This window comes from Heteronotia binoei, chromosome 7 (assembly GCF_032191835.1).
Source record: "Heteronotia binoei isolate CCM8104 ecotype False Entrance Well chromosome 7, APGP_CSIRO_Hbin_v1, whole genome shotgun sequence".
NCBI classification, from domain to species: domain Eukaryota; kingdom Metazoa; phylum Chordata; class Lepidosauria; order Squamata; family Gekkonidae; genus Heteronotia; species Heteronotia binoei.
In genome coordinates, this window is record NC_083229.1 from 117,880,979 (window position 1) to 117,952,552 (window position 71,574).

General features: G+C 45.2%; 2 protein-coding genes across 2 annotated transcripts; both read right to left on the minus strand.

The window, feature by feature from the left end:
• Positions 1-8,312: 8,312 nt before the first annotated feature.
• On the minus strand, positions 8,313-23,201 carry LOC132574772 (leukocyte elastase inhibitor-like). Its single transcript, XM_060243009.1, has 7 exons — positions 23,017-23,201; positions 20,124-20,234; positions 17,955-18,074; positions 17,624-17,741; positions 14,175-14,317; positions 12,611-12,766; positions 8,313-8,852 (listed from the first exon to the last, which is right to left on the minus strand). The coding sequence occupies exons 1-7, from the start codon at positions 23,194-23,196 to the stop codon at positions 8,448-8,450; spliced, it is 1,233 nt and encodes a 410-aa protein (XP_060098992.1). The 5' UTR covers positions 23,197-23,201; the 3' UTR covers positions 8,313-8,447.
• Positions 23,202-30,504: 7,303 nt separating this feature from the next.
• SERPINB5 (serpin family B member 5) lies at positions 30,505-51,093 on the minus strand. The gene is made up of 6 exons (XM_060244274.1): positions 50,916-51,093; positions 46,831-46,968; positions 40,811-40,928; positions 36,688-36,830; positions 32,754-32,921; positions 30,505-31,060 (listed from the first exon to the last, which is right to left on the minus strand). Exons 1-6 carry the CDS (start codon positions 51,081-51,083, stop codon positions 30,668-30,670), a joined length of 1,128 nt encoding a protein of 375 aa, XP_060100257.1. The 5' UTR covers positions 51,084-51,093; the 3' UTR covers positions 30,505-30,667.
• Between the last annotated feature and the right edge of the window lie 20,481 nt (positions 51,094-71,574).

The following is a 71,574-nucleotide window of genomic DNA, read 5'->3' on the forward strand; positions in this document are numbered from 1 at the left end:
AGGCATTCTAAAAGCTGTGCTGTCCCTTTAAATGTGATGGCCAGAACTCCCTTGGAGTTCAATTATGCTTGTCACACCCTTGCTCCTGGCTCCGCCCCCAATGTCTCCTGGCTCCACCCCCAAAGTCCCCAGATATTTCTTGAATTGGACTTGGCAACCCTAGATCAAGGCCATTTGGGGCTTCAACAGTGCCAAACAAAGTTGCGCCCTTCTCTGACCACTGACCCCAATGGGCTTAGGATAGAATTCTGCTTAGAGTGGAGCTGTGAAAGTCACTCTTTACTGACACCGCTTTGTACTTAGAGAGATAACTAAGATGAGTCATCTGTGGCTTATCTCTGAAAAAGAAATAAAACCATATCTCACCTGCATCAGTGTTCCTTCTAAGCTGAGTTAGCATGAGCTAGCTCACAGATTTTTACCCTCCAGCTCACCCATTTTTGTTTTAGCTCAGGAAGGATAACCCCAGAGCACAATAATTTATGCAGTGGCTCACAACTTTAATGCCAGTTGCTCACAGCTTTGATGCCAGTAGCTCACCAAGTAGAATTTTTGCTCACAAGACACTGCAGCTTAGAGGGAACATTCGTTTTGAATTCAGTGTTCCCTCTAAGCGGAATTAGTGTGAGCTAGCTCACATATTTTTAGGCTCCAGCTCACATATTTTTATTTTAGCTCAGGAAGGACAACCCCAGAGCACACTAATTTATGCAGTTGCTCACAGCTTTAATGCCAGCAGCTCACAAAGTAGAATTTTTGCTCACAAGACTCTGCAGCTTAAAGGGAACATGGGCCTTCTTATGCATGCTGAACATCTTGGAAATATCACTGCTTTCCTTCTTCCACCACTGTCCCCAATACATGTCTCTAAGTGAGAGGTTGAAAGAATATGGATTAGGAAAACTGCAATGAACTGCAGCAATGGAGCATAGGCAGCGGGGTTAGGAAGAACAGCACATCTTGGCTCGCTCATGTTTGTGATTAGCAGGGCTTTATTGCAGAAAAAGTCCAGCAGGAACTCATTTGCATTTTAGGCCACACCCACTGATGTCACCATTGTTTTGCACTGGGCTTTTTTTAAGAGAAAGCCCAGCAGGAACTTATTTGCATATTAGGCCACATTCTCTCCTTCCTTGGAGGTTTTTAAACAGAGGCTAGATGGCCATCTGACAGCAATGAAGATCCTGTGAATTTACGGGGAGGTGTTTGTGAGTTTCCTGCATTGTGCAGGGGGTTGGACTAGATGACCCTGGAGGTCCCTTCCAACTTCTATGATTCTATCCCCTGACACCAAGCCAGCCAGAAGTGTGTTCCTGTGCGTTCCTGCTAAAAAAAATCCCGGGTGATTCGTTCATTTCTTTCACTAAAACACAATCTTTCTGAGTGTGCACAGGGAGAATTTATTGTTTATGAAGTTGACAGTGAAACTATCCCTGACATTCTGATTCCCTTTGAGTTTAATAGCCAGAAATAAAACTGATACAATATGCTGGTAAATTATGTCTGTATATAATAAACTTCCTGAAACCTACCATTAAGGGGTTTTCCTTACACTCAAGTCAGATCTGTTAACCAGAATTTTTTTTTATGCTTAGGGAACCTTTATTTTGCTCAGGGGGCTTCCATGATGTGTCTGTAAACTGCCATGTTTATACTTCTAAGTTATAATAAGACAAATGTTTCTTGTTTATTACAAAGATGCTCACCATTACAGAACTAGTTTGCCATTCCATCCTTTTTAGCCTACTCGGACACACACCCTTCCCTCCACTTAGACAGTGAAATCATACATCACCAACAGAGGACTGTGTGAACTACCTCAAGTGAGTGAGCTCTCTTTACTGATAAAGGCAGACATCCCCTTCCCCACCCCCCAAGAAAAACAGTGACTATAAGGCTGGCAGCTAAGCTTCATGTTTACACAACACGCCCCACCCCTCACAAAAAAAGTGAAAACAGGGCATTTTTTTCCAGGGGGAACACTGTGCAATGGAGTTCCAGAACCTCTTCATGGAAACAAAATTCTCAAAGATGTTTAAACATTCATGAGAGGTTCCTGTGTGTTTCTCCTTCATTTCCCTCTTGAGAGTTCTGACACCTCTTTTTCCAGAAAAAAAGCCCTGATTGTTTGTAAAAATTGTTGGATTTCCCTTAACCGTCTTCAGTCCAACGAAGTATGTTAAAACATGGTTGCTTCAAGGTCACGATTCAGTGTGAGGCACCAAAAGCAAGACCTGAGGAAGTGATGCGCCAAAAGCAAGACCTGACCCGTCTAAAGGTTGGAAACTGCTTTAAAGTAGAGGTAAGTCTGAAGCGCATGAAGAAGAAGAAGAATGATGCAGATTTATACCCCGCCCTTCTCTCTGAATCAGAGATTCAGAGCAGTTTACAATCTCCTATATCTTCTCCCCCCACAACAGACACCCTGTGAGGCGAGTGGGACTGAGAGGGCTCTCCCAGAAGCTGCCCTTTCAAGGACAGCTCTGCAAGAGCTATGGGTGACCCCGAGGCCATTCCAGCAGCTGCAAGTGGAGGAGTGGGGAATCAAACCCGGTTCTCCCAGATAAGAGTCTGCACACTTGGCTCTCAGTTGAATGGACCTTGAAGAGGATAGGCAGTGACCTTCAAGGGGTGGCAAACGGTGGGTGGGCAGATATCTGAAGGAATGTATACACTTTTGAATTCCATTTGGCTTGGAAGTGAAACAAGGGGAAAATTGACACAGAAGCCGCTCAGAAAACCTGAGGAAACAGTGAACAGAAAATGAACTGAGTGCTGAAGGGAGGAAAACCAATGCAGAACAACAAAGAAAACCTGATGGACATGCATGGGGAAAGCAAGAGAAAACACTTGTGCATAATAGGCCTGAATGACCACTCACTATCAACATAACTGGATGAACCAGTTCCCACTTTGTTTAATCAATGATGGTATGTTTGCTTCTTGTAGCAGAAAATCCAAATGGCACCCCGGTGGCCATAAAAGCATGATTATTCACCAAATAATTGATCAATTGCTTTATTTTAATTTAAGGGAGAGCCAGTTTGATGTAGTGTTTAAGTGCATGGACTCTTATCTGGGAGAACCGGGTTTGATTCCCCACTCCTCCACTGGCACCTGCTGGAATGGCCTTGGGGCAGCCATAGCTCTGGCAGAGGTTGTCCTTGAAAAGGCAGCTGCTGTGAAAGTCCTCTGAGCCCCACCCACCTCATAGGGTGTCTGTTGTGGGGGGAGAAGATATAGGAGACTGTAAATTACAAATAAATAAAAACAAATTACAAATAAACCACTCTGAGTCTCTGATTCAGAGAGAAGGGAGGGGTATAAATCTGCAGTCTTCTTCTTCTTCTTAATGGTATTTGAAATCTGATGAGGACTAGGGCTGCCTCACTTTATGCATGATCTTAGCCAACAGTAGAGCCAGCTCTGGGTCAGATATAGGAGAGATATTTTTAGATCCTGAGTTCCTGAGGGGGATGCAGATCTCCTCTGTGGCACGTTGGCTCGTTTAGGGTGATGCAGCACAGCTACAGCCTTTCCTCAGCAAGCGCAAACTGGCCACAGTTGTCCACCCTCCCCTCACATCCAGACTGGATTATTGCGAAACATAAGGATGACCCTGAAAACAATTCAGAAGGGTCAAGTGGTACTAAAGGCTGCATCCAGATTGCTAGTTGGGGTGGCTACAGAGAACGCATCATGCCAATCTAGAAAGAATTTTACAGGCGGCTAGGTTGCTTTCATGCTCAGTCAGAGGTGTTTGCAATGACTTTTAATTACATGGGAGCAGTGGTCCCTCTAAGTTGAGTTAGCGTGAGCTAGCTCACAGATTTTTTTTTTTAGCCTCCAGCTCACACATTTTTGTCTTAGCTCAGGAAGGGGGACCCCAGAGCATAATAATTTACGCAGTAGCTCATACCTTTAATGCCAGTAGCTCACAACGTAGAATTTTTGCTCACAAGACTCTGCAGCTTCTCACACCCTCCCCGACCCAAGATTATCATAAGGAGAAGAGGAAAAGAGAAAAGGGGAAGGGAGACGTGTTTCCCATCCCACCAATTAGCGATGAGAGCTAAAAGTCTAAAAGAGGGTGGAGCTATAGCTATTTTCTATGCCTAATGTTTATGGATGCACATAGATATACAGATAAAAGTATGCTATACATCAATATACTGCCTTGTAGGTGGAACACATCCACACGGAAAGATTGCCTGCTCATAACATCAAGCATTTCTTGAGCTTCTTCCTTCTCCCTCTTGCTTCCTGTTTCTTAAACACTGCAATGGTCATTGTAAATTATCCAAAGCAGGCTCCAGTTTTCTTCATCCCAGCTTTAGCCGCAGTCAGCTTACCAAAGGAAAGCAACAGCATAAATGTTTGCCTTGAGAAACATGACACCTTGCAGCTTCCTGAATGAGGATAAAGTTGGAGTCGTGTTTCACCTTTAAGACCAACAAAGTTTTATTCAGAATGTAAGCTTTCGTCCACATGCACACTTCTTCCGACCAGGGGATATCCTATCCCCTCGTCTGGAGAAGTATGCATACATTCTGAATAAAACTTTGTTGGTCTTAAAGGTGAAACTTAACTCCTACTTTGTTCTTCTGCTTCAGACCAACCCGGCTGCCCGCTTGGATCTCTCTGCATGAGGATAACTTCAAAGTACAGCTAGTTTAAGAGTTCAGCTTCTAATATTTTATTTAGCTATCATGGGCAGGACTTTTTTGGTAGAAAAAGCCCAGCAGGAACTTATTTGCATATTAGGCCACAACCCCTAACCTCACAATTGGGTTGCACAGCGCTTTTTATTGAGAAAAAGCCCAGCAGGAACTCATTAACATATCAGGCCACGCCCCCTGATGCCAAGTCAGCCGGAACTGCATTCCTGCCCAAAAGAAGCCCTGATCATGGGGCATTAATAGGGTTGCCAGGTCCGACTCGGGAAATACCTGGGGACTTTGGGGGTGGAGCCAGGAGACTTTGGGGATGGAGCCAGGAGCAAGGGTGTGACAAGCAAGTCTGAACTCCAAACGGAGTTCAGGTCATATTTAAAGGGACATTTCTTTTAATGCCTTCCCTCCATTGGAAATAATGGAGGACAGGGGCACCTTCTTTTGGGGCTCATGGAATTGGACCCCCTGGCGGATCTTTTTGAAATTTGGGAGGGTTTTTTAGGAGAGGCACCAGGTGTAAGCTGAAAATGTGGTGCCTCTATTATTCTCCATAGGGTATAATGGAGCACTTAGTGGACATTTCCCTCCCCCCACTTTCTGGTATCCCTAAAGTGGTGGGGAGGGTCGTCAAACGAGGGGATCCCCTGACACAATAATGTAACTGTCATTATTGGGACTGTGTCTTTAAGAAGAATAGGACTGTATTCCCTTTAGAAGTATACATTTTCATTGACAGTGAATTTTCTTTGTAAATGTAGTTGGAATTGTGATGGAATATATGCAAATGTTGGCAAAATGAGTATATTGAAAGGTATGAATTATTGAATAGAGTTGTATGAGATATTTTGAAGAGTTAGAGTGCTTCTTTGTAAGTAAGCGCACAAGCAGTGGTTTTTTTGGAGTTTTTTCATACCTGCCCGCTGTGGTTTCCCATAGTGTTGTAATCCACCTGGGGAATTAGATCTGTTTGAACTGATTTATTATAGTGCCTGTCACCCCAGAGTCGGAAACGACTGGTGCTTTCACAGGGGACTATCTTTACCGTTTTATAATTATGCAAACTCACCACTTTGGAATCAATGTAGAATATCAAGCATCTTAAATGTGGAACACCATTACCTTCTGTTCATTACTTTTCTGTTCAATGTTTTAAAAGTGTTATACGTTGATGTTTGAAAGTCTTATGAACAGAAAGTAATGGTGTTCCACATTTAATATTCTACATCAGGGGTGGCCAACGGTAGCTCTCCAGATGTTTTTTGCCTACAACTCCCATCACCCCCAGCCAGCATGGCCAATGGCTGGGGCTGATGGGAGTTGTAGGCAAAAAACATCTGGAGAGCTACCATTGGTCAACCCCTGTTCTACATTGATTCTAAAGCGGTAAGTTTGCATTATTATAGCCTATCCTTAAAAATGTTAATAAAATTTATAAAGGTTTGTGTAATTTTACAAATTGTATGCATTGTATTGTAGCCCTGGAGAGGCACTATTTAAACCGCTTATGAGAGAATAAGATCATGGCAGGGCAGCTCTCCAGAAGCCAGCAAATTGCCAAAGAACTGATCCAGTTCCTTTGATGAAGAACCGAAACGGGCTACGTAGTTATTAAAATTCCGTCAGCGTCAGGAGATATAAATTGGAGCATATTTGCATTCTGTAGAGCTGGTGTTATATTGAGACGTGGAATTTGGTGGGGAAAACACTAGCACTTTATTTCAAGGTCTAGTGTCATGTTTTGAGATGTGGAATATGTAAATTTGTTGCTTGTACTTTTAGCTGGGCCAGTATAGAAGGTGTAAATTGACACACAGATATAAATGAACATTTCTGTAACACAGACTTTAATTATATTAAAAAGTAGAAAAATAATTTGTGCATGGTGAGGTTTTTTCATTTAGTCGTGTTGTATTACCCCATGGTCCTGATATTTTCATTGATTCTTTGAATTTAGGCAGATCATGAGGGCAGACAGGAAGGGTTAGGGTTATCAGGCCCCCAAGCAATTGGCTGTAATCTGCTTCCTTCTCCCTTTCTCTTGCTTCCTTCTGCATAACAACTTGCTTTGCCAGGCTTGCTCAATTGCACAGCAGAGCTACAGAGCAAAGCCTCTATGTTCTCCATTAGCTGAGGCTCCTCTCTTGGAGAGGAGGGGGGAGGGAGAGCTTGCTTTGCCAGGCTCTCTCAATAGCACAGCAGAGCCTCTCTTCCTTCTATTGGCTGAGGCTCCTCCCTCTCCTGGCCCCCTGGGGAACAAAGGAAAGACCCAGAGCTTCCTTTGCCCAGTTCCCTGTATCCCATGGAAGAGCTACAAAGAAAGCACCTTTAAGATCAATGAGTGCTAATGTTTTAAGCATGTTTTATTTTAATTATGTTTCTCTGTGTCCTTTATAAAGTTTATATCTTTACTACCAAATTTTAAATAGGAACACAAATGGCCCAGCCTGACATGGCTCGGCTCAACAAGGTCTCATTTATGTCAGATTCAGCCCTCATAACAAATGAGTTTGACACCCTTGGCTTATAGTTTGAATAAAACTTTATTGGTCTTAAGTGTGTACTCCTATGTGGAGTTACTCCCAATGAATTTAGCCTGGAGTAACTGCATATGATTACACTGTCGATTTCAGGACAGTTCCAGTTATGGAGCTCTGTCCCTAACTCATATTTGTGTTACTTAAACCTTTTCAACAAACTCTCCTCTCACTCAACCTTTCAAACCATCAACTGAAAAAAATTCAACTGCCAAAATCTCAACTGACTTCTGTTCCCCCGCCCACAATGGGCTCTCATTGGTTGCTCTGTTACTGGGTGTTTTCTTTTTCTTCTCTGTTACCTACTGTGATTGACAGTAGGCTGTCTAACCCCTGAAGGTGAAAACAACCATTCACTTGAGCCTATGGGAGTGCTGCTCCTGCATCCAATCACCTTTCAGAAGGTGGATCTGCTGTTAGAGGGAGGCACAGGAAGTGGCAGTTCAGGTCAAGTCTGCCTCAGGGAGGGAACAATGATAGTTCAGGTCTGCCTCAGAAAAAGAGCAGATGGAGTGAAGGGTAGTTCTACTTGGTATTGTGGCAAAGTGGTTTTGCTCCAATTCGGAGAGACAATAGAGTACTCAGTTGTTAGACCTGTCTCTGGTAATGAGCAGACCTTGTACCATTCAGTCTGACTCTTGGGGAAAGGCAGACTAGTGTGGTTCTCCACCACTCTTAACCATTATACCATGTTGGCTCTCACTTCCTCTCCCCACAACAGGTGAGGCAGAGAGAGTTCTGAGAGAACTGTGACTCTCCCAAGGTCACCCAGCAGGCTTCATGTGAAGGAAAGGGGAATCAAACCCAGTGCTCCAGATTAGAGTCTGCTGCTCTTAACCGTTACATCATACTAACTTAACCACTACACCACGCTGCTTCATTTGCTGCCTTGAGTCTGAAGATAAGGCAGGATGTACCCAGGGCTTTTTTGTAGCAGGAACTCCTTTGCATATTAGGCCACACCCTGCTAATGTAGCCAATCCTCCTGGAGCTTAGAGTAGGCCCTGCACTAAGAGCCCTGTAAACTCTTGGAGGATTGGCCACGACAGCAGGGTGTGGCCTAATATGCAAAGGAGTCCCTGCTACCCCAAAAAGCTCTGGATGCAACTATTTAAAAGAAGCAAAGAAAATAGACCTTATACAAGAAGGCCTCATTGCAAAAAGGACAGACCATCCAAACATCTCATTTGATCAGAGAGCTTTTAAAAATAAGGTTAAGGTTACAAAACTGTCTTGACCTTTAAGGAGAGCAGAATTTGCCAAGGAAAAGGGTGGTGTTGGTCGGATTGTGCTGGATCCAGAAGAGAAATGGGTGATCGGCAACAAATTGTTCATAATGCACTAAAGATCTGTTGGAAACCACAGCGCCCGTGGCGGCAGCTGCTTCAGTGCCCACTTCATTCACTTCCACATAGGCTTTGTGCACCACTTTGGACAAGCAGAGTTGCGTCGAGGGAGACATTCCAGATAGGTTGGCTGCGGTTTCGCTAAACACATCAATCATCCCGAGCCTTTGCAAAGCCAAGTTGAGGTCAAATTCCTTTTCAAGCTTGAACCGGGGGATATACATTTCCACATCAAGCTCTTCCATGTTTTCAGAGGCAGTCCAGCGGGTTACATTCTCATGGCTCATGGCTTGTTCCACCTGCAGGGTCAGAGAAAATTCACCATTCACAAACTCAATGCAAAAGACCCCCTTTTGGTTTCCATTTGGAGTTAGGATAAGTGTGTTCGATAACGTTATATGTAATGAGAATTATTATACGAATTTATAATGTGATATTTCTTCATGATGATAATATATATTTGTTCCATAGTGTTTAAATTCCCCACCACCACAGTATCTGGGCTTGTTTGGGGGGAAAGAGGGGCAGAGCTGGCTGGGGAAGAGAAACGTAGAGGTAGCAGAGAACTGGCAGACGGCTTGCCTTGCTGGCAATGTACTGCTGGGCGCTAGTACATTGCATGGGTTCTGCTGGGCTTGCAAAATGCCCCCCCCCACCTTCACTTTCTACTGCAGAGGTTCTCCGATTTGACCATAGTTCTGTTGGGTTTGCACTGCCACGGTGGCACTGGTTCTGCTGGGCACATTGCATTGGTTCTGCTGGACTTTCAAAAATGCTGCCACCACCACCACCTTCAGTCTCTACTGCAGAGATTCCCTGGGACTTTGATTATCTTCTACTGGGCTTCCTTTCCTTTCCTTTCCTTTTTTTCTTTTTTTGCTGTTTTCTCCTCCATTGGAAACAATGGAGGATGGGGGCACCTTCTTTGGGGACCTGTAAATCCAATCCTCACCAAACTTGGAAGGTAGGTAAAGGAGAGTCAGTCGGAGATCCCTTGTGAGTTTAGTGTCTCTAGCATGTCGGGGAAGGGGGGTGTTCTAACACATCATGAACCTCACAAACGGAACCAATTTGTTTAGCTCTTAAAAGTTCAGCGTGGTCCGTGGCTCACAAACTAGGCACACCACGATCCGAAACAAACTGAATTTTCCTGGCTCATGCCCATCCCTACTCCTGGGGTACAGGAATCTTTTAGCTGATAGGGCAGTAACATATCTAGTTATCAGTATGTCTTCTTGCCTCCCCAGAATTATTGTCTCAAAATGGTGGGAATAGGGATGGCAGCTCTGGGTTGGAAAATTCCTGGAGATTTGGAGGGTAGAGCCCAGAGATGCAAGGGTTTGGGGAAGAGAGGGACCTTTGTGGGGTATAACGCCCTAGAGTCCACCCTCTGAAGTTGCCATTTCCTTCAGGATAACTGATATTTGTATTCTGGAGACCAGTTATAATTCAGGAAGATCTCCAGGTACTGCCTGGAGTAACCTAACAGGGAATGACCACTACTGGACCCAGGGGTGGAATTCTAGCAGGAGCTCCTTTGCATATTAGGCCACACCCCCAATGTAGCCAATCATCCAAGAGCTTACAAAAAAGTCTCTTGTAAGCTGTTGGAGGATTGGCTACATCAGGGGTGTGTGGCCTAATATGCAAAGGAGCTCTTGCTAGAATTCCACCCCTGACTGAACCCATAACACCAGTTGGCTGTTGAAGAAATGCTCCTAGAGCATTGGGAACTGCTATGAGCCTACTTCTGATACTTCCTTAAAGACCAGAAGCTTTGTCTTTTTACAAAAGAAGAGCTAAACTTAACAGTAACCAAGAGGCAAACAACTAGTGTCAGTGAGCATGAGAACGTAGACATGTTACATTTTCAGTGATCTGTATGTCACATTCATGCCATTAACAAAGAATTATCTATGCAACGTGGAACAGGAATTGACCATCCTGTTGATATTAGTTTAAGGTCTCACTGATTTTATCTGACATGAATCCTTGATTTAATTGGACCATTTGTCAAATGTAAAAAACTGCAAGAAAACAAATTGGATTTCTAATGAAACAGCAGCACCCTCTCGTGTCTATAATTGTGAACAGCATTTAATATTTCCATCCTGCCCAGGGTGAGGAGTTTAAATCCCGTTTACTTAAGAGCGAGTCCACACAGGCTAATTACATGCAATGTTTCCACCTTAAAGTCACTTCATTTGATGGAAACCAAAGGAAGGTATGATTTCTCCTGCCTTTGCAGGGCATTTTTTGTAGCAGGAACTCATTTGCATATTAGGCCACACACCCCTGATGTAGCCAATCCTCCAAGAGCTTAAAGGTAAAGGTAGTCCCCTGTGCAAGCACCAGTCGTTTCCGACTCTGGGGTGACGTTACTTTCACGTTTTCACAGCAGACTTTTTCCGGAGTGGTTTGCCATTGCCTTCCCCAGTCATCTACACTTTCCCCCCAGCAAGCTGGGTCCTCAGAAGGATGGACGGCTGAGTCAACCTGAGCCGGCTACCTGAAACCAGCTTCCGCCGGGATTGAACTCAGGTCGTGAGCAGGGAGCTCAGACTGCAGTACTGCAGCTTTACCACTCGGCGCCACGGGGCTCTTTCCAAAAGCTTGCAGAGCTCTTAGTACAGGGTCTACTGTAAGCTCCAGGAGGATTGGCTACATCAGGGGTGTGTGGCCAAATATGCAAAGGAGGTCTGGCTATAAAAAGCCCTGGATGAGATAAAGTACATTTTAATCCAAATAGAAAAGGTGGCAAATGGAAGTTTAGTTTAGGGTTGCAGGTCCTCCCTGGACACCAGTGGAGATGGGCGGGGGGGGGGGGTCTGGCTTGGTAAATTCCTGGAGATTTGAGGGTGGTGCCTGGGAAAAGACAAAATTTGGGGAGGGAAAGGAGCTCAGCAGGGATGTGATACTACCATACAGTCTGCCCTCTTAAGCTGCCGTTGCCTCTATTGTCTCTCTTTCTACAAAAAAAAAAAATCCCTGGGTGAAACAATGGTGATGTCAGGGGGTGTAGCCCAATATGCAATTGAGTTCCCGCTGGGCTTTTTCTACAAAAAAAAAGCCCTGCTCCTAGATAAATACATCTTACAAGGTGCAAGTCTATCCTGAAGTCTTTCTTGCCTTATTGAGACTGTCACCAAGTGCAGGTTGGATTTAATCGCCTCCCCTCACCAGTAACATCTTTTCCTCTTCAAAAGGTTATTTAAAAAAAAAATTCAACTGCAGCAAGAACAGTGCGTAACTCAAAAGCTCACATACTGCATTGTAACGCTTGAATATATGAACATATGAAACAGCGTATACTGAATCAGACCCTCGGTCCGTCACAGTCGGTATTGTCTACTCAGACTGGCAGCAGCTCTCCAAGGTCTCCAGCTAGGGTTGCCAATCCCCAGGTGGGGGCAGGGGATCCCCCGGTTTGGAGGCCCTCCCCCGCTTCAAGGTCATCAGAAAGTGGGGGGGAGGAAAATGTCCGCTGGGCACTCCACTATACTCTATGGAGACTGATTCTCATAGATATAATGGAGAATTTATCCCTGAGTCTCTGGGGTGTCTGTTCTTTTGAGGTAGAGGCACCAAATTTTCAGCATAGCATCCAGTGCCTCTCCTCAAAATACCCCCCAAGTTTCAAAAAGATTGGACCAGGGGATCCAATTTTATGAGCCCCAAAAGACAGTGCCCCTATCCTTCATTATTTCCAAATGGAGGGAAGGCATTTAAAAGCTGTGCAGTCACTTTATATGTGATGGCCAGAACTCCCCTCAGAGCTCAATCACACTCGTCACACCCTTGATCCTGGCTCTACCCCCAAAGTCTCCTGGCTCCCCTCCCAAAGTCCCCAGAGATTTCTTGAGTAGGACTTGGCAACCCTATCACCAGCTGAGGTCTTACACCTCACCTCCTACCTGATCCTTTTAACTGGAGAAACTGGGACCTTCTGCATGCCAAGCAGATGCTCTACTGCTGAGTCACAGCCCCTCCATTGGTTGGTCTCATTTTTAGAAAACGTTACAGTTCTGTGGTTTAACTCCCAATGGATTACCATTACCTGCTTCAGACCACCGATGGTATTTGGCAGCAAGATCATCATAGACAAGACATCACTGCAATATGGGAGGCAAAGAATCTGTGCGTTCACACCCGCCGTGCAGCCCAACTTAAACTTGCCTTTCTGGTGCATCATGGGCACAGATGCCCTCTCGTTCTGTTTTCAAAGGCAACATGGAAAGAAATGCAGTAAGTTCACCTGCAACTGGGCTGCGATTCCACAAGCAAGCAAAATCCATTCTTTTTTATAATGAGAGGTGTAGATTCTGAACTGTTGTATAACAGACAGGCATTCCTTATAAATTTTCCCCATCTGAACATATGAACATATGAAGCTGCCTTATACTGAATCAGACCCTCGGTCCATCAAAGTCAATATTGTCTACTTAGACTGGCAGCGGCTCTCCGGGGTTTCCAGCTGAGGTTTTTCATGCCATTTGCCTGGACCCTTTTTTGGAGATGCCACGGATTGAACCTGGGATTGACATGGGCGTGTTCATGCGCACCATTCCCATATCTCAGCTTCCCTGTACATTTTCAGTAGTCATGCGCATGTGCACCCACATGTGTCATGCAGTAGTCATTCAGTAGTCATGCACATGTACTCATGTGCACTGAACAGTTTTGATTTTAAAAAGCTGGATGTGATTTGGGGCGGCTTGGTGGTTTCACTCCACCAAGGCACCTCATTTGCACCCTTCCGCTTCCAGGCACCAAGGAGGGTAATTGGCGTTCGGCTCAAAAATTTGCTACCACTTCAGAAGTGGTAGCTTTTTGAGTTGCACTGCAGAGACCAGAGGAGGGGGTGAGGACGGGCGGCAGATGTTTGTGTGTGGAAGGATTTTTTGGGTCGATTTCAGAGGCATCTCTGAGTCGGCCCAAAGTGCCAGTCTGTTAGCTGCCGATATGTTCTCCCTCAGAATAGGCTCCTGGACCCACTGAACGTTGAAACAGAAATCAAATTTATCAGAACAAAGAGGCAGGGATGGATAATTATATTTACAAGTGAGTTTGGATTAGGATTGGTAGAGCAATGTTTAAAGATATATCCAGAACTGCTTTTTACAACACTAGAGATATTTTGAGAGGGTGGGGTTTTTTTTCTTGCTTTTACTTTGGCTCACTGCTGTTATAGACAATTCACTGCTTATACAGTGATACAGATATTACTAGAGTGTCTTATACCCAGGGCTTTTTTTTGGTAGGAAAAAACCAGCAGGATCTAATTTGCATATTAGGCCACGCCCCCTGATGCCACCATTGTTTCACATAGGGCTTCTTTGTTTAAAAAAAAAAAAAAGCCCAGCAGGAAATCATTTGTATATTAGGCCACACCTCCTGATGCCAAGTCAGCTGGAACTGCATTCCTGTGTGTTCCTGCTCAAAGCCCTGGATGTTTCTACTTACAAAGGCAAAGTCCAGCAATTTAGGACCTATTAAGGTGTAACTTGATATGCTACCTATGACTACTCTAGTCCGGAAAAAGGTAATATCAAGTCTTGCCATTTCGTAATATACCAAAGCTGCCTTAAAAGGTCCCAGGCTCCTAAAAAGGTATGCAATACCTCACTCAGCATAAATTCTCTTTCTGTTGTAAGCTTTGGATCAAACTGGCGTTTCCAAGTAGCTTTAAAATAGGTGGCGTTGGCCAACACCAAGACAGCATCTCGTTCAATGACGCCCGGGGCAAAAAGTTCCTTGATTTTTCCTTTGAAAAGAAGAAAATGGAATTATTTTTGTATATACTTTGATTGTTGCTTTTAGAAAACTCTGTTGTATCTCCGCAATAGAAATGGTGAAAACGGTGAACAAACTGCCTACATGTTTTTGACATCAAGCAGAAAAAAATTGGTAAGGTAGGCCATTTGTTAAGTTTAAAGAACAATTTTTCCATTTAACTACTTCACAGCCAGAAAAAATTCTATGTGTTCATCTCTTCCTTTCAGCGTCACCACAATTATGGTAGCAAGGTGTGAAATGGGGAGGGGGGGGGGGACTTGACAAAATTTGACTGACTTTGACCTGCGACTAAAAGTTCCAATATAGGTTGTTCCCATATACCAGGGGTCACTAACCATGATAAGTCCGCCAACGCCTTTGAAACGCTGACGCAGGTTGGTGTGCACAACTACAAAATGGCTATTGCAGGAGGTGGAGTCAATCCAAAATGGCTGCCTCAAGAGGAGGTTGAACCAACACAAAATGGCCACTACAGCCAATCATAAAATGTCAAGGAGTATAGTCATGCATAACTCTATCTAATAACAACTCTTCAACACATAAGAAGAAGAAGGATATTGGATTTATATCCCGCTCTCCACTCTGAATCTCAGAGTCACAGAGCTGTTCACAATCTCCTTTATCTTCTTCCCCCACAACAAACACCTTGTGAGGTAGGTGGGGCTGAGAGAGCTCTTACAGCAGCTTCCGTTTTCAAGGACAACTCTTGCAAGAGCTATGGCTGACCCAAGGCCATTCCAGCAGGTGCAAGTGAAGGAGTGGGGAATCAAACCCGGTTCTCTCAGATAAGAGTCCGCACACTTAACCCCTACACCAAACTGGCTCTCGCACAAGCTTTGTCTAACAAGATGCCTTTTAAGGCATAAGCTTTGTCTAACAAGGTGCGTTTTAAAATGTGCGTATTGTTTAAAAGTATTTTCTTACATAATCACAAATTACCTTCAATCACACAATAGAGATGCTATATGGAAGCTACCGGGGACGCCACTTTAAAAAAAAAAAATGGAATAACCTCCCTAGGGTAGGATTGCCAAGTCCCTCTGCTGCCGGCACAGGAGACACCTCTCACACATGCTTTGCGTACGCAGGTCAATGACATCACCCAGAAGTGATGTCATTGCACGGGACGTGTTGTGCCAGGCACACTAGGATCCGCCATAAAAACTCTATGGTACTATAAAGTTTTGCTAAGAATCTTTAGAACGTCTCTGGTGCAGCGTGCCTGGGGCAATGATATCACTTCTGGGTGATGTCATCACACAGGGCACATTGCATGATGATGGGGCCCTTTGGGGGTGGGGATCCCCCTTGCAGCCTGCTCCATGCCAGTGGGTTGGGATCCCTCAAACCAGGGGATCCTCCACCCCTGGCATGAGCTTGGCAACCCTACCCTAGGGAGGTATGCCTACCCACACATACACTGTTCTCTGAGATCCCTTGGTTTTTACAATGCCAAATCTCTTGTTGGAGCAGTGTATTAATTCAAGCTGACATGGGATTTAATAGGCAAATTGAGAATTGTTGTGATTTATAAACAGTTATCTCCCTCACCCCCCCCCCCGGTATCTTCCCCATATTTTGTTAATCTAATTAATTTCAGATATTGAAAAGCTTTTACTGGGGCTCGTTTTGATATCTTGCCATTACTGGCCAATGAAGGTCGTTTTAAGCGGATACCTTATGAGAAAAGAGTTTGCCCCTGTGATCAAATGTCTATTGAAGACCTATCTCACGTCACATCTTATTGTGGAAAACATGAGGCAGAACAAAATAGGTTTTTGTGTACCGTTTTATCTCCCGTTCTTGGAAGGTCAGACCAAGAGAAAATGGTATTCCTGTTGTCAGATAGAGATAAATATATTAGTTTCCAAGTGGCAAAGTTTGTGGCTGCCATTATAGATTTTGAAAAATGAGTAATGAGATATATTAACGACTCTCCTTTTTACCACCGTGGGCTGTATTTCTTCAGATGTCGTTGGATAAATTTTATTGATAATTCAGCCTCAATTTTATCATGATTAATATAATTCTGTTGTTGTATTGAATGTTTTATTGAGGGGTTTTTTTTATTGTTGTGTTTGGTTGTCAGTTGCTATGGCATTTTGTTGCTAATGCAATAAAGATTGATTGATTGACTGTTCGTCTTCAGGAGGCAGTTAATTTAGGACTGCATTTGACTGACTCGGCTTTTAATTAATTGCACAGGGGACCAACTTTACCTCTATTTCATTAGTCCTAACTAGGCTTCCCAGTTAGGTGAAAGTTCCTCTAATTTCAGAGGCCCCAACCCGCCACCACAGAACTGGCCACTGGGGGGAGCCCCACTCCCAAAGAGCACCAGTGCACTGCAATGTGCCCAGTGTAATGACATCACCCAGAAGGGATGTTATTGCATGGGCATGTTGCCAGGGGGACACTCTATCACTTAGGGGAAAACTCTATTATTCTCATGGGGGTTTTTTTTCCCTGTGTGATAGAGTGCCCCCTGGTAATGTGCCTGGCATGATAATGTCACCTTCGAGTGATGTCATCGCACAGCGCGTGCAAGAAGAGTCCCCTGCCCAGATCCAGGCGGGACCTGGCAATCCTAACTGGCGTTTTTAAGAAGAAGAAGATATTGGATTTATATCCCGCCCTCCACTCCGAAGAGTCTCAGAGCGGCTCACAATCTCCTTTACCTTCCTCCCCCACAACAGACACCCTGTGAGGTAGATGAAGATATTGGATTTATATCCCGCCCTCCACTCTGAAGAGTCTCAGAGCGGCTCACAATCTCCTTTACCTTCCTCCCCCACAACAGGCACCCTGTGAGGTAGATGAAGATATTGGATTTATATCCCGCCCTCCACTCCAAAGAGTCTCAGAGCGGCTCACAATCTCCTTTACCTTCCTCCCCCACAACAGACACCCTGTGAGGTGGGTGGGGCTGGAGGGGGCTCTCACAGCAGCTGCCCTTTCAAGGACAACCTCTGCCAGGGCTATGGCTGACCCAAGGCCATGCTAGCAGGTGCAAGTGGAGGAGTGGGGAATCAAACCCGGTTCTCCCAGATAAGAGTCCGCACACTCAACCACTACACCAAACTGGCTTTCCAGTTTTTAAACTGTAACTCTTAATTGGGTTTTTAATTGTTGTTTTAATTGTGTTTTATGATGTCTTATTTGCATTGTCAGCTGCCTCAAGTCCTGCGAGGAGGAAAGGTGGCTAATAAATGTATTGAATATATATAAAAAAAATAAATAAGTCCCAATGTCTTCCTTCCCTGAGCTCGCTTACCTTGTGTCTGTTTATCAATCATAGCATTAATGGCCTGCCTGGCATCCTCCAAGGAGTTATAGAAATCAACAGTTTGCAGTGTTGCTCCATAGATCTCTCTTGCATCCGTACAATATTGCTGCACAGCAGAAAAATAAAAAGAGTAAGATAATGGATGGAAAGGCTCCTGGGGTATTTCCTAGATGGCTCTCTAGCGTATGAATTTGGTTGTGGGTTCTTAGGTGCAGGCTCAAAATCAGAAGGAAAAAAACCTCAACCTCTAGATATAGGAAGCTTCCTAGTTGTGCAGTCAGCATTACCAGTTATGTCCAGGGAGTGAGAGAGCGCTTACCGGAAAAAATTCATATCCTGCTTGAGCAAACAAATTGTTCGCCAGACTCAGCTGGTAGCCATCTCCAAGGCTATTCAGTTGAGAAAGGAGGTTCTTGAACTGTAAGTTGATTCCTCCATCCTAATCACAATAGGAAAGAATTTTTTTTTAACATACATGGATGTTTCCCCAGCCACAGGTCACACAGTACCAGAAAGCCCTGCCTGCCTGATCTGCCCACTTCTCACCTGCCCACTTGGTTGGCTTGCCTACCCACTGCCCTGTCCTCCCTTCACAGAGAGGAAAGGAAAGGTCCCCTGTGCAAGCACCAGTCGTTTCCGACTCTGGGGTGACATTGCTTTCACAACGTTTTCACAGCAGACTTTTTACGGGGTGGTTTGCCATTGCCTTCCCCAGTCGTCTACACTTTCCCCCCAGCAAGCTGGGTACTCATTTTACTGACCTCAGAATAATGGAAGGCTGAGTCAACCTCGAGCCGGCTACCTGAACCCAGCTTCCGCCGGGGATCAAACTCAGGTCATGAGCAGAGCTTAGGACTGCAGTACTGCAGCTTTAACACTCTGCGCCACAGGGGGAGGCTTAATCTCACTTCTCTCCCTCTCAGAGTGGGCTCAGGCTGGTAGGGAAGAAAGGAGAAGGTTGCTCAGCCATCCACTGCCCTGGCTGGTGCCTGGAGAAGAACAGCTGGCCGGAAAGCACTCTCTGAGGGTGCAAAAGCTAGCTCACCTTCTCCTGTAGCAAGATCATTAATTATATCACTGCTAATTGGATTAGCGGTGGTGATATAATTAGCGATCTAATTACTCAGTCAACCACCCCTCACTCAGACACTTCGCAGAGCTATGGGAGTTGGGACCCCAAAACTGCTTCAATAGTTTATTCATATGTACTGTATATGTATATAGATATGCCAGTCCTGACAAGTTTGTGTGTACTTCTTTCCCCGAGACAGCCAGCAGGGTTAACCAGAAAAGAGAGATTTTTTTTTTTCATTGAAGACCTAAAACAGCATTGGAATGCTTCAGATAAACAGATATAACACTATTAGGGTTTGTAGAATCTTTCGGGCTCAAGTGCTGTGTTCTACTGGAGAAAGTTTTCCTTCCAGACGTTTCATTCTCAGCTGCGGAGAACATCCTCAGTGGCATTGCAGCCGGAGCAGGCGCTCTGACCTTCTTGGCTGCTGTGCGTTGAGTGAGGCCAGGGCTGCTGGAGAGCTGCTATTTCTAGGCTGGAGGGGGTGTGGTGAAAGGGCAATTGGTTTGTGGATGTGCCCATTGTTTGGTGGGGCTTCCTGGAAGGGTAGTGATAAGGAAACTGGCTGTTGAATGTGACCATTGTTCTGTGTTAATTGCTGGGAGGGTTGGAAGGGGTGTGACAATAAGGAAGATGGTTGTTGACTGTGCTGATTGTTCTGTGAAATGTGCTGGTTGTTCTGTGACTTTCTGCAATTTATAGTCTGTAGGGTGTTTTGCAGAGCTGGGTACCAAGATTGGTGGATGAAAATGCCTTCTTCCTTTCTGTTAAAATCCTGCTCCAGCTGCAACGCCACTGAGGATGTTCTCCGCAGCTGAGAACGAAACGTCTGGAAGGAAAACTTTCTCCAGTAGAACACGGCACTTGAGCCCAAAAGATTCTACAAACCCTAATGATGTTACCAGCCGTGAAAACCTGAAATCTTAGATATAACACTTCTTATCACTTAAAGTTTTTATCCTTAACTCCATTTGTGCTTTCAAGTCTACTTTCAGCCTTTCAGGTCACTATTGTCTCGTTCATGGGCTCAGGATGTCATCTCCCTTCTACACAACTCGAGCTCTCTCCCAAATGACAACGGTTCTAACTGTTTGTTCTCCAACCAATATTCCATCCGGTTTTATTGGTCTGTGGATTCTAGATCCAATTGCTGAAGAAGACCATAATGCTAGGAAAAGGTGAAGGCAGAAGGAAAAGAGGAAGACACAGCCTGAGATGGATTGACTCAATCAAGGAAACCCTCAGTGAGCAAGGCTGTTAATGACATATTTTGGAGATCGTTAGGGTCGCCACAAATCGGAGGCGACTTGACTTGGTACGCTAACACACAAGAGGGGATAAGGTTAGCAACTCTAACCAAATTGTACACAGTAAATAGCACAAGGAACATAATCCTGTTAATTTTGGACATACCACTGGACAGTGAGGGTCATGCTTCCTTTGGTGTCCTGATGTAACTGCAGGCAGTCTTCTCTCAGAGGAGACTGTTCTTGTGCCCTCTTGTGCCTTATCAAAGTGGAGTACCTGCACCAGACAGCAATCATAAGCAATATAAAACTTCACCAGAATGGGAGGAACCCATCTATGTGGCAAGAGATACAAGAGATAAAAATATCATACTTACTGCCAAGGTTACCCATATTTTATCATTAGTCATAAGCACTGGGATTTGATTTTTATAGGCAGGATGTAAATATAATAAATGAATTTAAAAAAAAATGAATTACTGGGTCATACCAATGGCCCTTTTCAGTAGAAGGCTATCAATCAATTAGGTTTATTACGGTCAAAAGACCAGCAAGGTTAAAAACAGATAAAAAGACAATTTTTAAAATTGATACACAGATAAAATTGATACACAGATAAAATTGATACACAGATAAAATTGATACACAGATAAAATTGATCACAGATAAAAGGACAGAAGGCTATCAAAGATTAGTCCAGAGTATCATTTGAAAGCATCATTAAGGGTATCATATCAAAGGTATCAGAATGTTCTTTAGCAGGTATTTCTGCATAAAGCACATAAAAGTTTAAAAAAATCAGTATTAGAATCTCTATTGACACAATATAAAATACCTCGTCCTTTTTGGCTTATTTTAGAAACTTCAACAGCAGATTTTATCAGCTGCTCAAGTAGGAAAAACTCCAATGAATGACTTTCAGGGCTTGCAGTGCTGTTGCAAAGCTCCTTTGGATCTGAGACCTATTTCCCACTCTCCTTACGCCGCTCTCACGTTCATCTTCTCAGTGGGGCATCCTTCCGATTTCACACTATCTGCCCCGGCGCTGCAAGTAAGATCAGCGTTTTGGCACAGCAAACAGAAACTGCTAAAAACCAGTTTCTGTTTGCTGCGCGAAAACATCGATGCTTGCTGCAGCCCCAGGGCAGATAGTGTGAAATCGGAAGGAAGCCACGCTGAGAAGACAAACGTGAGAGCGGCATAGGGTGAGCGGAAAATTGGTCTGAGTCTCTCTGCTTGGAAGAAAAATCACAGCTACTCATGACTTCAGCAATATTCAGATGTCATATTTAGGGTCAAAGTAACATAGGAAGGGAAGGAATAAGCATACTGACCTGGTCCCATTTACATATAGCCCCTGGGCATGAACATGGCCAACTACCCATATAAAAATCGCATGCACATTTACTCTGTTCCTGTTATTGGGTACCCTGATTTATTTATTTTTTACATTTCTGATCATGGGGCTGGAGATTACAGATATACAGTGCGCATGTATATTTTCTTAAGGGGAAACAAAAAGAGAGAGAGTTCCTGTTTTTATATATAAGCAAGGAAAATGTTGTAATCAAAAGTATATTTGTCGAGAAAACTGAATGCTGTTTATGCCCCCCCTTTTTTCTTTTCTTTTTCTTTTTTCCTTTTTTTTGTCTTCATGTTGTAGTTTGTTGGTGTTGGTGTTGTGTTGGTGGTGGTGGTGGTGGTGTTGATGTTGGTGTGGTGTTGGTGTTGGTGTGGTGTTGGTGTGGTGTTGGTGTTCGTGTGGTGTTGGTGTTGGTGTGGTGTTCGTGTGGTGTTGGTGTTGGTGTGGTGTTCGTGTGGTGTTGGTGTTGGTGTGGTGTTGGTGGTGGTGGTGGTGTTGATGTTGGTGTGGTGTTGGTGTTGGTGTGGTGTGGTGTTGGTGTTGGTGTTGGCGTTGGTGTGGTGTTGGTGTTGGGGTGGTGGTGGTGGTGTTGATGTTGGTGTGGTGTTGGTGTTGGTGTGGTGTTGGTGTTGGTGTGGTGTTGGTGTGGTGTTGGTGTGGTGTTGGTGTTGGGGTGGTGGTGGTGGTGGTGGTGGTGGTGGTGTTGATGTTGGTGTGGTGTTGGTGTTGGTGTGGTGTGGTGTTGGTGTTGGTGTTGGCGTTGGTGTGGTGTTGGTGTTGGGGTGGTGGTGGTGGTGGTGGTGGTGGTGTTGATGTTGGTGTGGTGTTGGTGTTGGTGTGGTGTTGGTGTGGTGTTGGTGTTGGTGTGGTGTTGGTGTGGTGTTGGTGTGGTGTTGGTGTTGGGGTGGTGGTGGTGGTGGTGGTGGTGGTGGTGGTGGTGTTGATGTTGGTGTGGTGTTGGTGTTGGTGTGGTGTTGGTGTGGTGTTGGTGTTGGTGTGGTGTTGGTGTGGTGTTGGTGTGGTGTTGGTGTTGGCGTTGGCGTTGGTGTGGTGTTGGTGTTGGTGTGGTGTTGGTGGTGGTGGTGGTGGTGGTGGCGTTGGTGTGGTGTTGGTGTTGGTGTGGTGTTGGTGGTGGTGGTGGTGGTGGTGGTGGTGTGGTGTTGGTGGTGGTGTGGTGTTGGTGTTGGTGTGGTGTACGGTTTCAATTTTCAATTTTTCTTTTTTTTCCTGTTCAGTTTTTCTTTTTTAAATCCAATCTCCTCCTCCTAATCGTCTTCTTCTTCTTCTTTTGTATATTAGGCCACACCCCCTATTAGGCCAGCCAGAACAGTGTACCTGTGCATTCCTGCTCAAAAAAATCCTAGTCATGAAGAAGTTTAAATGTCTTCATTCTCAGTCCTGCAATTATTGGCGAGGGGACTCTGACGCATCATCGTGTCTAGTTGGGGCCTTCTGTAATTAAAAATCTAGTTTGGATCAGTCTGTAACTTTATCTTTTTCCATTTTCACAAGCTGCTATATTTTCAAACAGGTGAAGAATCCAGAAGCTGTGAGAAGAATTTAGCTTTTCTTTATAAATTCTACATCACTTCATGTTAACAATGCGTTAACCTGGATGATAGACTTGTTATGATTTGTTGGACAGAGAAAGCAGCTACTAGAAAACATGCAATGGTATATTTTCTTTGGTGCTTACCTGTCCCATCTGTATTTTAGTGTTTCCCTGAGCACCCAAGTAGACCATGCTCAGGGCACACGAGATACTCAAAGGAGAGCAGAAGATGTTTTGGGGAGTATCACTTCTGATCATTTCATTGTAAAGATCGAGACCAAATGCCGTGATTGCTTTAGAAAATGAATCCTGGGAAAAATCCATAGCTATGAACTGAAAAAGAATATAGATACACACACAATACAATTTACACACAAGCATACAATGTTCTGGCATTATTATGTTGCAAGTAAAAATAGAAATCTAGAATCAATATTATACCTATAATTGTACCTATATTATACAATTTGATAGCTTGTCAAATGCAGTCTAGAAATCAATAAAGACCATTTGTAGAACACCACCATGATATTTAATACATTTATGTACAGGGCTTTTTTTTTCAGGCACTCCTTTGCATATTAGGCCACACCCCTCTGATGTAGCCAATCCTCCTGGAGCTTGCAGTAGGCCCTGTACCAAGAGCCTTGTAAACTTTTGGAGGATTGGCTACATAAGGGGTATGTAGCCTAATATGCAAAGGAGTTCCTACTACCAAAAAAGCCCTGCTTATATACAAGAAAGCTTAGAACATAACAATTATCAGTAACTGAATTGTCCTTTCTGAATCCTGATTGCTCTCAGTTTATTATCAATAAAGATTTCAGGGCAGCCTGACAGAAGCCTTGGTAAATGTAATGCATAAAGTTTTCCTATAATTGCAACAGATTTATGGGTCTATAATTACTGGGATTATCTTTGGAACCTATTTTTAGATAGGAATTGCAATTGGAGAGCCAGTTTGGTGTAGTGGTTAAGTGTGCGGACTCTTATCTGGGAGAACCAGGTTTGATTCCCCACTCTTCCACTTGCACCTGCTGGAATGGCCTTGGGTCAGCCATAGCTCTGGCAGAGATTGTCCTTGAAAGGGCAGCTGCTATGAGAGCCCTCTCCAGCCCCACCCACCTCACAGGGTGTCTGTTGTGGGGGAGGAAGGTAAAGGAGATTGTGAGCCGCTCTGAGACTCTTCGGAGTGGTGGGTGGGATATAAATCCAATATCAAATTATCAAAAATAGAGTTTTTCCAGTGGTTAGCCACAGGAACCACCACCCAAAAGATGTGTGCCTCCCTATTATTATTATTATCAATTGGTGTTACAATTCAATGTATCTATATTGTTTTATCTTGACATATGGGCAAACTGTATGCTCATTCCTTTCTGTAAACTATTGTTTTGCCATTAAAGGTTATTGGAATTGGGAAATGGGATGTGTGCCTGCCCTTCTTGCTCTCACTCTTTCAGAGGCAGCTGAAGACAATTTCGTTCAGGATAGCATCTTTGTTCTTCTGCCTACATTCGGTTTTTAATCATTGATTTAAATTACTGGTTTTTAGGTACTTTATTATTCTTTATATTGTAAACTGTCTTAAGTTCCTTTAAGGTGAAAAGGCAGATTAAAAATGTTTTAAATAAATCAATAAACAAGCATTACTGATAATTGCGATGCTAGTGAACAATCTGTAAAGTTTCTGTAGCCCAAACACTGCTGGTTATGAGTCGTTTATTAAAAAGTGGTACATGCAAGATCTCCTAAGAACATAAGAGAAGTCATGTTGCATCAGGCCAATGGCCCATCCAGTCCAACACTGAGGGACCGCCTTTCCCCATATACGCCCCAGATATGCCCCATTGCAATCAGCTACGCAACACCTCCTGACCACCCCTGGCCCTAAAGACATCCAATTCACCTCAACCAGAGCCAGGGCCTTTTCAGCCCTGGCCCCTGCCTGGTGGAATCAGCTCCCTGTGGAGATCCGGGCCCTACCCGAACTGCTGCCATTTTATAGGGCCTGCAAGATGGAGCTGTTCCACCGGGCCTATGGTTGAGGCAGCGGGCGCCTATTATTCCATCATTTGGCCTCCCTTGTGGTGACATTGTGCCCTACTGCAGTGCTATCTTATTGCTATTACCATTGTTTAAGGTGGACCTATAACTAATATCTTATTGCTATTACCATTCTTTAAGGTGGACCTATAACTAATTACTTGATATGCTGTGCTTTCCACTAGTGGTGCATTTTATTTTATTGTTTTTACTGCTTAATTTTTATATGGTGTTTTAACTTTGATCTGTAGGTTTTTATTGTTATTATTATATGTTGCAATCCGCCTTGAGCCCATTCACGGGAAAAGGCAGAATATAAGCCTACTAAATAAATAAATAAAAATAAAATAAACACTCTGTGTCACACAGTGGCCAAAAAAACCAGGTGCTATCAGGAGGTCCACCAGTGGGGCTAGAAGCCCTCCCACTGTGCCCCCCCCCAAGCACAAGAATACAGAGCATTACTGCCCCAGACTGAGAGTTCCAACAATAGGCTGTGGCTAATAGCCACTGATGGTCCTCTGCTCCTAATAAACAACAGGAAACCCATAATAGGAGACCTACAGGAACACGCACTTAATCCATATGATTGTTTTAGCATGCTGGTAGAAATCTGCCTATAGTTTGCACTTGCATTACTGGCAATTGAACTGTTCACCTCTATCATGTCTCTACACTAATGGCCAGAGTACAGGGAACCAGCAGGAAGAACTGGAAGTCCTAATACAAGAAGGGAGCTATGACCTAATAGGCATTATTGAAACTTGGATGACACAATTGGAATATTAGGACTGAGAGATACAATTTATTTAAAAGGGACAGACAAGAAAGGGCAGAGAAGGTGCATTATATGTAAAGGAGGTATACGTTAATCTGGGCATGGAAGTTCAGTTGAGTTATCTGAGTAAAATTTAAAGGAATAAGAAATAATAGGAATATTATTATGGGGGCCTGCTATAAACCACCAAGCCAGCCAGAGGACTTGGATAAGACACTCCTAGAACAGATGACAAGATTCTCAAAGAGATGGGACATGGTGGTTATGGGAGATTTCAATTACCCAGGTATCTATTGGAAGTCTAATTCTGCTAAAAATGAAAGGTCAAATAAATTCCTAATTTGTCTTGCTGACAACTTCATTTCCCAAAATGTGATGAGGGAAACAAGGGGACCTGCTATCTTGTACTTGATTCTCGCCGACGGGGAAGAATTGGTTGATGAGGTGAAAGTTGTGGGCACCCTGGGTAGTAGTGACCATGTAATTTTGGAATTTACCTTCCTGGGGAAGGGGAAAGCTGTACATAGTCAGACATGTAGGTTGGACTTCAGGAAGGACAATTTTGACAAACTGAAAGTTATGCTGGATAGAATCTCATGGCCAAAAATACTTCAGGAAATATACTCAACAGGAACACAAGCACCCTCTGGTACTAACTCTGAGAGCTGAACTAGATGATATAGTGTCCCTGAGTCCATTCTGGGGACACATCACTATTTTGTAGGAGCGAGTTCCCACCAGGGCAGTCCTATTAACAGCACTATTAGAGGGCAATTCTGATTGGGAGTCTTGTGGCATGGGATCGGAAGAGCTCCTGCCTTCCTTCCCAGTACCATTTTCCCAACCCAAAATGGAGCCAGTGGAGATGGATTCAGGGACACCATATCATTTAGTTTGGACCTCAGAGAACTACTATTACAGTTCCACAATGACCAGATGGGACATCTACAGTAGGAGGCAGGACTGAGACCACAGAAGTCAGACAGCAGTCGTCCAGCAGGCATTGTCATGTTGCCTCAGTGAACCCTTACTGCTGACGTGTGACAGCTCGTGTCACAATACTTTCAGCGCTATAAGTCATACGTTTCAACTGACATTTTGCAACAAGCATTTGAATCATTACGGACACTTCACAATGGCTCAGGAATTACCCAGCCCAGCGCACTGGCAAGTTCTTCCTGCCTTTCTCCAAGAAGAAAGGCATGCAGCTGCTGGAAATATACTTGGAAGGACATGCCCAAATGAAAGCAGTTTTGCTTCCTTCAAGAGATCTTCCAAGTCTTCCTTTTAATGAGAACAGATCACTGAAGCAAAATATTTCCGCGTAATACCTTTTCATATTGAAATGATACGTGCAGCTGCAAACAAGTTATAAAAGAGCTATAGTATTCAGTATAGCAAAGAGCTACAGTATTCAGGAAAAGCAAACTCAGGCTATCAACTCGCTGTGTTTTTATCCCGCTGTGTTCCTCCAAAGGACCTTAGAGTGGTGTACCTAGTTCTCCCATCCTCGTTTTATCTTAAACTCGTTTTATTTTAGATATCTGTATCTGGCTGTATTCTATTTTTCATATCATTCTATTCTTTCTAAGTACATGGAGATTAAAAAATACGAGTTATGGGAGTTATGGCCGGTGTATTTTTCCTGCTTGGTTTTGTTCATAAGGATTTCTTTTGATGCAGGAATTCTTCTTGGGAAAAGCTCTGCACACGTTTCAAGACAGATCCGTCTTCTCTCTCTCTCTTTAAAAGTAGACACTTCCACGATGCTCCAGGCAAGCACCTCCTATAAATCACTACTCTTACACTACTATTATATTATGCTAATATTATGGACTCAAACTTGGATTGTATCTTGAATTTACCTTTTTAACCACATAAAAGTCTCAATTTTTCTTTCAATATTTAAGCATTAGATGGATGACCTTGTATTTAAACAAATCAGATTTACCTTCCTCGTCCCTGGGGTTTAATCGATCAGCTTGGCTCGGTGTTCACTCTGCAACTTTCTGGGGAGACTGGAACTCAAATGCTGCTGCCACACCTGCTAATTAATACTCCTACTTCAGTGGAACTGATGACGTACTCCAGGTGGCACCCCAACTGGAATTTTTCAACATAGGACTGATTTCCCCCAAATGAAACCCTGCTCCTTTGGACAAGTTTTAACTCAACACGGTTTCATTTAAAAAAAGGAAATATTACATCCTTGGAAAAATTGTCCGCTAACCCAGAGCAGAATTGAAATGTTTGTATATGAGAAATAATACAAGGCCTGGTAACAATAATCTAATTTTGTTCCTTGATAGATCACCTTTGTATCCCATCTTTTTCTCCAAGGACCTTCAGATGGCATTATGCTCTCAACAGCCCTGTGAGGTGAATGAAGATTTACAGCTAATGATTAGCCTAGGGTCCCACAGACAATGAGGGCCAAACTCCAGCAACAAGGTAAACAATACCTCCTGGAGCAATTTCAGCTTGGGAAAATGATGAAGCTGAAGCCCCTCTCCCTTGGCACCATGTTCTCTCAGAGAAGTAAGTTTTTCTTGGCTGCCATGAGGCTGTGAACCAGTTTGGTGTAGTGGTTAAGTGCACGGACTCCTAGAGATTTGGGTTTGGAGCCTGGGGAAGTCACGGACCTCAGTGGGGTTCAATGCCATAAAGCCCACTCTCCAAGACATCCATATTCTCCAGGGGGGCGGGACTGATCTCTGTAGTCTGGAGATGAGGTGTAATTCCACCTGGAGGCTGGCTTCCCTAAGACAGACAGACACAGATAGACGGATGGATGATATGTTTAGCCTGGAGAGGAGATGGCTGAGAAGTGATATGAACACCATCTTCAAGTACTTGAACGGCTGTCATATAGAGGAAGTCGTGGAGTTGTTTTCTGGTGCCCCAGATGATCAGACCAGAACTAATAGGTTGACATTAAATCAGAAGAGTTTTTGGTTAAACATGAGGAAGAACTTCCTGACGGAGTAGTTCCTCAGTGGAACAGGCTTCCTGGGGATGTGGTGGGTTCTCCTTCTTCGGAGGTTTTTAAACAGAGGCTAGATGGCATCTGATGCTGATTCTGTGAACTTAGGCAGATCATTAGAAGGAGGGCAGGATGGGTCACATCAGTGCTTAGTTCTCACGGCCCTTTCTTATATGTCCAGGGAAATGCTGATCACCACTTGGGGGTCAGGCAGCTCCAGACCACTTTTTGCCAAGGATCTTGGGATTGTTTTCTTTTTTCCAACTTCTTGGCATGGAGTAGATGTCACTGGGGATGTGGGGGGAGGTATTTGTAAATTCCCTGCATTATGCAGGGGTTGAACTAGATAACCCTGGAGGTCCCTTCCAACTCTATGGTTCTATGGATGGGTGGGTGGATAGATGAATGGGTGAAGATTTCCCTTTCTGAAAAGTTCATTTGCTTTTTGTGATTAGTTATGGGCAGCATGAAAAAGGTTATTGGTGTAGAAATATCCATCCATGAGCTACTCCCTGGTGGTATTTTTGCATAGTTCTGTTTATTTCTATTTCCATACTGAAGCTGCCAGATCAGGTTGGGTGGAAATGGAGAAATTCCGACAGAGGACAGAGAGAAAGCAGAAAGGCTTAATGCCTATTTTGCCTCCGTTTTTCCCCCTGAAGAAGAAAAGAGGCTCATCTAGAGATCGTAGTAGGCAAGGCACAGCATTTGGACTGCTAGTTGACATAAACAGAGAGGCCATGTGGTACGTACCCAAGAGAGCTTTCTAGAGAGCTTGCAAAGGAAGGACATTCAATCTGCAAAAAGATTGCACCAGGGGGTCCAATTCTATGAGCCCCCCCAATTCTATGCCCCTATCCCTCATTATTTCCAATGGAGGGAAAGCATTTAAAATGTGTGCAGTCCCTTTAAATGTGATGGCCAGAACTCCCTTCAGAGTTCAATCATGCTCTTCACAGCCTTGTTCCTGGCTCCACCCCCAAAGTCCCCAGACATTTCTTGAGTTGGACTTGGCAACCCTACTCCACATACTCAGACCACACTGATTCCATCAAACTCCGGCATCACACCATCCATCCCCATGGTCGCTGTAGCTTTATCCACGTTGCCAATGTAAGAATTCCACAAGCACACTGGGCCAGAAGGATTGAAAGTTTTATTGGGACAAAAGCAGGGCCTCTCCTGGCCTCTGCTTCAACAACCAAGACCCAGCAGAGGAAAGTAAAAACCCAACTACAGCACAGGCTTTTTAGCCCTAAGGGACCAGGGGGAAAGAACTACATTCAATAAGGGAACATCACCAAATTTGCAATTTTTATGATATAACAATACTGATGCTCCAGCTACATAGATTTTTAAAGATCTAGTGCAATCTTTTGGAACTTTGCCCCCTCCCACAAATTCAAACAACTCCCTGAGGGAGAAGTTAGCTGCAGTGTTTTAAAAGTCAAGATTAAATTACCCTGGATGAGGGAGAAGTTAGCTTCAGTGTTTTAAAAGTCAAGGTGCAAAACACAGACCGATTCCTCACTAGCCTTACCCCACTCTCACTCTCCTATTCTCCGTGGGGCTTCCGTTGGATTTTGCACAAGCTGTCCCGGGGATGCAACTCACTTCGCCTCTTTTGCGTGGCAAACAGAAACTGGTTTTTAGAGGATCCTGCTTGCTGCATGAAAGAGGCAGAGCGTGTTGCAGCCTCGGGGCAGCTTGTGCGAAATCCGACGGAAGCCCCGCGGAGAAGAGGAGAGAGAGAGAGTGGGGTAAGGCTAGTGGGGAATCGGTCACATTTTTCATGCTGCCTAAGAAAACGACACATATCTGCTTCGAATGCCTAGTGTGAACAAGAGCATCATATGAAATCATACATCCTACTTGAACAAGGAAACATCTTTAGGATATCTTTCAGAATTTAATACTTGGGTTTCTAAGGTTTATAGAAAAAGGGAAACTATATATATATATATTTATAAATCTGGATTTTCTCATGCTTACGGAGAACAGAATCTGCCAAAAAACACAATGCTACGAGTTTTGTTGTGCCTAAAGAGGAAGATAAATGGATGGTCAGCTTTAAATTCGTCTTTGTGTTGTAGGATCCGGTATCCGGGCACGTCTCGGGAATCTGCCCCTTCTTCTTCTACTTGCAGCGAGACTTTGTGGATGACCCGTGACAGAACCACCCCTTTGGTCTCTGACATTTCGGAGAAATCGGATTCATCCTCTTGAAACATGTGAGTCATGCCAAGGCTTTCAAAAATAGGCTTGAAATCGTACTCCCCTTCAATTTTGCATTTGGGAAGAAACACATTCACTTTTGCGTTGGCCATTGTGCTGGGATTGATCCACTGTTGCAGCTTTTCCGGAGTGAGCTCTTTCTCGAGCTGAAAATGTAAGACAAATTGATAAGAACATCAGCCAGTACAACTGATCTTCAACGAGGCAAGACCTATTCGTTGTTTGGACAATTAAGCGCAGTGCAGTTATCTAACACCCTAACCTTGTTTATATATTAGCTATGGCCAGGGCTTTTTTCGTAGCAGGAACTCCTTTGTATATTAGGCTATACCTCACTGATGTAGCCAATCCTCCAATGGCTTACAGGGCTTTTCTTACAGGGTCTACTGTAAGCTCTTGGAGGATTGGCTACAGGGGGGTGTAGCCTAATATGCAAAGGAGTTCCTGCTACAAAAAAAAAGCCCTGGCTACGACCGTGTACAACAGGAGTCCACAGCTATGCTGAGACTGGGCATTTTGGGGATTTTAAAGATTTTTTGTTGCCCACCAGGGACTCAGTAAGTCCCTGTTTTTCCTGCCTACTGGGGTGGCATACCCAGTGAGGCTGGCAAGCACCTGGCAAGCTGTTATTCATACTGATGACTGCACAGATCACAAATAGTAACAACCCATCAGGTCCTCCATGGTCCCGATAGTTCGTCACGTAGATCACAAATAGGGCAGTCCTGATTGGCTGGGGTGCTCTTACACCATCTCTCCTCATCTACCAATACAATTCCATTTAAAGTTGTGGGGAGCTGCTACTAAGTTGCATTTTGTGATATCTGTTGTCACCTGGTTGAAAAGCCACTTGTTACGACATGAGCCGCTAATGTAGCATTTTGCTGGTGTAGAACCTCAAAAGGATACGACCCCCTAGGATTTTTAGGAGCATAACAACCAGATGCAAAGAGCCCACTAGATATGAATAAACATGCTTACTTTGAAACACAGTATCAGGGGTGGCATTCTAGCAGGAGCTCCTTTGCATATTAGGCCACACCCCCTGATGTAGCCAATCCTCCAAGAGCTTACAAGGCTACATCAGGGGTGTTTGGCCTAATGTGCAAAGGAGCTCCTGCTAGAATTCCACCCCTGCACAGTATAATTAAGTATCAGGATGCAGAACTCGCTCTTCATCGATTGTATCAAAAGCATCTTCTAAATGGGCAGGATGACCATTTAGCTGGATTTGGCTGTACAGTTTACCAATTTGCTTATCATTTCAATTCAAGCCACCCTGGGACATCTGAAAGCTTACATCTGACCACATCAACCCACTTTCTCACTAATTTCTGACCAACAAGCATGATTGGTGGTGGCTTCCATTTCCCAGCCTCTTCATCTATGGCTCCTATTCTTTGGAATCAGCGACCCGCAGGGTTGTGTTTTTTTTTAACAGGAACTCCTTTGCAATTAGGCCACACACCCCTGATGTAGCCAATCTTCCAAAAGCTTACAGGGCTCTTAGTACAGGGCCTACTGTAAGCTCCAGGAGGATTGGCTACATCGGGGGGGTGTGGCCTAATATGCAAAGGAGTTCCTGCTACAAAAATGCCCTGGCTGCCAGAAAAGGGGGGGGCCCTGCGAAGTTTATAAAACCTATTTTTAGCTATCTTTTAGCTGAAATTTTCTTATTAAACATCTCTCTGCTGTATTTGTACTATATATATATATATATATATACACACACACACACACACACACACACACTAATTTAAATAGCTGTTTTCATTTGTGTGTGTGTTTCATTGAATGTTAAAGCAATGGATAATTAAATCAATTAATGGTGTCTTCTACCTGTTCCAAGCCAGTAGTATCATCCTCAATATCTTTAGGTAGTAAGATGAGCATACTAATGTGCTTGTTATGACAGGGGAGTTCCAGAATCTTGGTTTTCAAATCATTTATGTACCCAAGGCAAAATGTAGCTTCCACGTTCATCATCTCCACTGGTTTGGTTTCAGTCTGGTAAGAACAAAGAATTTGGTTATTATTAATTACAAGCGGGAACCTGCAAAGTTTTGTGGCAGGCATCTCATCTCCTCCTCCATCACTATTTCCTCTTTCCCTTTCCTGAAAACCTCCATAACCTCTCCCCTTTTCCTGCTTCCTTTCCACTCAACAGCCAGTCTACAGTTATCAGCCTCTACCTAGGAAAACTGTGGCCCAGCTGTTCGGTGCTGGCCACTGGGCCAGGCCCAGTTGTATAGGAGGGAACCCTCAAAGACTTGGAAGACACCTCATTTCCCTGTATTCCCCCCGCCTCGCCTCACAGTATTTCTTCTCCTCCTCTAGGCAACACCCGTATCCTCCCCTTTTTCCCTGCTTCATTTTCTCTTTCTCAGCCATTCACCAACCAACCTTTTACTTAGATCCAAGTGGGCAGCCGTGTTGGTCTGAAGCAGTAGAACAAAGTAGGAGTCAAGTTGCACCTTTAAGACCAACAAAGAATGTAAGCTTTTGTGTGCTCTAAGCATATTTCATCAGACAAGGAATCAAGTACAGTGAGCAGAGCTGCATATAGCTGGCAGGCAGTGGTTTAGTCACTGGATCTTAAATTTGTACCATTTTGCATTCTAAACCACTGCCTACCAGCTATATGTGGCTCTGCTCACTGTACCTGATTCCTTGTCTGATGAAGTGTGCTTGGAGCACACGAAAGCTTGCATTCTGAATAAAACTTTGTTGGACTTAAAGATGCCACTTGACTCCTACTTTGTTCTACTGCCTTTTACTTGTCTCCCATCTTCAGCTGTATTATTTCTTTACTTCTCTTATAGCCTGCCTTTCTCCACAGCGGTGCCCAAGCAACTTACGTCGTTTTCCTCTCCTCCTTTTTATCCTCACAAAAAACCCTGTGAGGTAGATTAGGCTGAAAGTATGCATCTCATCTAAAATCGTACAGTAAACTACCACAGGAAGACGAGGCTCTAAACATGGATCCTCTAGAGCTGGGGGGTCCAAACTGTGGCTCAAGAGCCACATGCAGTTCTTTCACACATGCTTGTGTGACTTCCAGAGGTCAGGGAGGAACTTAAATGCAGGCTTACTCTAAAGTAAGCATGCTTAGCATTGGGACCTCCGTCAGCCTCTGAGCGCTGACCCATAGATAGGCAACTATTTCCACCATGTGTGAAGCAGGGAAGGAGGGGGAAATAGGCAGGCTTGCAAGCTCTTCACCACCACAGAGGTCACCTGGGGACCTAGAACAGAGAAATAGTGCACAAGAGCCAAGGGAACCATGGGAAGGAGGGATGGAATTGAAGAGGGTGGTGCAGGTTTCTCCCTTAGTTTCTTAGCTCTTGTAGGAATCTGTTTGTTAAAGGTCAAGGTAGTCCCCTGTGCAAGCACAAGTTGTTTCTGACTCTGAGGTGACGTCGCATCACGACGTTTTCACGGCAGACTTTTTATGGGGTGGTTTGCCATTGCCTTCCCTAGTCGTCTGCATTTTCCCCCCAGCAAGCTGGGTACTCATTTGACCGACCTTGGAAGGATGGAAGGCTGAGTCAACCTCGAGCTGGCTACCTGAACCCAGCTTCTGCTGGGATCGAATTCAGGTCATGAGCAGAGAGTTTGACTGCAGTACTGCAGTTTTACCACTCTGTGCCACGGAGCTCTCTGTTTGTTAAAGCTACAGGAGCTCATTTTATCATTTTGGGTTTTAAAACCCCACCCAAATTTTTATTTTAGATTTTTCTGCAAATCTTGGGCATTGTTAACGATCCCCCCATCCAGCATTTTTTACCTTCATTCTTCAGGAACATGTGTAAGGGAAGCGTAAGAGTTTCCTGGGGAAATCTACCTAAATAACTGACGTATCTTTGCATGTGTATGTTGCAAGAAATGCAAGACCCAAACTTCTTTCATTTTATATCTGGCCTGATAATTTGGCAAGTAAAGATCAGAACTCTTTAATCTCGACAATGTTGGTGATCGCTCGCATGACAATTGCTAAACATTGGAAACCCCCACATACCCCCACGATTGAAATGTGGTATGATAAGTTATGGGAAAGATATTTAATGGGAAAGACAATGGATAACCCTTTCTTCGAAAATGATACTGATTTGGCTATAGATTATGTTTTGCTCTGGGCCCCGGTTTTGAATATTTTGGGGAATATCTTTGGGAATATTTCCTTTTTTGCCTAATAGAATGAATTGTGGGCTGTTTCTCAATTCTTAATGCCTAGCATACTATGTATTGTTTTTGTGAATTATTTATTATATGCATCCAATGGTCTAAATTGGATTCTTGTATGTTAGATTTATATTTTTATTATTTATTTCCACTACGCTCCCTTTTGTATTGGATTAGATTCAATAAAATAAAATTTATTTTTTTAAAAAGAGAGAGCGAGCCAGCACGATGCAATGGTTAGAGGGCTGAACTAAGATCTGCACGACTCAGGTCTGGATGTCCGTTGACCTTCAGACAGCCACTCTCTCTTAGTGTGACCTACCTCATAAGCTTGTTGTGAGGATCAAACCAGGAGTGGAAACTGATGTTGTAAGATGCCTTAGATCCCCACTGAGGATCAAATCACTAAATAGACAAATATAAATAGCGCTTTGAGAAATACAGTGGGAGGTCACAACTGGTGAAGGCTTTCAGTATAATATTACATATATGCAGGGCTTGTGTTGTAGAAAAAGCCTAGCAGGAACTCATTTGCATATCAGGCCACACCCCCTGACATCACCAGAAGTGGCATCACCCATTCAGTGGGTTACTTCTCGCATATTGACACAGAACAGTACAGTGACATCCGTCGCATTTCATGAAGGTGTGTTCTCAGAAGGTCTTTGTTTCGCCCCTCCAGACACGGCCAGAGAGAGAGAGCTACATGCAGTGCAGTGGACAGCTGCAGGCCCGGCTTTTCCCAGAAGGGGGCACTCATGGGTGGGTCTGTATCTCTTACTCTCTTTGCAAGCCTATTGGAGGCTGGAGGCAGCAGAAAGGACAGAGCACGTAGTCCGGGAGCGTGTGGCTGCCTAGTGCCTTCCCTCCGCCTGAGGCCTTTTTTTGCAACTGATCAAAGCCACCAAGTATTACGCCGTCTTTCAGTTTGCAAGAATATATTATAAGGAAAGAGCCCAATGTTCGCACTGAAATCAGAAGCTTAATGCTGTGATTAGAGAATGTAGAATGGGGTTCCTAAATAATGGAGCCGTCAAACTGAAGAAAGAATTGAAACGTCATCAAAATCTAGAGAGACGTCTTTTTAAGAAAGTGGCTGCATTGAAGCTACACTCCTCAGGAGCCCCCACCTTGTCAATTTCAGTTGGACTATTTCCAAGTTTGGACTTGTATCTTTTCGATTGGAGATGGGGGTTTTTGGACCCTTGGGGTTTTCCGTTACTTTAAAAGGCCCTAGCACCGCTGGCCTCTATCATTATTGTATTGTCTATTATGTGTTGTACACAATCCTTATATCTTTGCAAACTGAAAGACGGTTGTAATACTTGCTGGCCTTGATCAGTTGACTAATTACACCAAGTGCCCTTCAAGCAGTGAGACCTTTTTTTGAGCTGGAGCCCTGGCCAAGTCAGCTGGAACTGCGTTCCTGTGCATTCCTGCTCGGAAAAAAAAGCCCTGCATATATGCTTTGACTATCAAAATTTGGTGAAACTTTAGCTCCATATTTTAAAATTCTATTCTGGCAATTCACGGGCGGCAAATGTCAGCAAATTCCATTGTTTTTTGTGGGAGGGCTTGTATTCTTTCATACCTTGTTTATTCTAAAGGGACATTCCTTGATTTGCTCCTCAGGGAATTTCTTCATCCAGTTTGTTGTAAAATAGGCTGCATTTATCAGAATGATCTTTGTCTCATCATTGACAGTCCCCTCGACCAAAATATTCTCCATTTTACCTGTCGACCCAACGGAAAGAGAGGTTCATTGAAAGATTACCCCAATTATAATACATAGAAGAAAAGGAAGGACAAAGTTAAACTCTTACATATGAACATATGAAGCTGCCTTATACTGAACCGAACCCTCAGGGGTCCATCAAAGTCAGTATTGTCTACTCAGACTGGCAGCGGTTCTCCAGGGTCTCAAGCTGAGGTTTTTCACGCCTATTTGCCTGAGCCCTTTTTAGTTGGAGATGCCAGGGATTGAATCTGGGACCTTCTGTTTACCAAGCAGATGCTCTACCACTGAGTCACCTTCTGGAGTATTTCTGTTTCGGCAGGTATTTATTAGTAATATTTCTAAAGGCTTCCATCTCACCTGTGTCCCCAAGAAGCAGGACCCAAGGTGGCTTACAAAAAGTCACCCCCAATCAACAACTCAGTGTAATAAAAGAAAAAACTAATTAAAAAACTTTCAGATATGACAGATCTGAGGCACAAGTCTGAGAGGCGGGCAGAGCTGAACCAGCTGAACCAAGCTGAACCAGAGCTGAACTCTTACTGAACCACCCTCCATAGAAGCAGCAAGAAACTATTTGACACAAGTCCTTGCAGGGCTATAGGCAAGCGCTCACGGCCAAATGCTGCAAAAAATATATGTGTTGTCAAAGAAATATAATAAAGCGCTGTAAATACAAAATGTGCAAATTATTTCTTACAACACCATCCAGACACAAGCTGTACACAACCACCTTAAAATGCTTTTTGAAGACCCGAAAGACCACAGATTTAAAAGTCCATACAGGAAACTCCTCATGAAGAATGAAAGCTCATTTCTTCTTTCCTTGCTTGTATGTCACAGCAAATTTATATCCAGTCATCCCGGAGCGGGAGTGAAAACGCTTCTGGAGTGAAAGTGAAAATGCAATGGATAGGCATTTCTCCCAAAGGTTTTGTCTGGCGCATGTTTCCGGGTCAATTCAGTCCCCAGGTGGGGGCAGGGGATCCCCCGGGTTGGAGGCCCTTCCCCCGCTTCAGGGTCATCAGAAAGCGGGGGGAGGGGAGGGAAATGTCTGCTGGGAACTCTGTTATTCCCTATGGAGATTTATTCCCATAGAAAATAATGGAGAATTGATCTGCAGGTATCTGGGGCTCTGGGGGGGAGGGCTGTTTTTTGAGGTAGAGGCACCAAATTTTCAGTACAGCATCTAGTGCCTAATATGCGAAGGAGTTCCTGCTACAAAAAAAAAAGCCCTGCCCATCGCTGTCCTCAGCCAAATGCCTGGTGGAACATCTCTGCCTTTCATTCCCTAAGGAAAGGTATTAGATCCTGCAGGCCTGTATGGCGAACTCTCCACCGGCCATCGAAATAGAGGGGCACCAAAGAAGAGGTACAAGGACTCCTTGAAGAAATCCCTTAGCACCTGTCACATCAACCATCACCAGTGGTCTGACCTAGCCTCAGATCGCAAAGCATGGAGGCACACCATCCACCAGGCTGTCTCTTCCTTTGAGAACACACGCATAGCTGGTCTTGAGGACAAAAGGAGATTGAGGAAGAATCGCACTGCTACAGGACCAACCCTAAATCAGACTTTTCCCTGCAGCCGCTGTGGCCGGACCTGCCTGTCCCACATTGGTCTTGTCAGCCACCAGCGAGTCTGCAGCAAACGTGGACTATTGCACCCTTCTTAAATCTTCGTTCGCGAAGCCAAGCCGAGAGAGAGAGAGATCCTGCAGGACATGGTTGTTCTCTGGCAGAGAGTTCCACCAGGTGGGGGCCAGGGCCAAGGAAGCCCTGACCCTAGCTGAAGAAAGCTGGATCTCTCACGGGCCAGGGACCACAAGAAAGTTCTTGTTCCCTGAGCCCAGTGCTCTTCCAGTAGTATACTGGGAGAAGTGATCCTGAAGGTATGTAGGTCCCTGACCACTAAAGGTCAAGACCAAGAACTTGATCTGGTGCTCCAATGAAAACCAGTGCATACTGATGACACCCCAGCCCCAAAACCTACATAAATATCTAGTTTGGGATGTTGCTTGGCCCAAGGGGATTTTTAGTTTCTGGGGTTATTCATACAATTCGTCATCATCTCAAAAACACAAACTTCAGCTTCCACTTCAGGTCTTTGCCTAAGTGAGCACATACATATATATCAGGGGTCCCCAACCCCCGGTCCATGGACCAGTACCGGTCCGTGGCCTGCTAGCAACCGGGTCGCGAGTTGTATAATTATTTCATTATATATTACAATGCAGTAATAATGATAAGAAGACGACAACATTGGATTTATATCCTGCCCTCCACTCAAAATCTCAGAGTGGCTCACAATCTGCTTTATCTTCTCCCCCCACAACAGACACCCTGTGAGGTAGGTGGGGCTGAGAGGGCTCTCACAGCAGCTGCCTCTTCAAGGACAAGTCTGTGAGAGTTATGGCTGACCCAAGGCCATTCCAGCAGCTGCAAGTGGAGGAGTGGGGAAATCAAACCCAGTTCTCCCAGATAAGAGTCCACACACTTAACCACCACACCAAAATAAAGTGCACAATTGTATCATCCCAAAATCATCGACCCCTGCCTCCAGTCTGTGGAAAAATTGTCTTCCACAAAACCGGTTCCTGGTGCCAGAAAGGTTGGGGACTGCTGATATGTATGACTCTAGGGGGTGACTCATCTCATTGCCTTCACAGAAAGAATGTTTTGTGTCTTTTGTATTCTTACACTGTGGGGGCACTGAACACCACCTCATTTGTGAACTGAAGCTTCCGTACAAGTCCTGACACATCTACTACAACTTTGAAGTTATACTGAAGTTTTATCTAGACAAGGCACTGGGAGGAAATCCATAGATCCTCTCTGAATTTAAAAAACAAATAGCAGCTTGCACAATCACAGTTCAGATCAGGACTTCAGGACAAGATGACAAATTGCAAAATTATTCATGGGATAGAGAAGGTAGAGAAATTAGTACTTTTCTCCCTTTCTCACAAGACAAGAACTTGTAGGCACTCAGTAAAGGCTTCTTCTTCTTCTTCTATTACTTCTTCATCTTCATCATCATCTTCTTCTTCTTCTCCTTCTCCTTCTCCTTCTTCTTCTTCAAAACCAAAGAGCCAGTTTAGTGTCGTGGTTAAGTGCGCGGACTCTTATCTGGGAGAACCCGGTTTGATTCCCCACTCCTCCACTTGCACCTGCTAGCATGGCCTTGGGTCAGCCATTGCTCTGGCAGAGGTGGTCCTTGAAAAGGCAGCTGCTGCAAGAGCTCTCTCAGCCCCACCCACCTCACAGGGTGCCTGTTGTGGGGTGGGGAGGTAAAGGAGATTGTAAGCCACTCTGAGATTCAGAGTATAGGGAGGGATATAAATCCAATATCTTCTTCCTTCTTCTTCTTCTTCTATTATTATACACAGACAGCTTACTGCGGATTTTCTGAGTCCATTTTTATCCCACCCTTCTTTTAAGGTACTTACGGCAGTATCCTTCATTCTCTTCTTTCCCATTTTATCGTCAGAATTATTTTGTGAGGTAGGCTGTGAGTGTGACTGGCTCAGGATCATCTACCCTGTTTAATGACTGAATGGGGATTTGAACACCGAGGTTCAAGTCTCTCACTCTCTAACTACTACACAAGGCTGTGATAATGTACAGGCAAAGTAATATTGCAGTATGATATGGATATGAGTTTTTGCTATGGCTAGGACTTTTTTTGTAGCAGGAACTCCTTTGCATATTAGGCCATACACCCCTGATGTAGCCAATCCTCCAAGAGCTTACAGGGCTCTTCTTAGAGGGCTATGGCAATTTATGCGGAAGCATTTTATAGATTATTTTAATTAGGAAGTTTAATGTGAAGTCATTAGCTACTCTGAGCTTTCTAAGCATGCAAGATACAAGCCTTTCAAAAAAAAATTTAAAGTACAATCATGGAAGGATTCACTTTACAACAACAGTCCCACTTTTAGACAACATTAAGCAGGTTGAGTGATTAAGCCGCACTTGCCATCAGTTAAGTCGGAAACAGATTTGTTGATTTGTAGCCTGGTGTCCTCTGTTTTGTCTTTAAAATCAACCAGCTCCAATTCTGATGGGAAGGGTCTTTTGACGGCACTGGTAAATTCCTGAAAAATAGAAGGAGAAATATTAAGTCCTCGTGCATCCCAGGGAAATAAAATTCCAAACACACTGCAGCCCTCTAGGCTTCAGGCTTACAGAGGCAACCTTTAATGGGATCTCATTTCAAGAAGCTAGACTTATATAGCTATTTTTTTCCCCACCATAAATTGAACTTCTTTCAACCGTGAAGATCTTTTTATAATAAAGGGCATATTGGGTTTTTTAATGGATCTCTCTTGGATTTTTGTTTTAAAAAAGCTTTTACGGCAGGAACAAAATGGTTATGTGAGTCTAATCCTTAAGGAGCCAACAGTAGAATATAAATATTTATTCAAGCACATCTGCACTCTCATTTGTGCGGCTTATGTGAACATATGAACATAATGAAGCTGCCTTATACTGAATCAGACCCTCGGTCCATCAAAGTCAGTCTTGTCTACTCAGACTGGCAGCGGCTCTCCGGAGTTTCGAGGTGTTTCATGCCTATTTGCCTGGACCCTTTTTAGTTGGAGATGCTGGGGATTGAACCTGGGACCTTCTGTTTCCCAAGCAGATGCTCTACCACTGAGGCACCATCCCTCCCCACCATCCCTCCCCAATGTGTTCCTATTGCTTTGGTTTTCTTTTTCTTTTCTGCACGTTTTTCTCCCTCTAGTGGTCAATTAGACATTACATTGTTGTATATCTGAGCGGGCAGCCGTGTTGGTCTGAAGCAGCTGAACAAAGCAGGGGTCAAGTCGCACCTTTAAGACCAACCAATTTTTATTTAGAACGTAAGCTTTCGTGTGCTCTTAAGCACACCTCATCAGACAAGGAATCCACCTCAGTGAGCAAAGCCATACATAGCTGAGCAGAGCCATACATAGCTGGTAGGCCACTGCTCAGCTATGTATGGCTTTGCTCACTGTGCTGGATTCCTTGTCCGATGAAGTGTGCTTAAGAGCACACGAAAGCTTACGTTCTAAATGAAAATTGGTTGGTCTTAAAGGTGAAACTTGACTCCTGCTTTGTTCAATTGTTGTATATCTGACACTTTAAATCTGCAGGATGTATGCCCGACACACAAGAATGTAGTATTGAACTGACCACTACAGGAAATAAAACATGTGGAAAGGGAGGGGGGAAGCAATAGGGACACACGTGATGAAAATTAGAGTGCAAAAGAGACCCTAAAAGTCTTCCCAGCCAGCTTCTTTTACCGTAGTGAAAAAAAACCCCAAAAAACCACTGTAACATCTTATTGCGAAGTGAAAATTAATTGAACAGTTTCAATAGGACAGTCACCATTTGTTTAGGAACATTCATATAGTCCATAAAATAAAGAGATCAACATACAGGGGGTTTTTTCTGTTCATTTCACAGCAAAAAAAACCTCTTCTCAGAGGTCATGCAGCTGTGTGGTGCAACGATGGACACATCTGGATCTTAAGAAGACCATTTCAAATCAAAGATTCTTCATCAAGGTCGCTTTATAATGAGAACATAAGAACATAAGAGAAGCCATGTTGGATCAGGCCAATGGCCCATCCAGTCCAACACTCTGTGTCACACAGTGGCCAAAAAAATTACACACACACACACACACATACATATATATATATATATATATATATATATATATATATATATATATATATACACACACACACACACACACACACTGTGGCTAATAGCACTAATGGACCCCTGCTCCATATTTTTATCCAATGAGGAGTCGATGTTCTTATCAGTTTTCGCATGCAGAAAGCTATTCATCCATTTCATAGGCCTAATCTGTAGTGGCAGCCTGGCAAACCTCATTGATCGCTTGTGAAACAGGTAGTGCAGGGACGTTGAACTCATTTGTTATGAGGGCCAGATCAGACATAAATGAGACCTTGCTGGGCCGAGCCACATTGGGCCAGGCTGTATGTGTCCCTATTTAAGATTAGGTAGCAGAGATATAAACTTTATAAAGAACACAGATAAACACAAATAAAGCATGCTTAAAACATTACCACTCTTTGATCTTAAAGGTGCTTTATTTTTATCTCTTCCACAGGATCCAGGGAACTGGGCAAAGGAAGCTCTGGCTCTTTCCTTCCATCCCCGGGAGCCAGGAGGGGGAAGAGCCTCAGCTAATAGAAGGAAGAGAGGCTTGGCTCAGTAGCTCTGCTGTGCATTTGAGAAAGCCTGGCAAAGCAAGCTCTCCCTCCCCCCTTCCTCCCCAAGGGTGGAGCCTCAGCCAATGAAGAGAATAGAGGTTTTGCTCTGTAGCTCCTGTGCAATTGAGCAAGCCTTGCAAAGCAAGCTGTTATGCAGAAGGAAGCAAGAGAGGAGGAGAAGGAAACAGATGACAGCCAGACAGCTTGGGGGCCTGACAGGAGCCCTCCAAGGGCCTGATTTGGCTCCCGGGCCACATGTTTGACGCCCCTGAGCTAGTGGCTGAAATATCTGCAGAACTTACAACCGTCAAGATGACTGCAGCCCACCAGCCATATCTGAAGCTTGACACATCCTGATATATCTCATGTGTTTGTGGCCTGAGAGGGGCTATAAAAAGACAGAGCATCTCTAATAGTATTTCTTTTATCTGATACTGATGCTTATATCTCCCAGAAAGTTTCAGCCTTCACCCTTGCAGCAAAGAAAATACATGCCAAGGTAGCAATGCGAAGGGATGATTTGTAGATTTATGTGTATATCGCCATTGTTATTCCTATTGTATTGCATCTGTTGTTATACCCTTCTGCTTTACTTTGTCTGTTCACTAATGTTTAGTTTCCTTTGCTTTCCCTTGAGACTTTTGTAGACTTGTAACAGCTAATATAGAGTCCTGTGGAGCAGAGTGGTAAAGCTGCAGTACTGCAGTCTGAACTCTCTGCTCACAACCTGAGTTCGATCCCGGTAGAAGCTGATTTCAGGTAGCCGGCTCAGGTTGACTCAGCCTTCCATCCTTCCGAGGTCAGTAAAATAAGTACCCAGCTTGCTGGCGGGGGGGGGGGGGGGGGAGTGTAGATGACTGGGGAAGGCAAGGGCAAACCACCCCGTAAGAAGTCTGCCGTGAAAATGTTGTGAAAGCAATGGCACCCCAGAGTCGGAAACGACTGGTGCTTGCACAGGGGACTACCTTTTCTTAAACAGCCAATGGCTAATTACAATAAATGAATGAACGAGCATCTCTAAGAGTGGCTGAATTACAGCCAGCTTAGTAGATCCCATCAAGAAACTCAATATCTCAAATATGCTGGGTATGCTATCAAAAAAAGCAAGTATGTCATTACACCATCACTTTTGAACTTAATTGTTATCCATCTTCACTTGTCATGGGTCACACACACACATACAAACAAACCTCCAGTCCACATGAATCCTGCTGGTTGACCTTGGACCAGTCACAGTTCTCTCAGAACTCTCTCAGACCCACCTACCTCACAAGGTGACTGTTGTGGGGAGAGGAAGGGAAGGCAATGGTAAGCCCCTTTGAGACTCCTTAGGGTAGAGAAAATGGGGTATAAAAACCAGTTCTTCTTCTTCTTCCACCTATTATGCTGGCCTGGTATGAGCCTTGTGGTCATCATTATATCAACTTCACAAGGATGACACCAGAACTGCACTACTTCATATATAAATTATATCCTCATACATCTTCCGTGCACATATGACGTGATAAATATTCTTCAGTTCTAAAAAATTTCAGCCGAAATATTTATTTATCAATTTGCATGTATTGTTTTTTATGGCAATCTGAAGTCGGATTTAAATTAAAATAGTTCAATTAAAATATAAAATATAATATAGAGTGCTAAAATACAGAGGGTGTACTCTGATGAATGTTTGGCGGAGCTGGATTTGTTCAGTATTGTTTAATTTAAAATGCCACTTTGAATGCCACTTAGATTTTTATAAAAGATGCAAACAGACTTATGGAATAGCAATGCGCTACTGTGTGATGCGCTACTGTGTGAGCTTTCCAGCCAAACAAGCTCTATATCAGGGATATCAAACATGCAGTTTGGGGGCCAAATCAGGCCCCCAGAGTGCTCCTATCAAGCCCCTGAGCAACTGGCTGTCATCTGCTTCCTACAGAGTGAGGTCTCTATTTTCTCCATTGGCTGAGGCTCCTCCCTTGGGGAGGAAGGGGGGGAAGAATAGTTTGCTTTGCCAGGCTCTCTCGATTGCACAGCAGAGCTACTGAGCCAAGCCTTTCTTCCTTCTATTGGCTGAGGCTCCTCCCCGCCCCAGTCCCCTGGGGAAGGAAGGAAAGAGCCAGAGCTTCCTTTGCCCAGTTCCCTGGATCCCATGGGAAAGATACAAAGAAAGCACCTTTAAGACCAACGAGTGCTAACGTTTTAAGCATGTTTTACGGTTTTTTTAAAAATATATTTGTGTTTGTGTTCTTTCTAAAATTCATATCTCTGCTACCTAATCTTAAATAGGTACACATGGCCTGGCCCAACGTGGCTCGGTCCAGCACAACATGGTCCAGCCCGACAAGGTCTCATTTATAATAGATCCGGCCCTCATAACGAATGAGTTCAACACCCCTGCCCTAATCAGTTGATGGCAGAGGCTGTGAATTTTGTCCGAGGCCACCTAGTGAGTTGATGGCAGAGGCCAGGGCTGAGTAGCATTTTGGGAGCCACCTGGGGAGTTCTTGGCAGAAGTCCAAAAAGATCAGCTTGCCTGAGGTCATCTAATGAATCAATGACAAAAACAAGGTCTGAGAACTGTAGACCTCCTAGATCGTAGCTCATTTCCTTAGCTGCCGTGCTGTACCTGCTCTGATTTATATGCCTCCATTATGCTTAAATCATATTAAGGAAGAAACAAATAGTAATAACCAGTGTTCCCTCTAAGCTGAGTTATTGCGAGCCAGCTCACAGATTTTGGCCTCCAGCTCACAAATTTTTATCTCAGTTTAGGAAGGATGACCCCTGGGCACACTAATTTATGCAGCAACTCACAACTTTCATGCCAGCAGCTCACAAAGTAGAATTTTTGCTCGCAAGACTCCGCAGCTTAGAGGGAACATTGGTAATAACCAGGCCTTTTTTTTTTAGCAGGAACGGTTGGCTTGGTGTCAGGGGGTGGGGCCTAATATGCAAATGAGTTCCTGCTGGGCCTTTTCTTTTAAAAAGCCCTGTGTGAGACAACGGTGCCATCAGGGGTGTGGCCTAATATGCAAATGAGTTCCTGTTGGGCTTTTTCTACCAAAAAAGCCCAGGTAATAACATTCTACTTTCAGATATGGCTAGGAAGTGAATGTTGCTAGACAATCTGTAATCTTTTGATGCAGCTTTTGCACTAAACAAGAGACCTGTGTTGTAATTTAATACCTACTGAAGATGAGCTATCATGTAACAATAATCAATAGGAAAATTATATTCACAATGAAGTTTAAGGTCACAATGGTCAATAGTTTGGGTTTCAAAAAAAAAAAACATGATTAAGAACATAAGAACATAAAAGAAGCCATGTTGGATCGGGTCAATGGCCCATCCAGTCCAACACTCTGTGTCACATAATGGCCAAAAAAACCTCAAGTGCCATCAGAAGGTTCACAAGTGGGACTAGAAGCCCTTCCACTTTGCACCCCACCCCCCCGCCCGGCAAGCACCAAAAATACAGAGCATCACTACCCTAGACAGTTCCAATAATATGCTGTGGCTAATAACCACTGATGGAGCTCTCCTTCATATTTTTATCCAATCCCCTCTTGAAGCTGGCTATGCTTGTAGCTGCCACCACTTCCTGCGGCAATGAATTCCACGTGCTTATCACCCTTTGGGTGAAGAAGTACTTCCTTTTATCCGTTCTAACCCGACTGCTCAACAATTTCATTGAGTGTCCACGAGTTCTTGTATTGTGAGAAAGGGAAAAAAGTACTTCTTTCTCGACTTTCGCCATTCTTTCTTAGTGGCTTACCGTAGTTGGGTTTAGGGACTTTTCCACATAAAGCCGTTTGACCATTTTCAGTGAATAAAAAGAACTAAGCTTGGAGGTATCCGCTGTTAGTGTTTGGAAGCCAAAGGGAACATCTTTAACGTCTTCTAGATGAAGGCCCTGTTGAGCAATAACATTTCAAATTAAAACACAGCTCTCAGCATAGATAAAAGGAAACATGTTGGGTCTTCCTGCATTCAGTCTTTACTATTTTGATTGTTTATTATGTCATGGTTTTATGGTTTTACTGTTGGATTTTTACTGTTTTATTGTGTTTGTGATCCACCTTGAGCCCATTAAGGGGAAGGGTGGACTATAAATCTACTAAAATAAAACTAAAAAAAAATTACTATTTTTCCTGAACTTCAGATGGTATACCTTTGATTCGGATAATTCCCTTTCATTCCACATATGTAATTATACTTCAGCACTTTGTGCCAGAAACCCACATCTCTGCGGATTGTGCTTTCTGCATATTCACAGAAGAAAGTGTGTTTTGAGCCCTGATGGCTCTTATCTTTTGGAGAAGAAGTGGCCGAGGCACCAGCTTGATACTTCTCCCTTCCTTTCAATGCCCCGTGTTCTCTCTTCCTTTTCATAGAGCCACGATTGGTGCAGAACCGGATTAACAATTAGGCCAAGTAGGAACTGGCCTATGGGCCCCTACAGCCTTTGGAGCCCCGAGCCAACTCCCCCCCCCCCCAGTTTCCCCCTGCTTGCAGCCCTCCCAGCCTGCACACGCAGCCAGCAAACTGAGCTGCTCTTTGCCCGACTTGCCTGGTGCAGCTGCTGTTGGCGTTGTCGCCAAGTTTGCCTCTCTCTGCCTCTCCCCTGCAGCTTAGTAAAAGGGGCTTTTAAGATTTATTGGATTTACATCCTGCCTCCCCGCAGGCTCAGGGCGGCTCACAACCAGTACGATAAGAACAATTTAACAATTAAACAATAAAACAAGTTAAACAATTAAAACAGTTAAGAACAATTTCAAAAACTCTGGTTCGGATCATATTCGACGTTTTCTCGCTCCAGATGGTGTTCAGTATATATGAGATGTGTCTCAGTCACCCCATATCAGTCCTTCGATGTCAAATTAAAGGCCTGCCGGAACAGAGTTGTCTTACAGGCCTTGCAGAGCTGGGTGAGGTCCCGCAAGACCCTAGCTTCTTCTGGCAGCTAATTCCACCAATAGGGGGCAGCAATCAAGAAGGCCTGCTCTCTGGTGGACTGCAGTCTAGCCTCTCTCAGCCTGGGGATCGCTAATAGATTTTTCGTCCCAGATCGAAGTACCCTCTGGGAAACGTGTGGGGAGAGACAGTCCCTAAGGTAAGCAGGTCCTCGGCCCTATAGGGCTTTAAAGGTAGAAGAGGCCTGCAAGCGGCAGCGGGGGCCATGGGTGGTGAGGTGGGCAATCAGACTCTAAGATAATTGGCTTGGGGGATCCCAAGATTTTGACTGCCTAGGGGCCTCCACAGGGTTTAATCCGGCGCTGGGCTGGTGGGAGGAATCCTTCCAGGAAAATCAGAATGAGATTGAATGGAGGCAAACGAGGTGATCTCCTAGGGCTCTGGCATTCTGGGGGTGCCAAATTGCTATGTTATCAGTGCAGGGAGGGGGGGCAGAAGTTAGCCTTGCCTCGGGTGCAGACAGTCTAGGGCCGGACTTGAGTCGATGAGGCCTTTCACTGTTAACAGAGCAATGTTTGCCGACATAGGAAAGGAAAGGTCCCCTGTGCAAGCGCCAGTCGATTTCGACTCTGGGGTGACGCTGCTTTCACAGCGTTTTCACGGCAGACTTTTTACAGGGTGGTTTGCCATTGCCTTCCCCAGTCATCTACGCTTTCCCCCCAGGAAGCTGGGGACTCATTTGACCAACTTCGGAAGAATGGAAGGCTGAGTTGACCTGGAGCCGGCTACCTGAAAACCCAGCTTCTGCCGGGGATCGAACTCAGGTTGTGAGCAGAGCTTAGGACAGCAATAGTGCAGCTTTAACACTCTGCGCCACAGGGCTGTTTTGCTGACATAACATAATGGGAATAACCCAGGGATAATCTACAATTCGTAATGGTTAGTATCTAATCCAAATGCAAGCCATCAATCCTTGCACCTGTTTTTGTTTTGAGGGAAATGTTCGTGATTGAAGTCCATTTGGCTTAGAAGCGCTTCTTGAAAAGCGGGTTTTTCCAGTCGCTCTCCCATCTTAAACTGCTGCCGACTCTAAACAAATGTAAATATTCAGCAATTGCCCAATGAGGAAACCTGCTATCATGTTAATTGGCCACCTAACGTAGATCAAAGAAAAAGAAACTGAAACAGGGAAGGGCAGCGGGTGATGCTGAAGTATTTGCAGAAAAAATATATGTTAAATCGTCGCATGGATTTCAAAACGGAGCAAAACAAAGGTTTGCAGCGAAAGCACTTTGGGGGAGTGCGGGGCAAGAGCACGCTGGAAGCGGTCTGAGTGCTGATTCCCTTAAAATAAATGCAGAACCAAGAAGAAGGCCCAGCACAAAGCAGCAGGGAATGCAGGAGGGAAGAGCGAGACGTGCTCAGAAACCAAGGAAAAAGACAGCTCAATTTGTTAAGCTTACTATTCTGTCATTGGATCTTAAACTTGTACCATTGTGCATTCTAAACCACTGCCTATCAGCTATACGTAGCTCTGCTTATTGTACCTGATTCCTTGTCTGATGAAGTGTGCTTGGAGCACACTGAAGTTTACCTTCCGGATAAAACTTTGTTGGTCTTAAGGGTGCACTTGAGTCCTACTTTGTTCTACTACTTCAGACCAACACGGCTGCCCACTTGGATCTAGGCACAGAAAGACATCTATATACCATTAGCCATGTGTGGCCACCATCTGCAGATACTTAAATTCGCAGATCGAGGCCACATGGAAACTAAAGAGATCTTTCTTCAAACTTGGGAGGAGGAAGAAGAGGAGGAGGAGGTGACTGGATTTATACTGCACCCTTTACACTGAGTCTCAGAGCAGCTTAATCTCCTTTCCCTTCCCCTTCCCACAACAGACACCCTGTGCACTGGGTGGGGCTGAGAGAGCTCTTTTGAGAACTGCTCTTGAGAGAACAACTCTGAGTAGGCTTGCCAATCCCCAGGTCCCAGCGGGAATTCTTCTGCTTTCCCAGACGCCTTCTCGCCCCCAGTCAGCTGGCCTGCAGGGGGAAGCCCCGCCCCCAGAGGACCATGTGCCTTTCAACCTCCGGAGGCTTCAGTCTCCAATTGAAAGGCTTCCTCCTGGGATGGTGCATCTGTGTTACTTTGAAGAAGTTGGCAGCAACTCGTGAGTAGAGAGGCCAATCCCTTGCTTCAGTCGCCAGAAAAGGGGGGGGAGAGGGAAATGTCTGCTGAGCACTTAATTATTCCCTATGTGAAGATCGATTCTCATAGTGTATAATGGGGAATTGATCTGGAGGTTTTGGGGGCTCTAGGGGAGCTGTTTTTGAGGTAGAGGCACCAAATTTTCAGTATAGTATCTAGTGCCTCTCCCCAAAGTACCCCCCAAGTTTCAAAACGATTGAACCAGGGGATCCAATTCTATGAGCCCCAAAAGAAGGTGCCCCTATCTTTCATTATTTCCTATGGAAGGAGGACATTTAAAAAGGTGTGCTGTCCCTTTAAATGTGATGGCCAGAACTCTCTTGGAGTTCAATTATGTTTGTCACACCCTTGTTCCTGGCTCCGCCCCCAAAGTCTCCTGGCTCCACCCCCAAAGTCCCCAGATATTTCTTGAATAGGACTTGGCAACCCTAGCTCTGAGAGAGTTATGACTGACCCAAGATCACTCCAGCAATTGCTTGTAGAGGAGTGGGGAATCAAACCCGGTCCTCCCAGATAAGGATTGGCTACATCAGGGGTGCGTGGCCTAATATTCAAAGGAGCTCCTGCTAGAATTCCACCCCTGGTCACTTCCCCTGCTTAACATCTAAATACATACATGATGAAGTATATATTTAATTTATGTAACAAGGACAATTCATTTTAGGGAGCTACAAAAGAATTGTTAACCGAGCTTTTATTGTTGCACCTCCCAAATTCACACCAAAACACATTTACCTGCTTCATTTGGTCCGCTGTGTCCCCCTTAGCAGCCTTGTACGCGAGAGCCAGAGAAGTCGAAGTGCACAGGGGAGCGAAAATAATATTGGCCAGCTTATCGTTCTCACTCAGCTTTTTGAATACGTCAACTGCAAAAGCAGTGTTGGCAACCTGGATGGTTTCCATTGTGGCGGTTCTGGCACAGAACAGAAAAGCATATCAGTCAATCAAATAACCAGTCAGCCTTACATATCAATAAATACCACAGTCCATTATTATTATTATTATTATTATTATTATTATTATTAGTTTATTTATATTCTGCCCATTCCCCCATGGAGTACATCAAATATATCAGGGATGGCCAATGGTAGCTCTCCAGATGTCTTTTGCCTACAACTCCCATCAGCTGGCTGGGGCTGATGGGAGTTGTAGGCAAAAGACATCTGGAGAGCTACCGTTGGCCACCCCTGAAATATATGATATTTCCCCACTGTCCCCATGCTGTTGACGAGCTGTGTAGCCTCTAAGCCATCAATCAGCTTGGCGAAGCATCGGGCAGCCTTGAAGGAGCCTGCTTCCAGGTTGGCCAGCTGAATAACCTACATCTCCTTTCAATTCTCCTGCGGCACTTGCTGGTCACGGGTGTGATCTCTGCACCCCAACAGGTTCATTTCAATCTGCCCTGGATTCTGGCCTTAATGAGTAAACCCATACTTTAGAAGCCTACCAGGGCTTTTGGGGTTATTTAGCAGGAACGCACAGGAACACAGTTCCAGCTGGCTTGGCATCAGGAGGCGTGGCCTAATATGCAAATGAGTTCCTGCTGGGCCTTTTCTACCCCAAAAAAAAAGCCCCGCTGCAGACACTTGGTTGGTTGGTGGCCAAATCTGCTTGACGTAAAAGCCACATAAAATAAATGTCAGGTTTTGAAAGCCGCAAGACATGAACAAATATTACACACGTGTCTTTATTAAAACCCTTAATACTTCCTTTGCACAGAAAGATAAAATACAAATGTATGCACTTTACAACATGACCGTGCTAGAAGGAGACTTCAAAAAAAACTGGAAATAACAATCCCCATAAGACCAGTATAGGGGAAGGTTAGGGAATTATTTCTTGGCACCAGTGGGAGAAGGAAACACACATGTACCATATAAATCACTGACAGCCATTTGCATCATTATGCATCTCTCTTTCCTTGACACCAAGGTTAGTAAATACAGCTCCTACAAGAGCTATGAAACTAAGGGGGAACCCTGCACCACCCTCGTTAATTCCGTCCCCCCTTCCAGCGCTTCTCTTGGCTCTTGCACTCTCTTTTCCACTCTAGGTCTCTGAGTGACCTCTGTGGTGGAAGAGAAGAGCTTGCAAGCCTGCCTATTTCCGGTTAAGAGTGACAGACTCTAATCTGGACAACCAGTCTCAATTCCACACTCATCTGCATGAAGCCAGCTGGGTGGCCTTGGGTCAATCACAGCTCCTTCAGAGCCCTCTCAGCCCAAAAACTCTCTAGCTCACCACCTAGTGGTACATGACACTAAAAGAGCTAGAATTTCAAGCTGCCAGACAATCTTGGGATCTCCTGGCTATTGTACACACTCAAGGCCCTACAATAATTATAATAATTATACAAACACACAACCAGAATACTTCTTCTTCTATAGAATTCTGAAGGGTAAAGTCCCCTGTTGCTCCCTGTGTCCTCTCTATTCCTGGCCAACTGGGAGTCCAAACTTGACAGGTTCCTGGAGAAGTGGTAGAGTACAGGGACCAACAATGCAAGCATTAACAGAGTTACAACCTCCACTAGAAGACTACAGGGAGGGGGCTCAGCAGTGATTCAATGACATCACTGGCGATATGATGATACCACTTCTGCCATAACAGGAAGTGATGTCACTGCATCACCAATAGCAGTCTAATATTTGACCAGAACTCTATGCCTTAAGCACAGTTGCAGTGTTGCTGGTTGCGTGGTGACATTCCTTGCAGTCAGGGGTGGAATTCTAGCAGGAGCTCCTTTGCATATTAGGCCATACCCCCTGATGTAGCCAATCTTCCTGGAGCTTACAAAAAAGAGCCTTGTAAGCTCCTTGAGGATTGGCTGCATCAGGGGTATGTGGCCTAATATGCAAAGGAGCTCCTGCTAGAACTCCACCCCTGCTTGTGGAAGTGATGTCGTCAGACCAGGATGCTGACAATCACCTCATTGTCCCCATTTTCCTCCTGCTGTCCAGCTGAGCAACAGCGGGAAGAGCTAATGGAAGGCAGAAAATCTCATGTCATAACAGACGACCTGGCAAGCCTGTCCTAAGCCCATTGAATTCGGTTTGGTTTCAAAAGGAAACGACTGTTCTGAGGATGGCACTGCAAAAGACAGAGATTCACACCGAGAATTCCCTGATTCAGCCCTGTAGCCACAAGAGAGCCTGTGGGGGCATTGCCCCCTGACTTTCAGGCAAGGGGCGCAGACTGTGTTTTGGTTTTTTGAGAAGTGGTTGGGAAAGGGTGCCCCCTGACTTTTAAAATCCTGGCTACGCCCCTGCCCTGATTTGATTCTTCTTGGGTGAACTGACAAGTTACCTCAGGCAACCCACTCTGTCATAACTCACCGTCCGCTCTGCTGGGATGATAACGATAGCCACCTACCTCATACAATGGGAATAGCTTACAACTCAAGACTTATATGAAGCAATTTGAAAGACAAACACTAAGTCCATGTGTGCATTTTATGCCACTTGTCCTCCAAAGAGCTCAGCGTGGCATACATGGCCCTCCCCTGGGATGCCAACGCCAGACTGGGAAATTCGTGGAGACTCATGGGTGCAGTACCTAGGGGAGGTGAGTTTGGGGAAGGGAGGGAGCCCAATCAGATCAGGATACCATAGAGCAGGGTGTCAAACTCATTTGTTATGAGTGCCGAATTTGACATAAATGAGACCTTGTCGGGCCAGGCCATGTCAGGAGGGGCCATGTGTGTACCTCTTTAAGATTAGGTAGCAGAGATATAAACTTTATAAAGGACACAGACAAACATAATTAAAGATTCTGTTTTTTAAAAAAATAAACATGGTCAAAACGTTAGCACTCTTTGGTCTCAAAGGTGCTTTCTTTGTATTTCTCCCAGGGGATCCAGGGACCTGGGCAAAGGAAGCTCTGGCTCTTTCCTTCCCTCCTCAGGGGAGCCTCAACCAATGGAGAAAATAGAGGTTTGCTCTGTAGCTCCTGTGCGATTGAGCAAGCCTTGCAAAGCAAGCTGGAATGAAGAAGGAAGCAAGAGAGAGGGAGAAGGAAGCAGACAAGAGCCAGTTGCTCGGGGGCCTGACAGGAGCCCTCCAGGGGTCTGACTCGTCCCCTGAGCCGCATGTTTGTCACCCCTGCCGTAGAGTCCAGCATCTGAAGTTGCCATTTCCTCCAGGGGAACTGATCTCAATAGTTTTGATTTGATTGGTTTGATTTATACCCTCCCCTGTCCCACAAGTGGGCTCAGGGCAGCTTACAACAGAATCCATCAAAGCAATAAAAACAGTAAAAAAAAAAACCAGCAATAAAGACAATGACACGAAAGATGACGCAATAAAACAGGAACAAAAACCCATGCCTTCTATCAGACAAAGACGGGTACCCCACAAAGTTTCAGTGTCCAATTCATACTCAGCAGAACACCGGGGAAGGGGCCTTAAACCGGGGAGGACAGAAAAATTGAGCATCTGCTGCCTCCACTAAAAGCCTGTATAAAAGTAACAACTGTTGATACGAGTCTTGGCATGCTACTCTATGGGTGTTTTCGCACTGACCTTAATCGGCAGCGACGCCCCTCTTCACTGCGCAGGATCTGTGCGGATTTCGCACTAATTGCCGCGGAGCACCCGGAAGAGCCGGAAAGTCCCGCGGCTTTTGCGGCGCAAACGGAAACCGCCAAAAACCAGTTTCCATTTGCGCCACAAAAGCCGCGGGACTTTCTGGCTCTTCCGGGTGCTCCGCGGCAATTAGTGCGAAATCCGCGCAGATCCTGCACGGTGAAGAGGGGCGTCGCTGCCGATTAAGGTCAGTGCGAAAACGCCCTATATTTTAAAACAAACAATTTATTATCAATATTATTGACAAAAAAACGCTACACACTAGATGCCAGATTTTAACAACACTGATACTGATGTTATAGTATCAGTAAAAGCTTAGCGCAGAGACATTTTGAATCTGACAAAGGGTAACTCCTAATGGAAGACTGTTGATCTCTGAGGCTCCAACTGCAGCTGTCTATACAACAATGGTAAAAGCTGGAGAGTGCCTAAATAGAAATCTGAAGGAAATACTGGGTATTCCATTATTGAATTCAAGGCTTTACCTAGTGTACTGCAGCCTGAAGAAGGCGAATGAAATGGAGAGCTGCGTAGGCAATCCATCGCTGCTGCTGCTGCTGTAACATCAACCCTCTATTGTAATTTTGCCGATGTTGTTAAAATCTGGCATCCAGTGTGTGGCGTTTTTGTCAATAATACTGATCATAAATTGCTCTTTCAAAATATAGAGTAGCAAGCCAAGACTTGTATCAACAGTTGTGACTTTTATAGTTTTTTCCTTTTATTACAATATCGCTTTTCTGTGTAGCCATCTCTTTCTGTTCCACACATACTTCCCCAGGAAAGAAACTCACAGCACCGGCTACCATGTTGGAGAGACAAAGATTCTACTCGGGGAATGGAACACCCAGGAGCAGACAGAATTCTGATTATAATACCTGCAAATCAATTCCGCTTCCAGGAAAAGTCTATATTCCACCTCCCCTCTACTTTACTCGCACAACAGTCTTACAGAGCTCAGTCTCCATGGTACTTCTGTCTTATCTCCCATCGTACACAGCTCCTCCTAACCCTAAACATTGCAGTTTATTTTTCAATAATTTCAAAGTCTCATTAGAACTTATTCCCTCTTTGTTTTTTTGTTTCCTCTGCATATTTATTGAAGTACCCTTCTTTTCCACTTATCCTTTTTTTTCAGGTTCCTACCAGGGCCAGATTAACAATTAGGCCAAGTAGGCACTGACCTATGGGTCCCCCGTGCTGTTAGGGGCCCTGGGCTGGCTGCCCCGCTGCTTTCTGACCCTGCTTGCAGCCCTCCCAGCCTGCACGTGCAGCCTGCAACTGAGCCGCTCTTTGCCCAACTTGTCGGGTGTGGCTGCTGCTGGCGTCGTTGCAGGGCCGGATCTAAAGGGGGGGGCAGAGGGGGTTGCTTGCCCTGGGCGCTGATGGAGGGGGGGCACCAAATTGGGTATGGAGTCCATTGCATTCTATAAGACCATAAGATAGAATGGCCCATAAGGGGGCATCAATTTTTTAATTTTGCCCCCCCCCTCAAAAAACATGTCGATCCAGTCCTGCGTCGTTGCCAAGTTTGCCTCTCTCTGCCACTCCCTTGCAGTTTTGTCAAGGGGGCCCCCAAGAATTGACTGCCTAGGGGCCTCCACAGGGTTTAATCCGGCTAGGGTTGCCAATCCCCAGGTGGAAGCAAGGGATCCCCCGGTTTGGAGGCCCTCCCCCCGCTTCAGGGTCGTCAGAAAGCGGGGGAAGGGGAGGGAAATGTCTGCTGTGAACTCTATTATTCCCTATGGAGATTTATTCCCATAGAAAATCATGGAGAATTGATCTGTGGGTATCTGGGGCTCTGGGGGGGCTATTTTGGGGGGCATATGCACCAAATTTTCAGTATAGCATCTAGTGCCTCTCCTCAAAATACCCCCCAAGTTTCAAAAATATTGGACCAGGGGGTCCAATTCTATGAGCCCCAAAAGAAGGTGCCCCTATCCTTCATTATTTCCTATGGAAGGAAGGAATTGAAAAGGTGTGCCGTCCCTTTCAATGTGATGGCCAGAACTACCTTTGGAGTTCAATTATGCTTGTCACAGCCTTGATCTTGGCTCCACCCCCAAAGTCTCCTGGCTCCACCCCAAAGTCCCCAGATATTTCTTGAATTGGACTTGGCAACCCTAAATTACGGCACTGGCTCCTATTCCTCAGTGCATTGTCCATCTACAGTTTCCCATCATGCCCGTTGTCTCTGAACTCTAGACCTCATCATTTCCATATCTCCTGGATCTTTGTCCTCTTCAGCTTGCTCTACAAAGCTATTCCAGTTTCCCAGAGCCACTTTCCTAATATTTATCCCAGCCAACCATACAATGCTCCCTAGAATTTTCACTTGAATTTTTGAAAAAAAAAATCTGCTTAGTTCTTATGGTACACTTAGCCATACCATACTTCTCCAAAAATGGAACTCAGCAGCGACCATCTTGGAGCGACAGAGTTTCTACTGTGGGAATGGAACACCCAGCAGTAGGCAGAAGCCTGATTATAATATTGATGTTCAATGAAGCAACATCACAGAATCACAATTGCTAAGCCATTAGTCACTGGGAAACCTTGAGCAGGGTGGAGTGAAGGGAAAACTGAGACATAAGCTAAGCAAACTGCATCACAGGCTTTCGGCACAACCTTTCTTCTTTGGCACACGCCTTCTGCTTCTTAGGCAGCATTAAAACCATCACACAACACAGCTAGTCCCCACCACCACCACACACATACCTTTAAAATGTCTAAATCAAGATGTCATCCTCATTAAACTTTCTTATTTGGATCTTTCTAGAGAAATCCTCATTAAATACATTTCATAGAATCATAGAGTTGGAAGGGACCTCCAGGGTCATCTAGTCCAACCCCTTGCACAATGCAGGAAACTCACAAATACCTCCCCCTAAATTCACAGGATCTTCATTGCTGTCAGATGGCGATCTGGCCTCTGTTTAAAAACCTCCAAGGAAGGAGAGCCCACCACCTCCCGAGGAAGCCTGTTCCACTGAGGAATCGCTCTAACGGTCAGGTAGTTCTTCCTAATGTTGAGCCGGAAACTCTTTTGATTTAATTTCAACCCACTGGTTCTGATCCTACCTTCTGGAGCCACAGAGAACAATTCTGCACCCTCCTCTATATGACAGCCCTTCAAGTACTTGAAAATGGTGATCATATTACCTCTCAGCCGCCTCCTCTCCGGGCTAAACATCCCCAGCTCCTTCAACCTTTCCTCATAGGACTTGGTCTCCAGACCCCTCACCATCTTCATCACCCTCCTCTGGACCTGTTCCAGCTTTCTCTATACCCTTCTTAAAATGTGGTGCCCAAATCTGGACCAATACTCCAGGTGAGGTCTTACCAGAGCAGAGTAAAGCGAAACCATCACTTCACGTGATCTGGACACTATACTCCTGTTGATACAGCCCAAAATTGCATTTGCCTTTTTAGCCACCGCATCACACTGCTGACTCATGTTCAGCATACAGACTAGTGTTAGTGCTGCTGTTGCTTGAGGGGAATGGGCAGTTGTCCACCACTGCAACCCAGGGGGGGCAGCACGAGGGCTTTTTTTGAGCCAGAATGCACAGGAAAGCAGTTCTGGCTAGCTTGGCATCAGGGGGTGTGGCTTAATATGCAAACAAGTTCCTGCTGGGCTGGCACCATGTGTACCATGACATCATATGTGGCCAAAAACCAGAAATGATCTTACCAAGTCACACTTATGCTATAGGAATCCCACTGATGGTGGGATCCCTAGACCATCCCTTCTGTAGGAAAAAATAAATCCATGCGTGTAGGCCAATTGCTTAAAGTGGTGGGACATCAGAAAGCTTTCTGTTGCATTGTGCATCAAAAACACAACCAAAACCAAAAATGGGTTGCGTTTCCAGCCTCCTGCTGGGGGTGGGGCTTCCCCCAGTTTGGGGGCCTCCAACCCAGCAGCTCAGAGCTGGACGGCAGGGGGATGCCCACCCCCAAAAAACCTCCATTGATGCCCAACATGCCCAGCACGATGACATCATTCAAAAATGAAATAATTGTACTGGGCACGTCACGCACTGGACGCTCTAGCATTCAAGTAAAAACTCTATGGCACCGTAGTGTTTTTTACCCAAATGCTAGAGTGCCCGCACTCTAGCACATGATGTTCCCAGCATAATGACATCACTTCTGAGTGACATAATCATGCTGGGCATGTCAGGCATCAATGGAGCTTTTCAGGAACAAGGATCTCCCCATCGGCAAGCTCCGTGTCAATGGGTTGGAGGCCCCCAAACACAGCAACCCTAAAAACAGGGCATGTAGTTCTTTAAAAGAAGGTATCACTGTCCACACCTACTGGCTTCCACCAATAGGCTTCCCAAATCCCCCGCCTTGCCTGGGGACCCCCGATTTGGAGCCTTCTCCCCCCGCTAGCCAAAAATCTGGAAAGCGGGGGGGAATGGCGGCCCTTCCCACCCAGCCCCGATCGCAGCAGCTTCTCCTTGCCCTGCCCTGCCCTGCCCTTCCCAGCCAGCCCCGATCGCAGCAGCCTTTCTTCAGTTTTCCCAGGCTGCTTCCCGCCCTAATCAGCTGGCTGGTGGGGGGGGGGAGAGGGAGCCCCACCCGCAAAGGACCATGTGCCTTTGCACCTCCAGAGGCTTGACTTGAAAGGCTTCTATTTAGGATGGGGTGTCTCTGTTTCTGTGAAGAAGCTGGCAGCAAATGGTGAGTAGAGATCCGCTGCTGATCCGCTGGCCAGTCTGGCCAGTCTGATCCGCTGCTTCAGACTGGCCAGAAGGGGGGGGGGAGAGGGGGAAACGTCTTCATTATTCCCTATGTGATAGATTCTCATAGGGTACAATGAGGAATTGTTCTGGAGGTTTCAGGGGCTCTGGGGGAGCTGTTTTTTGAGGTAGAGGCACCAAATTTGCAATATAGTATCTAGTGCCTCTCCCCAAAGTACCCCCCAAGTTTCAAAACGATTGGACTAGGGGGTCCAATTCTATGAGCCCCAAAAGAAGGTGCCCCTATCCTTCAATATTTCCTATGGAAGGAAGACATTTAAAAAGGTGAGCTGTCCCTTTAAATGTGATGGCCAGAACTCCCTTGGAGTTCAATTACGCTTGTCACAACCTTGTTCCTGGCTCCGCCCCCAGTGTCTCCTGGCTCCACCCCCAAAGTCTCCTGGCTGCACCCCCAAAGTCCCCAGATATTTCTTGAATTGGACTTGGCAACCCTATCCACCAATGAGAAGCGGCTTTGAGGCTCAGGGCAGTGTTTGGATGCAGAGTGTGGGAATGAGTATAGAGGCAGACACAGGGCCAGTTCCACGTTTGGGAGAGGGTCCTGGGCGGAGAGTCCCCATCCACTCACCCATGCTTCCTACTTCCTGCCTGTGTATCCCTCCTTGCCCTGTTCATGAGCCCTCCTGCTGCCCATGCTCGCTGACATCTGCACTGCCCACAGCCTTTTCCCTAGACAGGGCAGTTCATGCAGCTGGATGCACGGGTGGCAAAACACTTGCAAGAGAGTAAGCAGAGAAAGGGCCTGGTGTGGGAGTCAGCTGCAGTGGGCCCCGCCAGAAGCCCTGGGCCCTGGCAGCCGCCCCACCTGAAGGGATGCTGATGCCAGCCCTGGACAGAGACTGGAGCAGGGGTGGGGAACCTTTTTTCTGCCAAGGGCCATATGGATATTTATAACATCATTTGCGGGCCATAAAAAATTATCAGCTTAAAAAACAGTGCTCCGCCGAGGGAGAAGGATTCAGGCCAGCAAAATTAATGCAAATAATTGTTTTTCTATTTTCTATTTCTATCATGTGGGGAGAGCCTAATCCGGCACACACACACATACACCCGGCCCGCCGCCCTAGGCAAATGCATAAGTCCAGGACTTTTTTGTAGAAAAGGTCCAGCAGGAACTCAGTAGCATATTAGACCACATCCCCTAATAGTAACATATTTGGTCACACACTCATTAGCCTATTAGGCCACACCCTCTGGGATAATCAAGTGGAAACTGAACTGTGGCAGTAACTTTTCCAGGCCCTGCAGAAATTCTGGCCAGCCAGCCAGGCCCCAGGGAGGCTGCTGCACAGTACATCTGGGCCCCATGATCCCTGCCAGGCCCTGGGGAGGCTGCTGCACAGTGCGGCTGGGCCCCACAATCCTCGCTGGCCAGCCAGGCCCCAGGGAGGCTGCCACATGGCTCAGTTCACCCCAACAATCCCCGAGGGCCACACCAAGTGAACTTGAGGACCTTATACAGCCGTCGGGACGGAGGTTCCGCACCCCTGGACTAGAGTAACACACAGGGCCAGTGCGTCCATTACAGCCCTGGGGAGAGGGTGCTGGTTTTGGCTCTCCCACCCTCACCTCTGCAGGGAGGGAGAAAGTGAGCTTGGTGGCTGCTGCCGCAGATCTTCTGGCCTCAGTGCGCACACACACACACCACTTGCTTGCCGTCGCCCCACCCCTTGTGTCTGTGCTTCCAAGCACGGGGTGGAGTGCTGGTGTGCATGCCTGCGTGCTGAGGCTGGAAGCCCCATGACAGCTGCTGCTGAGATCACCCTCACTGAGGAGATGGCAAACAAACACACAAATAAATAAAAAGTGTCACAATATGGTGGGCGGGGCTGCTCAGGATGGAGTGCAGACGACACAAACTTAGTTGCGCAAAAGCAGTGCGGGGCACCTTTGATGCCCCTCCTGTGCCTACATCCTGACTTGAAAGCTGGCAGAGTTTCTTTACAGAGCCACTATGAAGTCCTGAAGAAGGTTTCAGTATAAGAGATTAGAGACAGAAGATAATAGTAAATCCCCACAGAATGCTTACATCTCAAAGGCTGCGTTCAGACAGTGCATGAAGTTATAGTTTGATTGGCCCCGGTTAGTTCTGACATAGCGCAAATGATAAAGTAAATACGGATATGTCGGAAACCAACCCAGGGTTTGAAACTAGCTCATATTTATTTCATCTCTTAAAAGAACTCTACTTATTTCATCTTATTTCCTCTCTTAAGAGAACTGCTTCGAGGCGAAATATTGAGACGTAAGAACATAAGCAGAGCTCTGCTGAATCAGACCAGTGGTCCATCTAGTCCAGCATCCTGTCTCACACAGGAGTCAACCAGTTCCTCTGGAAGGTCAACAACAGGGCAGAGAGGATAAGGCCTTCACGAGAACATAAGCAGAACCCTGCTGGATCAGACCAGTGGTCCATCTAGTCCAGCCTCCTGTCTCACAAAGTGGTAGGGTTGCTAAGTCCCCAGCTTCCCGCAGTGTGGGACTCTCTCTCACGCACGGGGCATGTGCGCGACGCGATGACGTCACCCAGAAGTGACGTCATCAAAATGGTGGTGCCCGTGCGGGGCCGCTCTAGGCGTTTCCGGGAAAACTCTATGGTTTTCCTGGACGATCTAGCCATTTGGGAGGTAAAAACTCTATGGTACCTATGCACCATAGAGTTTTTACCTCCCAAATAGCTAGAACGTCCAGGAAAACCACAGAGTTTTCCCAGAAATTCCTACAGCGGCCCTGCGTGGGCACTGCCATTTTTATGACATCACTTCCAGGTGATGTCATCACGCCAGTGACATTGGGGGATGTTCCCCCTGCCAGCCCAATGTGGGCCAGTGGGTTGGGAACCTCCTAGATGGGAGAACCCCCGCCCGGACCTGGGGCTTGGCAGCCCTACACAGTGGCTGAACCGTTCCTCTGGATGGCCAACAACAGGGCATAGAGGCCGAGGCCTTCTTCTGATGTTCCCTCCTGACACTGGGATTAGAGGTTTACTGCCTCTAAATGTGGAGGCTCTCCACAGTCACTACGGCTAGTAGCCACTGACAGACCAATCTAATCCTCTTTTCAAGTTGTTTATTCCTGTGGCCATTGGTACACCCTCTGGCAGTGAGTTCCACATTTAATCACTCTGTCCGTAAAGTAGTCTTTCCTTTTGTCCATCCTGAACCTCCCGCCCATCAGCTTCATGGGATGCCCTTGAGTTCTAATATTTTGGAAGAGGGAGAAAAAGTTCTCTTTTGTCAACTCTCTCCAGCTTATGCTTCTAGCATGTCCCCCTACAATCGTCTCTTTTCTAAACTGAAAAATCCCAAACTCTTCAGCCGTTCCCTGTAGGGAAGGAGCTTCTATCCCCAAATCATCTTGGTAGCCCTCCTCTGCGCTTCTATGAACTTTTATGAAGATTTTAGACTGACAATCCTTGTTGGCAAATTAACATGTAATGGGGGGGGAGGGGAAGGTGAAGAAACTTCCTTTTCTTTGTCGAGTTTTTAGCAATGGCTTTGCATTTGTTGTGACAGGCTCCCTTTAACCTAGAACAGAACCCATTAGAAAGAATGTGAGTTTGGAAAAGTCGGTTTAAAAAGCTGGAGGAAAATAATTCTAGTTTTCCTCCTGCCTTTCGCATTCAAGTTTGAAGATATTTCTTCACAAGGGACATTATCAGCCCAGGAACTTCGAACTGCTTTCTTATCTCTGTCAGACTCTCTTTAGGAGAGCAAGAACAGGGCAGGGAAGAAGATTGTGGGCATGTGGTGATGCCATTGGGATCACAGGCCTGGAATCTTTCCCTGCCTAGGAAACACTGGAAGTTATTCTTATTCATTGTCCCCTCTATAAGGAAGTTAGGGAGTTCAATCCTGACGGAAGCTGGGTTCAGGTCGCCGGCTCAAGGTTGACTCAACCTTCCATCCTTCCAAGGTCAGTAAAATGAATACCCAGCTTGCTGAGCGGGGGGGGGGGGGGAGTGTAGATGACTGGGAAAGGCAATGGCAAACCACCCCATAAAAAGTCTGCCCTGAAAACGTCGTGATGCGACGTCACCCCAGAGTCGGAAACGGTTGGTGCTTGCACAGGAGACTACCTTTACCTTTATTTTTTTAAGGTGCAAACAGATAAGATATCTCTGGGGAACTGTTGACTGATGAAATACCAGCCATCACTAGAGTGACAGCTAGGTTTTGCGCCCAAGTGATCCAATAGAAGAATAGTTTTACATAATAGGAGCTTTTTCTTTTGGTGAAGACTTTGTGGAGCTGTTACAAATGATGAGTGCTATGTACTAAAATTTCATCTACATTTTAACACTGCTATATTATATATGGACATGTATTTTAGTAGTGTACCTCCGTTAGATTTGGACATTTTATTTTTTTCCCCCTATTTCTGATAGATTCTGCTTCTTATCTGGTCCTTGACTAGGGTTGCCTGGTCCAATTCAAGAAACATCTGGGGACTTTGGGGGTGGAGCCAGGAGAAAGGTTGTGACAAGCGCAATTGAACTCCAAAGGGAGTTCTAGCCATCACATTTAAGGGACTGCACACCTTTTAAATGCCTTCCCTCCACTGGAAACAAAGAAGGATAGAGGCACCTTCTTTTGGGGCTTATAGAATTGGACCCCCTGGCCCAATCTTTTTGAAACTTGGAGGGTGTTTTGAGGAGAGGCACTGGATGCTATGCTGCAACTTTGGTGCCTCTACCTCAAAAATCAGCCCACTCAGAGCCCCAGATACCCACAGATCAATTCTCTATTATACCCTATGGGAATTGGTCTTGATAGGAGTGCCCAGCAGACATTTCCCTCCACCCCGCCCCCTGCTTTCTGATTACCCTGAAGCAAGGGGAGGGCCTCCAGATGGGGGGGTCCCCTGTCCCCACCTGGGGATTGGCAACCATATCTATGACTGTTATAATAAAATTCCTCTCCTCTCCTCTCATCCCTTTGGGCCGAACCACAACCCCGGAGTAGCTATTTGGCCAGTTCTGACCAGCACCAGTCCCATTAAATTGCAAATCTTTAGTGACATATCTGGGGGGAGGGGGAACCTTAAATGCTGTCTTCTTAGCCACGTTGAAAGTGAATGTTAGATTCACCTCCCTCCCGCAGAGCCAGCATTAGTCATTTCATTAAGCGCATACAGAATGCCAAGTTGACTCTACACACCCATGCGGGAAATTTCACCTGGGACAGAGTCTATCCAAACAACCTCGTGGTCTACATGGTAAAACCTCATGAAGCGAGGGTCCACACAAAGCTGTCGGTTTGCGAAGTCAAGTTGCGATCCATGGAGGCAAGCTTTTAAAATTATTTCTTTAGAAATCTCCCGGGGTGGGGGGGAGAGAGGAAAGAAAGCAGCAACTATAATGCACGGGTCCCAGATTTTAGCCAGGCTTCTTACTCTGGCAACTGGTCACGGTTAAGCAGAATATCCTTAGAAAGGAGCCCGGAATGGCAGCAATTTAAGAAAAGTCATTCGCTCTGTGTGGGACCGAATGAAAATGCTTCCCATATTTAACACACGTTTAGTTTCTCTACAATCCTGGACTTCTCCCTTCTTTCTTGGAACGTGGTACGCGTGGAATGCTCTAAAATTACCAGATACATATCTTTAGACATAGTTATCTGTCTATAATATATTAAGCGTTTACCTGTTTATGCAGGAACTCCGGTGACTGAACGGAGAAAGAGATGAAAAGGCGCAGGTAAGGGAGCTGGTGTCACAGGAGGAAGGAAGAATGCACTAGCTCATCCGAATCCAAGCGCCACTCCCTCTCTTCTGGTTCTACTCTCTCCGTCTTAGTCATCCCTCCTGGCAATTTATACGTGATAGAAAAAAGCGATTTGGGCTGAACTTGCTGGCTGTAAAAGCTGCAAAGGAGGTGTTAACGTGCCGTAGCAGGAACCTTACCGCAATTCCTCTCTCCGGTGGATTTGGCCCTTGAAGGCCAGGCAGGAACCACTGGAAGGTCCACACCAAGCTGTCGTAACGCGTTGAGAAGTCGTTGTTGCCTTGAACAAAAGCAAGAAGTACAATCAGAGAGGTCGCTCTGTACGACTAACAACATAAACCCAAAGGGTTCCCACGACCCAAATTGTTGCTCAGTCACACAGCTGAGTCCAACACTTTGCGACCCCCTGGACCAAGTCATGCCAGGCCCTCCTGTCTTCCACCATCCTCCAAAGTCTGCTCAAATTCGTGTTACTTACATCAGTAACGCCGTCCAGCCATCTCATTTTTTGCCGTCCCCTTCCTCTTTTGCCTTCTGCCTTTCCCCATACAAAAGTGGCAACGCAGTCTGTAGCAGAAAACAGCAACCACTGTGTACAAAACCCGCCATACAAATCTATACAAAATAATTCTTAAGGTCTCTATTAATTTCAAATAGCTAGTGCCTATTGGAAATTTGATTAAGTGGTCTTAGTTGACGTCAAAAAGCAAAATTGAGCAGATTGGCTCTTCGGGGAGGCATTGTACGCGAAACGTGATCTAAGTGGATGGGCACTTAAAGGGAACATCTCCTTTGGAGCCAGGATTTATAAGGAATTTGGATACCACACAGGATTAAACAAGAAGGGAGAAGGACTGGACATTCTCTGGACATTGATAGACTGCGGATCCTTTCCTTTTGTGAAACTTTTTGATGTACTGTGTGTTTGGTATTATTTGAAATTAATATAGACTTTAAGAATTATTTTGTATATATTTGCATGGTGGGTTTTGTACACAGTGGTTGTTGTTTTCTGTCTTTCCCAGCATCAGGGTCTTCTCCAGTGAGTGCTCCCTTCTCATTGGGTGGCCAAAGGATTTGAGCTTCAGCTTCAGCATCTGACCTTCCAGGGAACATTCAGGGTTGATTTCCCTTAGGACTGACTGATTTGATCTTCTTGCAATCCAAGGGACTCTCAAGAGTCTTCTCCAGCACCATAGCTCAAAAGCATCTATTCTTCTGTGCTCGGCCTTCCTTATGGTCCAGCTCTCACTGTCATACATTACTACTGGGAATACCATCGCTTTGACTATAAGGACTTTTGTTGGCAGGGTGATGTCTCTACTTTTTATTATACTGCCCAGGTTCGCCATAGCTGTCCTCCCAAGGAGCAAACGTCTTTTAATTTCATGGCTACAGTCACCATCTGCAGTGATCCTGGATCCCAGAAATGTGAAGTCTGACCCAAATTACTATAGTAATAAATATGCGTTTATTACAAGAAAGACAGGCAAATATATAATCCTCAATATATAGCTATAGAAACTCAGTCCAATAATAAAACACTCAGTTCATCGTAATCATGTAGATTTCTGTAGAGTCAATGTATGCAGTCATGCTTCAGTGTCATCAAATCCCAAGGAAAAACATGCGTGCAACAGGACAGCCATATTCCACTTCCTGTTTCATAAATTTCCTCAGACACGGGATTATAATTTTATTTCATAACATCAATGAAGACATCATTTCAGTGCATGAGTTTATGAAGGACAAAATGTCTCATGGCTTCCTTTCTTTGGATAAAATAAAAACTGTCCAGAAAGGAAAGGAAAAACAGGAGCTCAATAACTTTTTGATTGTCAAGCCTTGGGGAGACATGGCAACCCAAGACTTCATCCGGATATAATACCATGGTCCACCTAGGGTTGCCAAGTCCAATTGAAGAAATATCTGGGTACTTTGGAGGTGGAGCCAAGAGACATTGGGGGTGGAGCCAGGAGCAAGGGTGTGACAAGCATAACTGAACTCCAAAGGGAGTTCCGGCCATCACATTTAAAGGGACTACACACCTCCTAAATGCCTTCCCTCCTTTGGAAATAATGGATAGCGGCACCTTCTTTGGGGGCTCATAGAACTGGACCCTTTGGTCCAATCTTTGTGAAACTTGGAGGGTGTTTTGAGGAGAGGCATTGGATGCTATGCTGCAAATTTGCTGCCTCTACCTCAAAAAACAGCCGCCCCAGAGCCCCATATACCCATGGATCAATTCTCCACTATACCCTATGGGAATCAGTTTCCATAGGGAATAATGGAGTGCCCAGCAGACATCCCTCCCTTGCTTTTTGATGACCCTGAAGTGGGGAGAGGGCATCCGAACCAAGGGATCCCTTGCCCCCACCTGGGGATTGACAAGCCTAGGTCCACTCTCCAAAGCAGCCATTTTCTCCAGGAAAACTGTTTTCTGTAGTACGGAGTTCAGTTGTAATTCCAGGAGATCTCCAGCCCTCAACTGGAATTTGGCAACTCTGCTTGGAAATAATGCCATGATTGTTTAAGCAATCCGAAGCTCATTGATGTGGAGGGGTTTTATTATCTTGAATTAATAGTTTCTTGAAATGTGAAATCTCCTTAATCTAGATGGATGTCGCAGTTATGTTAGGGGCAGAGGGATTGGTTTGGTCCAGTCCAGGGGTGGCCAAACTTGCTTAACATAAGAGCCACATAGAATACATGCCAGATGTTTGAGAGCCTCAAGACAAGGAAGGAAGGGAGGGAAGAAGGAAGGGAAATAGATGGGAAGGGAGAGAGAGATGGAAAGAAAGCAACTTTAAATGCATCCTCCATGCTCCTGGCTGGCTTGGCTTGGCTTAGAGAAGTGATTTAAAAGAAGAAATGCCTTCTCCAAACTAGCTAGCAGGGCGGTAGGGGCTTCAAGAGCCACACAATATGTGTGAAAGACCCACATGTGGCTCCCGAGTTGCTGTTTGGCCACCCCAGTCTGCTTTAGCAACTCCTGAAAAAGGTAGCATTGCTAAATCCCCAGGACTACAGAGAAACAGTATCAAAGCAAATGAAATTATGGTTTTTTCCTAACAGCGACTATCCCAGAGCTCGGCCAAAAAAATGCATATAATGAAAAGGTAGATCGAAGATCTGGCGTTGCATGTAAACCGAAGCTCTATAATCACTTCGCTCTCTTAGCTTTGAGGCTAAGTAATATCCCGCCACTCCCTCAGAAGAATTTGACGAAGATTTGTTCAAACACGCCGTGTTCCAATCATGTGCATTTCTCAATATTTCCTCGAGCCATGGCATCAGCGTTTTTAAAATCTGCTCAGAGCGTATTAATTAAATGGGAAGAGGCAGACTTCCGTATTGATTTTTGGTGCTACTGACCCATGCTTTTGAAATTAAATTATGATTGCTGCTGGTTTTTCGTTTCATCTTCATTTGCTACGCTGCTGCTTTAGATTTGCTCTTGGCAGATTTATAGTCTTCTTCCTTACTGTGATGGTGGCTTTTTGACACTCTCTGTTTGCTCAAATATGCAAGCTGCCTAAACGCACAGCGTTGTCTAAATGGCCTGTCTGCCGTATGCAACTAATCTTTGGACAGCTGTTGTACCAGCCCCCCCCCACACACACACACACACAAAGGAGTGCCAATTTGGCATAAATGACAATGGCTAGGGCTTTTCTTTTTTGTAGCAGGAACTCCTTTGCATATTAGGCCACACACCCCTGATGTAGCCAATCCTTCAAGAGCTTACAGGGCACTTAGTACAGGGCCTACTGTAAGCTCCAGGAGGATTGGCTACATCAGGGGTGTGTGGCCTAATATCCAAAGGAGCTCCTGCTACAAGAAAAGCCCTGGGTGTAACCAGGGCCGGCACGTGGGAGTCGGGGAAGTAGGCGGTTGCCTGGGGTACCACTTTGCCACAGGGGTGGGGGAAGGCGCCCCCTCCCTGCTCACGTCGACTCGAACCTGGTGTTCCAAATACAAGATCTCATAGATTTCCGAAGTACTGTTCCAGAATGATTTGTTTACATTGTGCTTTGTTTCTTCATTTAGATCTTTATACGCCACTTTCCTTCGCATCTAGGATCTAAAGCAGCTTACAATATTAATTTCCCCTCTTCTCATTTATCCTCACAACCCCCCCCCCCCCCCGTGAGGTAGGCTAGACCTAGAAAACGAATGATTGACCCATGTCCCCCAGAGAGCTCCCAGGGCAGCTTGGGGATTCAGAACTAGGTCTCAGGTGCTCCTCCGGCATTCTGACCACTGCAACACACTAGCTCTGTATATATTTCAACCTCTCTGTAAGATGTGAAGGCTGATTGCAATAATAATCTTCCAGGTTTTATGCCGCCACATTTGTAAGTGGTGGAGCCAAAGCGCTTGCAGAGTAAATGCACAAATGACTAGAATTAAACATATTCCCACATACCAAAGGTCAAATGATGCAATCCAATAAATACCTCTCTGTCCACTGTCTGCAAATTCGGCTGTACACTGAAGGCACCTGTGTACCCAATGGCAAACACAATCAGGTGACTTATTGGTATATCCGTGCTATTATTAACATGGCTGTGTATCATCAGATATGCTACTTCAGACGCCTGCTTATTACACAGGAAAAACCCTAAGATAAATTAACACTGGGCTGCACTCAGCAATGTGGCGACAGAACAAAAAGGAAACATTGCCAGTAATCCGCAAGAGTTTACAGGGCTCTTCATACAGGGCCTACTGTAAGTTCTTGGAGGATTGACTACAGCAGCGGTGTGTGGCCTAATATGCAAAGGAGTTCCTGTTCCAAAAAAAAAGTCTTAGATATATCCTTTTATAAAATTACTGTGCACTATGTTTAAGTTTTGAATTCTGGATTAATGATGTATGCATGCCAGATTCTTATAGGTTCGAATTACATTTGGGCTTGGAGTTAAATAAATAAGAGGGGTGTTTTTTGTTTTTTTGTGGGGGTTTTTTATAACAAAGAGCCCCATGGCGCAGAGTGTTAAAGCTGCAGTACTGCAGTCCTAAGCTCTTCTCACAACCTGAGTTCGATCCCCGGTGGAAGCTGGGTTTTCAGGTAGCCGGCTCCAGGTAGACTCAGCCTTCCATCCTTCCAGGGTTGGTAAAATGAGTAACCAGCTTGCTGGAGGGAAAGTATAGATGTCTGGGGAAAGCAATGGCAAACCACCCAGCAAAAAGTCTGCCGTGAAAACATTGTGAAAGCAACGTCACCCCAGAGTCGGAAACGGCTGGTGCTTGCACAGGGGACCTTTCCTTTCCTTTTTAGAACAACTGTCTCTCTTTCTCGATGCAATTGGGAAACCAGCTGCTCTCCCTCCCCAAATGAACCCAGTGGAAATGGGATTGCATAAAAGGGTTCCTGCATCACTCATTTCTCCAACAGCCATCTACATACATTCAGTGTTCAAGGCAATCAACACTTACACACCCTTGTGGAAGCAGTTCCATCTCCCTGGACATTCTGTTAACACCCAAAGAAGTTTTAAAGGGAGACTCCGGCATAAAGCTGCTGAGTTGGAATTTATTGGCAGATCTGACCCTGGGAGTAATTGCCCTTAAAAAAAAAAAAACATGCATGAATTCATCTTGGTTTGTTAGTTCATCACCTCTTGGGAGTGCAGCTCTGTCTGGATTTTTCACTCCTTTTTACTCCACCTAGTTTGTGATGTGCGCTTTGCATAATCATCTCTTCTCCATTTAAAAAACACAGACACACAAAGTTTCTTTCTGTGCCTAGTGCAAGTGTGAGAGCTCCCCCCCACCCCCCAAGATGGAATCAGCCCAAAGGCCCCTGCAAAGCGCCCCCTCTCCCTCTCTTGTAATGGCTTGTGTCTCTTCTGGTTCCCCACTTGCTGTGGGTCAAAGAATCCTTTCCCAAAATCTCCAGGAAGATACATTCTATTCTCTCTTCACCAGAGCTCTTTTTGTAGCAGGAGCTCCTTTGCATATTAGGCCACACCCCACTAATGTAGCCAATGCTCCAAGAGCTTACAGGGCTCTTCATACAGGGCCTACTGTAAGCTCCAGGAGGATTGGCTACATCAGGGGTGTGCGGCTTAATATGCAAAGGAGTTACTGCTACAAAAAAAGCCCAGCTCTTCAAGCTCCAAATCTCTCTGTCCCTTTTAAGTGTGAGCCACCAGCTGGAGGTGTGAGCTGGCCATTTCATTTTTTCTAGCCAGGAAGGCTTGAAATGCATTCTCCAAGCCACTGGCTGGCTTGGCTTGGAGAAGTGACTTTAAAGAGAGAAATACCTTCTCCAAGCCAGCCAGCAGGGCGGTGAGGGCTTTGAGAGC

Excerpts from the sequence above, each read along its gene's own strand:
- LOC132574772 (XM_060243009.1), bottom strand. The coding sequence starts at position 23,196 with ATGGATTTTTCCCAGGATTCATTTTCTAAAGCAATCACGGCATTTGGT. Across the intron at positions 18,075-20,123 it reads ATGACCCTCACTGTCCAGTG|GATGGAGGAATCAACTTACA; the intron begins GTATGTCCAAAA and ends TATTGTGATTAG. Across the intron at positions 17,742-17,954 it reads CAGGATATGAATTTTTTCCG|CAATATTGTACGGATGCAAG; the intron begins GTAAGCGCTCTC and ends TCTGCTGTGCAG.
- SERPINB5 (XM_060244274.1), bottom strand. The coding sequence starts at position 51,083 with ATGGAAACCATCCAGGTTGCCAACACTGCTTTTGCAGTTGACGTATTC. Across the intron at positions 40,929-46,830 it reads AGTCCCTAAACCCAACTACG|GAATTTACCAGTGCCGTCAA; the intron begins GTAAGCCACTAA and ends TCTATTTTTCAG. Across the intron at positions 31,061-32,753 it reads ATACTACTGGCTTGGAACAG|CTCGAGAAAGAGCTCACTCC; the intron begins GTAGAAGACACC and ends TTACATTTTCAG.